Here is a 72,089-nt window from a genome sequence, read left to right on the forward strand (position 1 = left end):
TTATTATAAAACATTATCCTGGTGTGATGGTTAAATCTCCTTGGTGTTTAAATTGTTTTTACTTTTATTTAATTAAAATGTTAATGTCGTTTAAGCCAATTTTACCTGACTGAAATTTCAGATGCCTATGTCTTATGTCCCTTATTTCAGTAAATAGAATATGTACATTCATTTTATATACAGAATACAATAGAAAACTATTTCAATTTAACGTATTTTAATTTTCAAAGCCATAGCTAGAATAATTACAGAGATATGATTTTTTTTCGAAAATTTCAAACTTTAAATCGCTCTGGTGAACATTTTATGTCATGGCGCTTAAACCATTTTGCCTTTCCACCGTCGAAATGGACTTTAAGCTTAGTGCTCCGAACAACATAGTCTAAAATTAAACGCCCAGGTTGCAATGGATTTAGCACTACCACAATATTGTTTACTGCCCGATTCAGAGCTGCAAGAGACTGAAAACTTACGACTACATTATTATATTGAATTACATTCGAGCTTCGTTCTCGAGATTAGCATAGACATATGTAGTTTCGCCTAGGACTTCGCTATTCTGCACTATATTTTAGGTAAAATTCCTATACTGAAAAAATAAAACAAAATAAAAATATTTGTGGGTAGGAGTCAAACTTACTCCTACTCTCGGCTGCTGTCCATCGTCATTCGCGTTTTAGTGCTCCGCTGTTCCGCACGTTGCTGTCAAAAACTGTGAATTCCAAGCATAACAATATGCCAAAACGTAAAAGTGGTGATAGTGAGTGCAGTGATTATCGAGAATTGAGCAGGAAGTTGCGAAAACTGGAAAGAAAAATAAATAAACGGCGACATCGACGCAGACGCTCCGTGTCGTCCACACCCGAGCGCGATTATCGCGAGCCTTTTCCAATTAATCTTGAAGGTATGTACCTACGTCCTTTCTTGTTTATAGTGACAATAAAATAAGAGACTGCTTTGATAGGCATGTATCAGGGACACACTCATACCATACCAAATACTTGGTTACAAAATACTGACAATCGATCTGTCCACCATGGGACTGTGTCACGTCAAAAATATTGTATTTCAAAACTGAAATAACAAAACACAGCTAATCGGAAATACCATCCTGGGTTATTCCACTGCAGTGTTATATACCTACCTACCGATACCGCCGACTTACGGACGTGTATCTTTGGTTACAGAGGGCGAGTGCGTGGGATCATCCGGGGAACATTCAAACAGTTATTATTGTGAAGATGATGATGTTGAAGTTGTGGATTATACATTGCCATCAGCGGTGATCAGGGTACCTAACAACAACCCCGCAGCCCTCGCGGCCCCCACGTCCCCCGCTGCAACTGTGGCCCCAGCAGCCCCCGCGGCGCCCGCCACCCCCGAGGCCCCCGCTGCCCCCGATGCCCTCGCAGCCCCCGCAACCTCCACTGCCCCAGCAGCCCCCGCTGCCTCCGCGGCTCACGGAACTCCAACCGCTGCCACGACACGCACCGAAGTCCCATCTACTTCTGCCGCTCCCCCAGCCTCAGATCTACAGGTCGCGGAGGATATATCGATGGATCCATCTCTGCTAGACATCCTTGGAGATGATCCCTCTATAATCAACGAGTTCGGCCCTGCAATTCAGAAGGACCTCGCAATCCGACTGGGTCATATAGCCTGCAATGGCCTAACAAAGGACAAGCGTAAAGAATTACGCGAAAAATACCTAGTTCCAGCCAACTGCAAACTAATTAGTGCACCAGCTTTAAATCCAGAAGTGTCGTCTAATTTATTAGACAACCACCTAAAGCGTGATAAGGGCATAGAGTATAAACAAAAATTAACGTCTGCGGCAATATCATCCTTAAGTACAGCTATTTCTATGACTTTATCATCAGAAGATAAAAATCCAGAGCTTCTAAAGATCCTTATGGACACCGCCCGCATCTTATGCGACTGTCAACACTCCGACTCTATTACTAGGAGATCATTCATTCTTTCAACACTTAAAAAAGATATGAAGGACCAGTTGGAAAAAACGAAGATAGATGAGTTCATCTTTGGGCAAAACTTGTCTGAAACCATAAAAACCGTAAAGGCGATACAGAGATCAGGAGCAGATCTTAGAACACAACCGGCTATTAAAACACCACAACCATATAAGAAAAAAGCCAGTAATGTAGCCAGTCGACAACAGCCTCCTTTAAACTGGAGGGGTCCTCCCCCAGCAGGTCACAAACCAGCGCAGCCGCAGGGGACCCCGAGGATGACGCGGCCGCCTCCACACAGGACTCAGCAGCCCAGCTCATCGAGGATGTCGTCGCGTCAAGTGAATCATCACTACCGACGCTAGACAAGGTACAATATGCTGGTCGACTTTCCATGTTTTTCCACCAATGGTCTATGATCACAGATGATGAACAAGTTTTATCTTATATAGCGGGATATAAAATCCCATTTGTAGAGCCTGTATTCCAACTATTTCCACCTGTAGAGAAATCCTATTCGAATAGTGAAATGTCTGACTTCTCAGTAGTTATTAACAGCCTTCTCACTATGGGCGCAATATCAGAATGCTCTCCTTGTGAGGGTCAGTTCATATCCGATATATTTCTTTTGCCAAAGCCAAATGGTAAGAAAAGATTCATATTAAACCTAAAGAAACTCAATAAATTCATTCATACACATCACTTTAAATTAGAAGATTTGCGCACAGCCGTTAAGCTGCTCTCCAAAAACTGCTTTATGTGTACTATCGACTGCAAAGATGCATATTTTTTAATAAAAATACATAATAGTTCAAAAAAGTTTTTAAGGTTTCAATTTGACTCAAAATTATACGAATTTAATGTCTTACCATTTGGTCTTAATACTGCGCCTTTCATTTTCACTAAAATAATGAAACCTATTGTTAAACTCTTAAGATCTCTAGGTCATCTCTCTACAATTTATCTAGATGATATTTTGCTGATTTCTAATAATTATAAATCTTGCCTAGATAATATTCACGATACAAGAAGATTACTTACGGCTCTAGGTTTCCTGATAAATACAGACAAATCTGATTTTATTCCGAAAACACTATGCCGTTTCTTAGGTATAAACTTAAACTCTATCAAAATGGAAATTTCGTTGCCCCCAGAAAAGAGACAAAAAATTCATGAACAGATTATAAAATTTTTAAACTGTAAAAGATGTAAAATTAGAGAATTTGCTAGATTTTTAGGTTTATTAACATCCGCTTGTCAAGCTATTGAATACGGCTGGCTATACACAAAAAGTTTTGAACGGTGTAAGTATCTAAATTTAAAAGGTGACGAAAATTACGATAAATATATGGCCATTCCTGACGATTTATTACCGGACCTCCGTTGGTGGAGTAAGGCTATTAATACTTCAGTCAATAAAATAAGAGACGATCAATATCTCTTAGAGATCTACACAGATGCCTCAACTACGGGATGGGGCGCGGCGTGTGGATCAGAAAGGGCAAGCGGGATTTGGTCTATTGAGGAGAAAAAACGACATATAAATTATTTAGAAATCCTAGCAGCGTTTTTTGGATTAAAAGTGTTTGCTAAAAATTTAAATAACTGTCAGATTGTGTTGCGAATAGATAATACAACGGCTATATCCTATGTTAACAGAATGGGAGGAATTCAGTTTCCACATCTCACTGAAGTTGCAAAAAGCATGTGGCAATGGTGTGAAGTCCGTAAAATTTTTATTCATGCAGCATATATTAGTTCATCCGACAATCACATAGCGGATGCAGAATCAAGGAGAGTTCATCCAGATATCGAGTGGGAATTGTCAAATATTGCATTTAATAGCATTATAGAACACTTTGGGTCCCCAGATATCGATTTATTCGCATGTAGACTAAATGCAAAATGTGTAAATTATGTGTCATGGTTTAGAGATCCTAACGTTCTTGCCACAAATGCTTTTACCATTACGTGGACAAACTATTATTTTTATGCATTCCCACCAATAGCAATAATACTTAAATGCTTAAGAAAAATAATAAACGATAGGGCAACTGGCATAGTAGTCGTACCTAAATGGCCAACTCAACCTTGGTACCCACTATTTACCAGTCTTCTCACCAGTAAACCAATTATTTTTAGACCTAGTCATAATTTGATTATTTCTAATTCCAGCAACCGGAATGTACACCAACAGATTACACTGATTGCCGGCAGATTATCAGGACATCGTTTATACGAAGAGGCATCCCCTCCTCATCAATACCTATCATGCTAGCGTTACTCTCAGACAATACGTTTAAGCAATATGATACATGTTTAAAGAAGTGGTTCAGATTTTGTAATAATAATTCCAAAGATCCTTATGATGATTCTATTCCGAATATAATGGTATTTCTGACAACATTGTTTGATAACGGTGCTCAATACGCTACGTTGAATTGCTGTAGGTCAGCTCTTTCATTAGTATTAGGTCATCAGGTTGGCAGTGATGATCGGATACAAAGATTCCTCTAGGGTGTTTTTAAATTAAGACCACCTCGTCCCAGGTATGATGTAACCTGGGATACCACCCAGGTTTTAAATTTTTTATCCAGCCAATATCCTAATGAAACCCTGGATTTAGAATGTCTATCTAAAAAATTAATTACTCTCCTGGCACTTGTAACTGCTCACAGAGCACAAACATTCTCAAAAATTAAAATAAGTAACATAATTATTAAAAATACGGAAATTATCATAAGAATCCCTGATATTATAAAAACATCTCGAGCCGGATCATCACAACCAACCCTTTATCTTCCATTTTTTGCCGAAAAACCGTCAATATGTCCTGCAAATGTCTTAAGTACATATATTCATAAAACCGAAACATTGAGAACAGATCAACAAAGCCTATTCATTTCTTTTAAAAAACCGCATAAAGCGGTTACATCACAAACCCTTAGCCGTTGGATTAAGCTAACGCTAGCAAGTAGTGGCATAGACGTTTCAATCTTCTCAGGACACAGCACGCGACACGCGTCCACGTCCAAGGCTCTAACTGCAGGTGTCAGTCTGGACCTCATCCGAAAAACCGCTAGTTGGAGCCAAAACTCTTCAACATTTGCCAAATTCTATAATAGAATTATTTAAGATAAAGAAACATTTATTCGACACATAGACAGCAACAACAACAAAAAGAAAAATACAGACTTAAAGAAAAGAAATACATATACAAGATAACAAGGCCAAAAAAAATAATAATAAAAAAAACATGAGCCAAAAACAAAAATACAGGCAAAATATAAAACAATAACACAACGGGTTGCTGTCCGGAGTGTCGAAACGGCACCAGCTCAGCATGAGCTGTGGACAGTAAGGCCACAGCGCTGATTTTCAGCTGGCCCTTTTAAGTGACCTCAGTCACGTACACGAGTACCTACTTTACTATGTACAAACAAAAAAATAAAAAATAATAATATATAAGTATAGGTATATGGGACGTGTGTGTTGTGTGAATTACTGTTATGAGTGTGTATGGTTAGTAAATAAATAATGCAGCTTACATTAAAAATATATAGGTATGTGTGTGTAAATTCTGTAAAAAATAAATAGTACTTGTTAAAAAAATAGTAATAATATATATACTAATTCCATTAATAATACATAAATATTACAAAAGGTATGATATGAGTAACATAAATACTAAATACAGAGCAAAATAAATATAGTAATAGTGCGATGCGAAAAAGTAGTGGGTAGCCATATTGAAACGGTGAACGCACCCACAACCTGCAGCCTAAAATAAATTTCAGTAACCGGGCGCGATACGTTCAGTGTACCCGCGTCATCCCGCAAGCCATTCATAGATAACGGGACGAGGCGGCGCCCGCGCACCCACGCCCGGAGACGAAATGAAGCACCCCACGAACACCTAGTTCGTACAGTGCGTGCAGTGATCACAATAACAACCACTATCAGCAGCAAAAGTGATGCATAATGTTCGTATTGTTACAAAGTCAGCATTACGATAAAAAAAGGTAAGTGTTTTTCTTATTATTATATTTCTACTGCGATAAAAAACATACATAGATATTATAAAGTATATTAACTAGGTACGTGTGGACGACTATGGGTGGGACAATAGATATGTAATACCGTTATTACAGGTTATCAAATTTATAATAATTAAGTGAATAAACTATAACTATACATTATATTTTGTTTCAGGGACAAATTAAGCAGCATGGCTGCACGCACCAGAGTTTAAAATGTTGAGGTGATGGATTACAATGTACTACAGCGTGCAGCCCGCACCACGCAGCCAACCACGGAACACGGAGCCAATACTGCGCGTGAATACATTCGAAGTAGGTATAACTTCTTAAAGCCCTTTTCTTTGATCATCAAGTAGGATCATTTTGTAATGAAATTTAAAAGTCGATATTGATTTCAGGTCACGGAGGGGTGGTCTCAAGGTGTTCCATATGAAGCTGGCTGCATAACGGAACGAGTTGCGAAACAGTGCGGTTTTGTGCTTCGGAGTGACCATAAGATAAGTGGACGCCCTAGTATTTATTGTATGATGGTTACGAGACCATTCAAGTTTATTGTAAAGGTACTGGGGTGATTTGAACTTTATAACGCCAAACAGGAGCGCGGCAAGGTGCAGCCGCTGTCTGGCGGCTACCTTCAGTAGCCCGCAAGAGTTGAGATAAGGGGTAACATGGGAGCGGGGAGGGATATCCATACAGAATCTAATACAGGCGTTTTGTACCCTTTGCAGTAGCTTTTCCGTTTTCCGTAAAAGACATGGGCCATATACAGTGTCCGCATAATTTAGTTTAGACAGAACAAGCGACTCACATAACTGTATTCGCAGGTCAACATTAATGTACCGTCTAATTTTATAAAGAGTCTTGAGTCTGAAGAAGCAGTTTTTGACCATTTCAATTGCGTGTTTTTCAAACCGTAAATAATTGTCGAATGTTAGGCCTAGGTTACGAGCTTCGGTTACCTGTTCAATATCTACTCCTGCTAGTTTTATGGTAGGGTTATTTGTATTAGTAATTTGAACTTGTTTCCTTGTGCCAATAATAATAAACTTCGACTTATCGGGATTTAGCTTTAAAATATGCTTATTAGCCCAGGTCGCAATACGATCTAAGTCCTGGTTTATAAGATCACAAGTATTGTTAACGTCAGATGGGGATCCTGATAGATATAATTGTAAGTCATCAGCATAGACATGGTATTTGCAATTTACAATCTCATTGGTGATATCGCTAGCGTAAAGGATAAATAACAATGGTCCTAGGGTGGATCCTTGCGGAACTCCTCTAGATACTGGATACTCAGCAGAAGCAACTGTATTGCCATCACATTTTCTCAGCTTAACTATTTGTGAGCGTTGATCTAGATAGCTGTAAAACCATTTGACCGTACTAGCATCAAAACCATAAAATGTCAACTTTGCGATCAGTAGCGGAACATTAATAGTGTCAAATGCGCGGGAAAAATCCAACAAAGTGAGAATGGTAGACATACCCTTATCCGCTGAAGCCAGTATATTATCTACAACGTCAATCAGGGCAGTAGAGGTGCTGCGGCCTCGACGAAAGCCGGACTGTACATCAGGCAGAATACCATTAACCTCCAGGTAGTGCGACATTTGGTTATATACAGCTTTTTCCAGAATCTTTGACATACATGACAGCAAACTAATCGGACGTAGGTCCTTGTATTGACTCGGAGTAGGAATTTTAGGTATAGGACTAACCAGAGCAATTTTCCACGGGTCCGGAAATGTAGAAGTTTTAATAGAGTAATTAATTATAAAAGTGATAATATCTAAGGTTCGCGGTAGCGTCAGCATAATCATAGCCAATGATATGCCATCGCACCCGAGTGCATTCGATTTAAGTTTGTTGATAATTTTGCCAACCATTAGCTCGTCGATAGGTGAAATATTAAATGTGTATGTGCCATGTCTGTTTGATTCATAATAAATTATATCTGATAAATTTATCTTATTGTTACCGGGAATGTCAAGGAAGTGTTTGTTAATCATATCGGGGTCATTAAAGCTATCAGGTAGGTAGTCAGTTTTATGTTTACGGAGTACAGTGTTCTTAAGATTCTGCCATAATTTCGCCGAGTTTTTAATATTGTTATTAATGTTGGACTGAAAATATGCTCGCTTTTCATTGTGTAAAGCTGCATTTACTAAATGTTTCAGGTCCTTATAATAATTGTTGTCTGAAGCGGAGTTAGTGATACGAAACCGTTTATGGGCTGCGTCTCTCAAACTCATCATGTACTTCACGTTATCAGTGATCCACGGGTAGTCGGCGGCCTTCACACGGACAGTGCGCTCGGGAGCATGTAGATCAAATAATTTTATCATGTAATCAGTAAATGTGGCTACCATTTGATTAACATCATCAAAACTTTTAATATGTTCCCAATTAATTAAGTTAAGGTCAAGGTTAAATTGTTCCAAAATAATATTTTTTAATGGCCGGTATGTAATCCGTCGGGGCAACGGTTTAGGTTTTTTAACATTCAGTCCTACTGTTATGAATGCATGATGTCCTAGGGTAGGTATGTAGTCGACATTTATACATTTAAGATCCAAGTCTGAGCAAACGACATCTATTAAAGTTTCGCTACTGCTAGTGAAGTGCGTAGGTTCGGTTACGTACTGTTTTAAATCAACCGTTTGTACAAAATCATCAAAATGACGCCTTTTGTAGTCAGTACTATTAGGTAAAAGATTAATGTTGAAGTCACCAAGCACAATCATCTGGTCGTAATTAGTGAAAGATGTTATACTGTCCGTTAATGCATCAAAGAAAATACTACAGTCTTGCCACGGCGGTCTATAGGCTGTTCCGATAAGCAGTTTTATTGTGTTAACGGTACAGCTTAACCACATTTGTTCGACGCCGGCCGCGACGGGATGTGTGCGAAATCTTACCTTTAGACCCGTTTTCACATACATACCTACGCCTCCACCTCGCATGCGCTTACCTGGGGGTCTCGGCGTGTGGCGCAGTTTGTAGCCGGGTATGACGGGCGCGCGGTCTATCTCCCCCTCCCTGAGCCAGGTTTCGTTAATAGCCATTATGTCAACATCATAGCGTAGTACAGTGGCTAAGAGTTCATCATGCCCTGTGCCCAATGATCCCGCGTTAAAGAGTCCAACTAATAGTGACTTGTTTTTACCAGTCATTTTGTACTTATGAATGTGTAGGTAATTTGTATAAATATTATGATGTATATAGGGTATAAGATGTTATATAATTTGTATATAGGATATGTATGTATGTATGATGTATGCGTGGGGACAGTTTTGAAATGGCGTAAGTTTGCATTCGAGCTTGGGCATGGTAATGGGGGAAATAGAAAGTGATAGGTATAGATTATAAATATTGTAAATATTATACTGCTATGATTAAATGCCACTAAGTTATTAGTGAGCTGGGGCACAGTTTGATCTCCGGGTAGCAACACAGTTAAAGCAATAACTAGAGAATAATAACAAGTACAAGATAAATGATAGACATCAACAAAGCTATATATGCACGTAGTACATGTAACACAGAACAAAGACATAAATAGGCATAAAAATATCATCACCCAGTATAATAAGGTTGTATGGGTGTGGTTTTTTACACCATTAAGATCAACCGGCAGTTTAAGAAGCGACTCCGAATACCCGGCTAATGTCATCAGCTGACCGTATCCAGTGTCGAGGTGTGTCCTGTCCCTGGCGGGCGTATATGCGTCCCTTCTTGGTCCAGAGAAACCTCCAGGACAGACGTCGCCCGACCTCCCGCGTTTGGTAGTACAGTTGGCGGTTGTACTTGGTGAGCCTCTCGTTGACGTAGAAGGGGCGCGGCGCTGAGGACTGGCTGAGGTCGGCTGAGGTGGCCCCGCGGCGCACGCGGGCCGCGGCCGTGAGCTCGTCCTTGACGGCGCGCCGCGTGAAGCGCACCACCAGCGGCCGCGGCCGGCCCGCCGCCCCCGCGCCCGCGTCCCCCCCCTCGCCCGGCGCCCGGCGCCTTGCTCCCACACGCTCCGCGCTGACTATGTCGCTCTCTCGGAGCGTGACACCCAGCTTGGTCGCCACCGCCATGATCATATGGGTGGCATTCTCCCCGTTCTCCTCCGGGAGGTTGCTCACCTCCACGTCGTTGCCCAGAAGCTCCTGGTCCTTTTCGTTGAGCTCTAACCTTAGCTCAGCGATGACGGACTCTAGTCGGGAGCCCGTTCCTTCCATCACCCGCTTCTCCAGCACGTCCACCCTCGAGTCCAGGGTGCTGAGCCGTTCCTCTGTTGCGGAGAATGAGCTTTTTAGGTCCTTGACCTCGGCCCGGAACAGGCGGATCTCCTCCCGCACGGCGCTCAGCTCCTCGCGGAACAGGCGGATCTCCAGCCCGAGCTCCACTTTGAACTCTTCCGTCGTGTCATTCGCAGTGGAGTTGTGGCGGCCATCGGACACGACCGGTTCAGGCAGCTCAAGGGAGTCTATCCCTTCAGCAACGGGAACATCGATGTTGGGCGCGGGTGGCGGGTTCCCGGATACACATCCCGGGCAGACCCAGTTAGGGGTACCTTCCTCGCCTCCCTTAAGGCAGAACGGGTGGTACACGGTACCGCATTTAGCGCATTTCGCACACTTAGCTATATCAGCCCGAGCAATATATTTCTTGCAACCACCGCACTTGGTCATAATGGAAGGAAATTAGTTTACCACCGAGATAGCAAATTCACTATGATTCTAATAGATGTCACTAGCGTCGGTTACGAATCGGGATCCCTAGATGGCGCTGCTAGTGATTTTTTGAATTGTTTAAATTTCGATTATGAGGTAAACACACTGCAAGCAACTGAGGTACCCACAATTTGTGTACACAATGTATCCCCTAGGCACTTTTTGTAACACTAAATACAGGTGATATACAGCACAGAAACTCGAGATAACAGTTGATGCACATATATGTAACCACAGAAAACTTTTAATAAACTTTTTGTTACTTAATACTTGGTTCTTTTAATTTTTAACACGGAAGTAAACAGTAGCAAGCATCACTCGTATACGATCGTGACGTCACTCTTATATTTCGGATAATGTTGATCGAAACGCCTTTGCTAGAAGCATAATTAATAGTTGATTTTACATAATTATTATTTCAATAAGCTATGGAGTATATAAATTACTTTAGTTACTATAACTTACCATTTATTTAGTTTTGTTATTATTATGATCAAAGTTATAAAAATGTATAATGACCACCGAATCAAGCTATGAATGTCAAATATGTTAACCTTCAGAATAGGATAATTTCTAAAATAAAGTACATTATTAAATAGTACAAAAATATTTCACTTTTATTTACTCTCAAAATCTACATATGTCTATGCTAATCTCGAGAACGAAGCTCGAATGTAATTAATGATTAAACGAACTTACCTTAAGTGAAGTTCAATCATAATTACACGAAGAGCTTCGTTCGAAGAGATTAGCATCCCACCCCTCCCTAATAAGCAATATTGCGTTTAAACCCATTATCATAAACCGTGAAATATTTTACAGCTTTACTATCTCCAAACTAAATGACGATGGACAGCAGCCGAGAGTAGGAGTAAGTTTGACTCCTACCCACAAATATTTTTATTTTGTTTTATTTTTTCAGTATAGGAATTTTACCTAAAATATAGTGCAGAATAGCGAAGTCCTAGGCGAAACTACATATGTCTATGCTAATCTCTTCGAACGAAGCTCTTCGTGTAATTATGATTGAACTTCACTTAAGGTAAGTTCGTTTAATCATTAATTAGTTCGGTTAGGGCTGATTTTTCAATGGTCAGATAAGGGTTACCTAGGGAATAATTCCGATGCTGTCGCGTCTGTATGTTTGTATTATGCTGCGTACAGACCGGTCCAACGAACGCCCAACAAACGCCCAACGATGTATATTTATCATACATGATACAGGGCAGATTGCAGCAACGAAGGTCAACGAAACCCGTTCGTTGGCGTTCGCTTGGCCGGTCTGTACGCGGCTTTAGACAGTGACAGTAACAATTTTATTCGTCAGCAGATAGCGTTTACCTGACCATTGAAAAATCAGCCCTTAGAAGATTTGTGATTTGACAGTAACCAAAATGCAAAGTAAGCAAAATTTTAATTTTGTTTTTGTATTTTGTACTGTACCTATAGTAACGAGAAGATTTGTAGTTTGACTGTAGATTTGATTTTTTATGTATTACAATCTACAAAATTAAAATCTGTAAACGTGAAATAATTCCTGACTAGCTATATCGTGTTTTGTAACTGTAGATTGTAGTTTGATTTGTAGTTATTAGATTTGTTTTTGTATTTTGTACTATATCTATAGTAACGTACCTATATCATTAATCTCAGTGAAAGACTGCATTTAATTTCCATAAGTATTCTGAAATCGAACTGAATCACCAACTAAACTAACTACAGGGAGCCCATAGTGTAGGTATAGTAAACTCAACGTACAAATTGTATTTATACACAGAGTGTTACACAAAAGTTATCTACAAATATCATAAAAGATTATTACCAAATTAATAATTCTGATCAATAAAAAAGAGATTTTCCTGGTATTTGGTCACGTTAGGGAGTAGACGCAAAGACTGTTAAGTACAATAACTTTGCAATAACTTGAGGATTGTACAATTATACACACGAAGCGATATTTTTAAGAGTTCAAGAACATTTATTGATGTTTGGAGACCTTAGAAACCGTGGACACTGAGTGTAAAGACAACATTATTGTTTGATGTAAGAAGTCTATTACACATACTATCTGGTAATACAGAAGAATAATTCAAAGAGATAATTACATAAAATAAAAAACAAATGAATATTATCTAAAAAATTTACTACCGCCCTGTATTCAAGTCTTTCCCGCTCACCGCTTCAATTTCCGGTTCCAAATTCAAATTGCTCGGTTGTCGATATCCGGAATTTGAATTTGGATAGTCAAGCCGTTTATTGGCGACCAAAATCAACGTGTCGAGTATATTGTACATACCTATTACTATGAAGTTATAGCAGGTCGTAGTATTAGAGCCTTCTAGAGTTGTAGAGTCTGACAATGTTAACTGTGCAACAGAGAAAAAGTGCCAAAACCAAAGAAATATATTTTCAAAACTACCTACTTCGTAATTTTTGACGTTATATTGTAACGATTTGTTTTATCTTATATGTACGATTATATAGAAATATATTATTTTACCCAAGTATCTCTTGTTTGCTGCAAATTGGATTGTACTCAGGGTTTCTTTGATTTCTTTGAACTTCTACCCCTAATATCAGAGTGCTTACTTATGCATTATATAATGTATACCTAATAATAATAATATTAAATAATATTCTCTTTATTTCGAAAAAGACCTACTACTGGAATCAGTTGTTTGAAAGAGTGTTTTTGCCTGACCACTGCTAGCTTTTGCTTCAGCTTTAAAGTTTTAATTAGTAGATAAGAACCAACATAGAGCAGAGACGGGAGTCGGATAAAGTTATCGTTTTTTTAATCAACCAGAACTAATAGTTTGACAACACGCAACAAATGTAGAGGTAATATCATAATACACTCACGGGCAATGAAATGGTTCCACTGAAAAAGACACCAAATAACTTCGAAACTGTAAAGGCTAGACTAAAGACGCCTTCTGCAACATTGAAGTACATTTAACAGAGCATCAGGATATTAGCAACTAAAAAAGGTAATATTTTGTTCAAATTTTTAATTAGAAGTTTATAAGAATTGGGTCGTTTGGTGTCAGCATTTTGTGAGTGGAACTTTTTCATTGCCTGCCCGTGAGTGTAATGATTATGTGTAAGCTTTTATATTAGTTTTTGCAAAAGTGGAATAGTTAAGTATAACCCACGACAGATACACAGACACGTAATACCCGCTTTTTGTCGTTACGGTTTACAGGTGACGAGGATTCCGAATGTCGCGACGTACCTTCTGCAAATATCTCAGCAATCTATAACCCAGACTTACAATCTGAAATTTCACAAGAAAATTGGATTTTCCAAAAGCGGAGCGCAATTTTTGTTCAAAGAAAACAGTTTCGATTCCATTTCCCGTACGTTTGAGATACACACACACAAACACACACGCACACACTCACATACCACACACATATACGACACACTACCTTCGTTGACTTGTTCAAATATTTACGAAATGTCTGTTTGTCGATTCTCCGCTATAAAGCCACTCACTTTGTGAAAAAGAATGCGTTTGGAAGCGAAGATTTAAATATAAGTCTTTATTCAATACTGGAAACAAAGTTAAGCTCCGTTCATTGCTGATACTAATAATGCATGCTGTATTTGCCTATAATCGAAGATGCATGAATACTTAATGTAATATTTGTTTGTAAATCTAATAATCTTTGTAATGAAAAAAAAAACTCCCGGACGTACACGATTCACTATAACGAATGAAATTAATAAATTAGAAACTGTATTCATTTCAGTACAGCCATTCTTAACTACCAAGGTTGACTGGAAGAGAATGCTAAACTCAAACTCAAACTCAATTTTTTTTATTCATCGTAAAAATATAAAATTTTCTGATGAACGTCAATTTTTACAAACTACTCTCTGCTATTAGCATTAAGTTCACCTATGCACAATTTTAATTAATTATGCGGAATAAAGAACTTATTTATAATAAATATGGGTTGCACAGAGGATTCCGCGCCCAAAAAACATACGTACTTAGCCGACTTAATCTTAGGATGTATGGCTTATAAAATAAATGAGATTATATAAAAAAAAACATACGTACTTATAGGTAAGCTATTAGCTATATATTAGCATGATATAGATATAATAGTCATAATATTATGATGAACCGGCCATCAATGTTCACATCAGAGGCCACAGCCGCCAGGTGCTATCACCGCACTAACCACAATTAGATAATTGCATACGCTGAATTAATCAGTGTATAATTAATAATTAGGTACGTAATATACAGGTAGGATATAATCCTAACTTATATATATATATAATATTATAAATGCGAAAGTAACTAGGTCTGTCTGTCTGTCTGTTACTCTTTCACGCCAAAACTACAGAACGGATTTGGATGAAATTTAGTATACATATGGTCTAGGCCCTGAGAAAGAACATAGGCTACTTTTTATCCCGGAATTCCCACGGGAAAACTTTTTAAGGGGAAGCGAAGCTCGCGGGAACAGCTAGTATAACATATTCAAAAGAGATACGTATGATCGGTTCATCCGTTTTGCCAAAGAAAAGCTAAATGCAGAGTAAAATGTTTGAGAAGAAATGAATTTTTATCATTATTTGTCGATAGTCATAATACTGTATTACTCTACCATCATTTCACAAAGGCTCCGTCACTAAGAAGAAGAAATGGCGAAAGAAACTCATTGTTAACATTTCTTAATAATTTTATCGCCTGAGTTGTTTCCTCGAATGCCTTAATACTTTTATTTCAGCAATACAAACTTTAGCCTATCTCGCTACACCAGTCATATAACTAACAAACAAACTAAGAAACAAAGTCGATCTTCGTACCATACCACTTATTTATCACGTAAAACTCTCTTGTACGTTTCGACTTCATTCGCTAAAAGATACGTGTCATTTTACTCTGCACAGAACTTTCCTGAAACTCCTGAAAGTGGGATCAACAGGGCGAAGGCTGTATCTTAGATATTTATTGATGAAATTCTTTGAGAGTTATCACCGGGTATTATGATGTGTTGAGTTGAAAATAACTTTGGTTGCTATAGCTTTCGGTTAAGTTTCAAATACCTGGTTGACTGTACTGGTTTTGAGGAAGGTTCATTTGTAAGTAGACGGTATTTATTATCAGAAACATACCAGTTTATTATAATTTATGTTGATTTAATATTCAATTTGTCTTTATCTACTTTACCAAGGGATATAAAGGATAGGATCTTCTCGATTGTCAGGCAAGGGATATAAATATCATATGCCATATTTTATAATCAAAAACTATCTTTAAAGAAATATCGGGATTCGAACTAAGGACGTTTGGTGCAACAGAGATGCTTCCCGCCCTTCGTTTTGGCAGGTAATTAATTATCTGCCTAAAACTGTGACCAACCATCAATCTAATTTGGGATTCCGTCTGAAGGTTTCACCAGAATCAGTAAAAGCAGGGGTTAGTCAGTCTCGCTGGGTCGGCTATTCTGAGTAACTCTAGCGATATGCAGTTCTATTCTATTCTATTCTATTCTCTGTGTGGGTGTAAGTACCTGCACCTGGCTCTCTCGAGTGGAACCTTTGTGCATATGGCGATATGTAGTAATTATTGTAGTTTAACACTTTGGCAGCTGTGTACTTATCGAAAACTTGTTTTCAACAACCATTTGATTTAAAATGTATTGAATTTGACACTAATTACAAGTGTGAATGTTACTTAATTTTGACTTCGCGTTAGGGCCCCTAATCACGCACAAGATATCGTTTAATGCGCGTTCCTCCAATCATAGCGCCGTATTTATGGCGAATCGCAATGTAGTGACGTTAATCTCCTTCGATAACGAACCCGTGTAGCAACCGTTGATGTTGGTGACGATAATTTGTAGTATATGTTACCCGACTGCTGAAGGAGGAGGGTAATGTTTTATATGTATATACCTATACTTGCACCAAAACTACCTCACAATCACATAGACTCACTTTCTTCCATCCTAATGTTGCCTGGTAGAGATTGCTTTAAGCAATACGGCCGCCTCTTTGTACTGTTTTATTTTAAAGTTTTTTTTTGTTGTAATTTTTGTTCTTGGTGCAAATAAAGTGTATTGTATTGTATAATTGAATCGCTTCGTAATCGCAGACGTGGAATGGATAAGGCGGCTGAATTTGGAGAACGACCACATCATTTGTAGACGTCACGACTAAGGACCTGTGTCCTCGGTTACTTGACGGAAATGGATAATGCTTTTTATTCTGACCTGGCCCAATAAGCCTTTCGGAATATTGTAGTTAGGGTTTTTCTCTTTGTTAATGTAAATTAATTTTACTATAGTTATCATGATATGCCCAGTTTCTCACTACAGATTAACTAAAGTTAAAAACAAATGAATGAAGTCAGGAAGGCCGCGCTGTAATGGGTTGAATTTTTGCTCTGAAAGGATCTCTTACCCAAGAAAATATCCCCCATATTTGATAGTCCACAACAATAGTAGATTTTATTTACCAATGCAAGTAATACATAAATACACACACACACACACACACACACACACACACACACACACACACACTCACGCCTTGTACTAATGTACTCCCTTGCGGGGTAGGCAGAGATGCATTGCTGCACCCACTTTTCGCCAGAGTGTTATTAATGTTAGTCCCAATGTAATAGGGGGCGGGCCTATTGCCATTTTACGGGCACATCCAAGACCCGAGAACAAATATCTGTGTTTAAACAAATATCTGCCCCAGCCGGGAATCGAGCCCGGGACCTTCGGCTCAGTAAGGGCTTCAGTCAGGGTCACGAACCGCTACACTATTCGGTCGTCTAAATAGAAATAGAATGATGAACACATTATTTAAAATCTAATAAGTTAAAAACTATAAATAAAATAACCCTTCAAGATAATCAATAAATGTAGGTATTTTTACCATCAATTGATATATTTTTTATTGAAATGTTAACTTCTTTTTCCGGCTGAATCTATTTACCGAAACGATTCAGTATTTCGTCGGCACTCGGGCGAAATATGAACGATGTGTGATCGTTCTATCAGACAGCTTTTCACTTCACAATCCGTCAGGGTTGTCACTCAGCTCTTGTGTCACTCAATGTTCTTTATTGAGTTATCTATAATTAAGCCGAGGGGGATTTACGCCTAGGAGGGGATAAATGCTGCGGGATTATAAACTATGCTATTTTCGAAATGGGTCGTATGTGAATAGATACTAGGTACTATATTATAAAGCTCTTTTGAATACAAGTTGGGTTAAAGCGTAAACACTTTCTGTGTTACTATTCTAAGAATACTATAAAACCTTGTTTAACGGGTGTTTAACAAAGATTAAAATGTGTCTAGGCTTTAATTTTAAGATCCACTGACGGGTGCCCTGTATGTGAATGGTGCTCTTAATGTTTAATGCGAACAGCGCCAAAGAGTTTGTGACTTCAATTAGGTCAGATAATAATAAAACAAAACACAGAATCCGTGTGCCCGTCCGACAATTTGTTTTCACTGTAACAACCATAGACTTGTATATCAACCATCAGCCATCTATTTGTCCAATTATGTTTATTTCGCTAAGTGCCAATTTCTCCATTGTCGGTTATGTAACTGACAGGGATTGATGGATAAATTAAACGTCATATCCATATAAAATTCATGACAGATGTGTCAAAAGTTAACCACTACCTCTCTAACCGAGAATGGAGAATTGGAAACACTTCATTGACATTTATTTTATTAAATTAAGCAGGTTTGTGGCCCAGGCCTCGGCAACCCTAACCAACGAATTAATGGAATAATGGCTGCCATCCACGTCGGACACGCCGTGTGATATTCTATTGTGGAATAACTCCGAATGAGTAAGTATTACGGACAGAGACACCGGAAGGTTTCAGAATATACGACAGAGTAAATAAATACATAATGCTCACAACTGTACTGTTATCCCCGAAGGTGTAGTCAGAGGTGACTTATCATCATCAGCCTATAGCAGTCCACTGCTGGACGCAGGCCTCTCTCAAAGCACGCCACTGGATGCCATCCATAGCCTTCCGCATCCAATCATTACCAGCCACCTTTCGCAAGTCATTACCCCATCTAGCTGAGGGTTGTCCTCAGAGGTGACTCGCTAGCGACATTAGGTATTATGTGAACGTTATTAATGTGAAATTAGATATTTTCGTTTTACAAAAACGTCGTAACACGCACATTTTTATGCCTAGCGAGCGCGAAGGTTCATAAACCTTACATACGACTCGTTTGTCATTCGACAAAAACAGGAAATTTCAGCCTGATCCTTAATTTAATTGAACAATACAATGAATTTCATAAATAAACAAGCTCCTTTGTCCCTAACGCATTGTCTGTCCCCATGTTGGTTCGTATTGTAAATTATAATTATAATGGCGATGCCGCCGTCGGTATAATTAAATTCATCAATCAACGCGACCCGACTCTATATTATTTCAACAACATAAAAATTGCACGAACTTAGAAAAAGGCGGTATTATAAACTTAAACAATCTTTTCTCATAACCTATTATGTAGCATGTAGCAGTATCCAGTATCCAGTATCCACCGTGTGTTGTAAAATATGTGATAAATCCAAATGTAAAATCCGGTCCGACTTTAAAGAAGTAGCCGGTAGTGGCTGGTAGAGGAAGGCCGAGGACAGACAATTGTCGCGCTGCATGGAAGAGGCCTATGTCCTATTATACATAATGTACATATATAATATTATGTGGTAAGGGCAAATACCAGCCAAACCATTTTTGACCCCAGAACAAGACACAATGTTCCCGTATTCATGTGGACTCGGCCACATTTTCTGTTCCATCACTTTTGATGTGACATTCATACTCGTAATGATCGAAGCTCACAGCTTAATGCGACGGATGATCGACAGAACTGGAGAATTCAGGCTTCAGGTAAAGTAATAGGTATGCCCAAAACGAATAAGTTATTTATTTGTGATTTTTAGGGTTCTATCTCAAGTAAACTTGTACGGAACCGTCAGTGCGCGAGTCCAACATGCACTTGGCCGGTTTTTTCGTTAAATTTAATTAATTAATACCATAAACTCTTTGTTTAAAACTCTAATTTCAAGAATTTTTCATTCATTCATTTCATTCTGCCGCCTAATTTGAATTTAACACGGCAAACACAAAATCCTTTATTTAAAAATTGAGCTACACCGGAAACGGAATGCGTTACAAAAAGAACGTGACTATTTTTCGATGGAAGCGATTTGCGTAGCCCGCGCCATTCCGTGAAATGAAAAATTAGATTTCATAGCGCGTTCGAATATTTTCCGGGAAATTCATTCTATTTTTAATTTTTTTATAGAGTCGATCCACAAAAAAATTAACCCCGTGCATATTTTTATTTTATTTACCAACCGTGTATAATTTAAATTAAAACATAGTTTCAGTAAAAAATAAAATAAATAAACACTCACACCTTGTACTAATCCTTGCGGGGTAGGCAGAGGTGCATTGCTGCACCCACTTTTCGCCAGTATTTATGTTAGTCCCAATGTAATAGAACAAAATATCTGTGTTTAAACAAATATCTGCCCCAGCCGGGAATCGAACCCGAATAGTTTCAGTCTATGACTTATTGGAAAAAAATACAGCCAGGTATTTAAATAGTGTTATATTTTACTTCATGTTACAACGCAAAATATTCAGCTCCGCTTCCGCGTAAGTACATTTTGAAATCAAAAATATGCTTCCTCCCCGAGTTTAATCGTTTGTACCTCTAATAAAAGCAAAGTATATTTTCACACGTATTTCCAACTGAGTACCCCTTTTAAATGGCATTTGAGAACATGTTTTGAGCGCCATAAAAACAAATTTATGTGTCCCAAATACGTATGTACGCACTTACATGAAAGATAAATTTAATATTTTTCAAGTGAGACTGAAAGCGAATTGAAAACCGGGTGCTTATAAGAAAAAAATGCGTTGTCTATTAGAAAGAGATACTAAATTGATAAAGGCATTGAAATATACTCTTTTATAAATTTTTAAGATATTTTATTTATTTATGTTAGTCCAGAAAATTTTATATTTTCCACAATATTGAGTCACGTAACTTATTCACTTATGGTTGCTTTTCACCATATGTATAGGTATACTAACTATGGTTGAGTGTTTTATATGACATACCAAAATAAAATAAAAACTCAGCTGTAACTTTTTCATTGCTCGTGAGTATATTTGTCTAACTTTCGACCGACGTGAGTGCTTCTTGCAATTTTTTACTAGTATCGAACCCTAAGTTAATGGATGATTTATGACAAATTTATAATAATAATAATAATAGTATAATAATGTTCTTTATTTCAGGCAGCACCCATATAACATAATAATTACAATTAAAATGTTCATCATAATACAAATAGAATAAAATATTAATTACACTAAAATTAAGTAGGCAGGTGTACAATATACAAGCGATGATATATTTATTATACTTAAGTACACCACAAAAGGTAAACAGAAAAACACAATTTATCTCGGCTTAATATAAAGCATGATCTGGTTTACCGTAGCAAGTTCTCGCTAAGTCCAAATAAATTGCAAAACAAACGTAATTCGCCCATGCTCATCCTTCTAATCCCTGTATTTTTTTCCCTAATCCTTGGACGAGGTCTAGAGAAAAGCGGTGGTTTAGTTCAGAAAATGTTCAGTGTATCTCAACGGTTCCTGATTAGTGTTCCGTAGAACCCAGGGGTTCCGTAAAATGCGGTCAGGGGTTCCGCGAAAATTCATGAACACGAACTCCACCAACTTTTAGCGCAAACACCTACGCGTATAAAAGGGTTCCGTACAGAATAATATTCGGAAACCGTCCTTTAACTTAATTTTCGGTTAACCTGGTTGGTAGAAACGCTAGACTTGTGACTTTTTCGCCGATTTACCTTTAACATAAGAAAGCTTTTCTCGGGCTTGGATTTACTTCTCAGAGCTCGACGTACAACGGCTGACGTATTGACGCTTGTTCTACTGCCAATAGGGATGCGACAGTTATATTTATTTATTAATACTTTTGTCAGTGCTGCAAACCTCTGTACCAACTACGTCTTTCTCTACTCCGAGGTATTCTGGAAGAAATTACTCCTTGTAATAAGGCCGTACCGTCTATGTTGTGTATTTCTTTTTGGAATTTGTGTGTTTGTGTGCAATAAAGAATTATCTATCTATCTACTACTTTTTAATTTATTTTTTAAATAGCCTGATTTGTGTCTCACTGCTGGGCAACTACTACTTTATTACTATTTATTTCTTTAAGTTTAAGGTTGCCTGTAAGAGATCGCTCTTAGCGATAAGGCCGCCCATTGTTCATTGTTTCTAGTTTATAAGTAATGTCTGTATGTTTTAATATTTGTGGTGACCAATAAATTTATATTGTATTGTATTGTACTACTATTCGACGGCCATGTTAAATATGGTAGTGACAGCTCGCAAAACAATTTTAGTGCATTCGGATGAAATCTAGGGACGCTGTTAGCATAATATTCCGTCGTGCAAATAGGAACATTAGTGTAAAAAATTCATAGTAACAGTAGGCACCTAGGTATATATAAATCTAAATAGAGCAGATACCAAACAATATAAAGTGGTCTTTGCTTTTATTGATGCCCTATACAGTGACATACACTTGAACTTTTTCATTGCTCTCGAGTGTATCTGAATATTATTTTCCGATAAATCACCGAGCAGCGAATGGCGTAGTGGTTAGTGACCTGACTACTGAGCCGATGGTCCCGGGTTCGATTCCCGGCTGGGGCAGATATTTGTTTAAACACAGATATTTGTTCTCGGGTCTTGGATGTGCCCGTAAAATGGCAATAGGCCCGCCCCCTATTACATTGGGACTAACATAACACTCTGGCGAAAAGTGGGTGCAGCAATGCACCTCTGCCTACCCCGCAAGGGAGTACATTAGTACAAGGCGTGAGTGCGTGTGTGTGTGTGTTCACCGAGCAGTTCGAATATTTAGATCACAAACAGCGCACAACACTAGTAGCTAGGAGCGAGTTGTATTCACTGCGACGTACATTTTTGTATTTATAGTTGCCAGTTGGATTTGCCGAGCTGTTTGTGAAATTTCAGTTGCTGCCTCTTTGTAGCTTTTGTTTCTTTTGGTTTTTATATTTTAATTAGCTTTGTAGCAAGCATGCATATAATGGAACGCAACTACACACATGGACGCCCCACCACGCTTACACGGCCGCACGCACACTACTACACGCGACGAGCGTATATAAACCGGCTGCGCGGCCGCAGTAATTCAAACGGGAGAAGGCGCCTTACGACGCCTTCCCCAAACGTTAGGCAAAGTTGCAGAGGTCGCAGGACCGCAACAAATAGGTATCCCTTAGAAAAAAAAAAAAAAACGCAGTAATTCATTCGATAGCCAGCTGGCATTGAGTACGATAGCTCCGCAGTCTGCTCATTGTCAGGTCGCTTCATCTGTGCGATAGCTCCGCCGTCCTCAGATGTTAGCAAGCTAGGAGAGCATCAGGGTGCGATAGCTCCGCAGTCCGCCCTAGGTTCTATGCTAGGTTACCTATCTAATACTTATACCTACTCATGTTATTTAAGTTTAGTGTGTTATCATACAATAAATCTACAAGTCCTATGATATTGGAGTTTTCATTCATAACCACACTACAACTGGCGCCCAACGTAAATATCTAAGAGCCAGCAGAGGACAATATAAACTGGTTCCTGAAGAAAATACCTAGCCAGAAAACTACAATCTGGTACATAAGGAAATCATCACGCCGGATTACACTACAATCTGGTACCAAACGGAAATATCTAAGCCAGGTTACATCACAACCTGACTGTCAAGAAAATTCAAGCAAAATATAATCTGGCGGTAAAAGGAAATAAATCACCAGACAAAAAACGACCAACGATTTCTACATAGTTGAAAATCACAACTATACAGAATACAATCGTCAGCGTCAAGAACAATACAACATTGCAAGACTGTTGGCTGAAAAAAGAAGCAACAAACGCAATTAAAAAAAAAAAAAAAACAAACTACCCTCAATTCAAAATGTCGGTCGTGATGACAGAGGATCAGCTCAGTCGTTTGATACAATCACTGATGTCAACATCGATTACAGAAATGAGTCGAATAAGTTTTGCTAAGTGCACTTCTCGCTTTAACGGGGAAAGAAATTATGACCGTGTGGAGGAGTTCATCGCCGCCATCACAATTTTTAAGAAGATCGAAAATATCGGAGATGACGACGCACTGGAAGGTTTGGGCCTACTTTTGATAGATACTGCTTCAACTTGGTGGCAAGGAGTCAAGCAGGAAGCCAAAACTTGGTCAAGTGCTCTAAACCTGATTCGAGCTGCCTTCGCTCCGAAAAAGCAACCGCACGAAATTTACGTCGACCTGTTTTCGTCACATCAACGTGATCGCGAGCCAATAGACGACTTTCTGTGTGCTAAGAGAGCCTTGCTGGCACAACTACCAAGCAAAAGGCACAAAGAGGAAGAACAAATTGACCTCATCTATGGCCTCCTGAACACGGAAATGAAAAGACAAGTGCCACGATCTGATGTCAAAACATTCACGGATCTGCTTACAAAGTGCCGCCACTTCGAAAACCTACGTGAGCCACTTCCATACGACAAAGATCAAGAAACTGTCAATAAACCAAGGCAGAAACGGTGTACCTTTTGCACTAAAAGAGGCCACGCTATAGAGGAATGCAGGAAGCGCGCCGCTGCCGAATCAAAGGCGAGCGACGTAGCTGAGCCTATCAAGTGCTACGGGTGTGGCGCACAAGGGGTTTATCGCAGCAACTGTACCAATTGCAAGAATCAAGAAACTCCCCCGAAGCCTGTTCACTTCTACTCAATGGTCCCAACCCCAATACAAGGAGGCGTGAAAATCCCAACCATAGAAGTCTCGATAAACGATTGGGCAGGCTACGCCTATCTAGACTCGGCTGCACGAACCAGTATCGCAGGGGCGAAACTATATAAAATGATGGTTAAGGCCGGTGCCACATTCACCGAGAGCGCGGCAAACATCAACCTTGCTGACGGCAGTAGTAAAATGCTTACCCTCCTATCAACAACTACCATCATTACCATCGGTGATCGCAACTTGCCAATAACAATGGTTGCTATTCCAGAGGCAGAAGAGACCCGTACACTATTGGGAATAGACTTCCTAGAGTCCGCCGGAATCGTGCTCAATCTGCCACAACGTTGTTGGTCATTCATCGACAATCCAAAGAAACATTACCAGTTTCTCCAACTCAGAACCGAAGCTGTCATGACTGAGAAAAGCGTGAGCAAGCACCTGGCTATGAAAATGGATTTCATGGACTCCTGTACCAACGAAGAAGAAACCAAGGAAGTATCTCAATTCATGAAATGGGCACGAGAGCTGGCAATACTATCTCCTATGCCGGAAACACCACCAGACACAGCTCAGGCATCACCCCCCAAGATACGCAAGTGGAACCCGATAAAACTTGATTCACCGCCACCGATCGTCCGTCCTCGAGAACCATGGGCAGAAAATGAAGACATAGTGCGTCGTAAAGATCCTAGAGTCAATTATATACCAATAAATCCTACTCAATTGTATTCCCTTGATGTTTCATTCCATAATTGTCCTCTGCTGGCTCTTAGATATTTACGTTGGGCGCCAGTTGTAGTGTGATCTGGTTCTTAGATATTTTCGTTATTCTCCGGATTATAATCTTACAGCTTGATATTTACGTTGGGCGCCAGTTGGAGTGTGGTTATGAATGAAAACTCCAATATCATAGGACTTGTAGATTTATTGTATGATAACACACTAAACTTAAATAACATGAGTAGGTATAAGTATTAGATAGGTAACCTAGCATAGAACCTAGGGCGGACTGCGGAGCTATCGCACCCTGATGCTCTCCTAGCTTGCTAACATCTGAGGACGGCGGAGCTATCGCACAGATGAAGCGACCTGACAATGAGCAGACTGCGGAGCTATCGTACTCAATGCCAGCTGGCTATCGAATGAATTACTGCTTTTTTTTTTTTCTAAATGAAACCTATTTACTGAAGTCGGCCATAAGGGACTTATTCAGCTTTACCCTAACTGTGGGGGAGGCGCCGACAAATGAATTACTGCGGCCGCGCAGCCGGTTTATATACGCTCGTCGCGTGTAGTAGTGTGCGTGCGGCCGTGTAAGCGTGGTGGGGCGTCCATGTGTGTAGTTGCGTTCCATTATATGCATGCTTGCTACAGCTTTCCATTTTATTACTAAAAGATTTTCAGTGTAGTGTACACCTTCCTCTTCTACTCAATAAGTCTCTCCTTCCCAAAGGTTGCCTGGAAGAGATCGCTTTTAGCGATAAGGCCGCCTATTGTGCTTACTCCTTTTTTCTAATTTAATGTATGTTGTGTGTTTTGTTCAATAAAGTTATATTGTATTGTATTGTATTCAGGGGGAAGAGTTTTGCTATTATCTTTTGAATCTGTTTAACAGTACTTCAATAGTATTTGTTTATTGAAGTTTTTATGAATCTGAGGTAAAACTTGTTGTTGTTATCGTCTTAAGGTACCCCAGTGGTACAGAGGACCTTCACGAGAGTGCGCCACGCCGTCCTGTCCTCAGCAACCTCTCTGGCCTCCGTCCAGCTCAGGCCTTGCGCTCGCAGCTCGCTGTCCACTGTGCGCTGCCATGTGTGCACAGGGCGACCGCGTCTTCGATGGCCGAGATAAAACTTGCATTCGTATAATGTTTTACACAGTTAGGTAGGTATAAATATATGTATATACTCTTCTAATGGCGATTTGATAAATGAAAAGGCCCTCTTGGGGTTTGGCCCTTACAAAAACTTAGACAAAACCCAATAACCAATCAGAAGCGAATTCCACCAGTATCCTTAGAAGTCGGAAGGGTTAAATCCTACGGGTACAACGGGACCAACCCAATTTGCCGGTTGACCGTGCAATCCTTGTTAAACAAAGGGTACAATCCATCAGTCCCTTAGGGACTGGCTAAAGGATCACTTTCAATCAAGTTGAATACATTGTTACTGGCTCTGAGTCATGTTGGTGATATTTCCTACTTAGACGTTCAACGCTTGTAATTTACTAGCTGTTCCCGCGCACTTCGCTTCGCCTTAAAAAGTTTTCCCGTGGGAATTCCGGGATAAAAAGTAGCCTTTGTTCTTTCCCAGGGTCTAGACCGTATGTATACCAAATTTCATTCAAATCCGTTCGGTAGTTTTGGCGTGAAAGAGTAACAGACAGACAGACAGACGGACAGACAGACAGACAGACAGACAGACAGACACAGTTACTTTCGCATTTATAATATTATAATATATATATAATATATAATATATAATAATATATATATAATATATAATATATTAATATATATAATATATATAGTTAGGATTTAATGGTGAATAATAAAGTATATGTCGTAGAACTCGTAAAACAAAAGTTGTACAGAATGACCTCCTGAGTCACCCCCTTATAGCTTAGTATAACACCTTTGAAACACCCTGTATAAGGTGAAATTTTATCAGTGACGATCCCTTTGTAAGTTACCCGACCCTGAGCAAGTTTCACTAAGCGGATAAATCTGAAATCATGCAAAATGAAAACAAGCAAACGCACTTTAAAATTTATAACAATATGCATATTTTAACCCTGTTAACTTTGACTAGGATAGCTCAGCTCATCTGAATTCTAAGCTATGAATTATTCATCAGGCAAATATTGTAGCTTACACATAACTTAGTCTTGCCAAGTTGAGATACGTCCTCAAGTTAAGACCCGTGTCTTAAAACTTGTTCGCGAGGTTTACTTGAATAGGAGGTTGCTACTTAAAACACCAATTTTAACTTTGTAACTCAGAGATTTATACCTCGTCCTGTTACGATGAAGGAAAATATCGAGATATTGAAAGGAAATCTGCACAAAATATAATAGATTCTAGGGTAGGTACTCTAAGCGCAGTGTATTCGATCTATCACGTTGGTTAGTGGCCGAAAAGTTGACTTCTTGGCATTCTGACTGCATCAATCTGCTTATCCATGTCAACTACATTAAAACGCAATATTTTATTATCGATAATAATGTTGGCACACTTATTTATTTATTTATTTCATACTTTATTGCACAAATATAACATAAGTCAACACTGGCTACATAACCTCGCCGAATGGTTCAATATGTCCACCATAGAGGTATTCCGAGCTGCGACTTTCCGGGCTCAAGTCGCCATAATGATAGCCGACCTACGATAGTAGAATATGGCACCTGAAGAAGAAGAAGTTGTCAACAGTGCAGTGATTATTGCTACTTAGGGCCAGTTTTTTGATCCCTAGTTAACTCAACCATTGGTCAAAAATGGCTACCATTAGTTAAAAACCAACAAAAATCGTATGCAGCTGTCATGTTTGACAAGTGACTTGACTAATGGTTAAAGTTGACCACGGATCAAAAAACTCGGCCTTAGCTGCGAAATAAACGTACATACCTACTAGTTTTTTTTTATTTCCTTTACACAAAAACAATCCCTTTCAACATACAAACTAATGGACTTGATGGAATTTGTATAATCATTTTGTTTGTTACAAAAGGTCGTGTTTGCATATAAATAACCGCAGCCTTTGATTTTGGATTTCGCCACCGCAAATATGGAAATCCGTGCTCAAATGTCAGTCTGTATTATTTACAGTTTGTTTTCACCAATACGTAGACGTAAAAGCAAAAAAAAATACAAGTGATAATAAAATTATCACTCGTGTTCTGAAAGTAAGTATGAATTCCCTGAAAACCGGCATGAAAGTAGATCTTTTCATCCCTAAGGATTTCGTCTCGGAATTAAATAAGTATATTTCACCCATTCCCTTACTATTTAGGTTTTTTATAGTAGTAGGCATAGATAGAGAGGTCATAGGAATTTTCATCGCACTGATTAATCACGTAAAATTTTAGGTAAACGGTAAAGACGTGTGTTAAAAATAAGTCAATCACCGTAGATTTAATGAATTTGTTACTTATTATGAGGGGCGAAAATTATGAAAAGTAAAAGTTTAACTTTAAATTATGGCTTGTATTTAAACCTCCACCAGAAATTATATGATACTGCCGCCAATAAATTCGAAATCTCCGCCAAAACGGATAAATCATCACCAAATCATGCTTCCCAAAATATTTTTGAAATGAACCAAATTATTTTTTACTGCATACTGTAAAACTATATTGACACCATTAAAATTTATTTCAAACCAAATAAAGTATATCATCGCTATATAGATGTAACCAATATATTCTTTTATCAGTATCATTTTAATAATCCTTTCAAACCAAAAAAAGTAAAAGTAAATATTAAGGCTCTCACTGACGGTTTTGCAGCCATCATAAGAAAGAGGTGCGCGTCACTGCTGTTTCGGCTACGCGGCAGCGCCAACAGTATCCTCAGTGTGTTTACGGATCGTTGGGAGTTGCCACTGATGCAGAGGTGGATGAAACTCCATACAGAGGTTGGCCCTATCTGATAAAGGTATTATTATTAAAGTAGTACAAATTTAATTATTTCAATATTATTATTATATTCGCCATGTATACTAACACTAGCTCTTAAGAATAAATTGTACATACTAACAACTATGGATCTTGTTAATCTGAAATAAATAAATTGAATTGAATTGAATTAAAAATTAAGTTTATACCAAATAATAAATAGCTTATCCCAAAACAAAGTCACTTTTTCAATTGCTTTATGAATTAATTAAATCATTAGTATCATCACGACCCATTACGTCCCCACTGCTGGGGCACGGGTCTCCTTCCAGTGAAGGAAGGGTTTAGGCCTAGTCCACCACGCTGGCCAAGTGCGGGTTGGTGGACCCCAACACAAGCAAGCTTGTGCTGAGAGAGTTGTCGGGTAAGTGGGCAACCCGACTGTCAGATGTTTTTAAGCCGCCCGAAGGCCTCTGACTAGGCTTAACGACTGCTGCCGAAGCAGCAACCGGGACCCACGGCTTAACGTGCCGTCCGAAGCACGGAAGCGTCCAGAAAAGCACCACTTGAAATTGGTCACCCATCCAATGGCTGACCGTGTCAGTTGTTGCTTAACCTCAGCGATCAGTTACGATCACTGAGGCCCGCTCGACTACGGACGCTTCATCATCATTAGTATGTGCCTAGTAAAATCTATCCGTTACGCCATCTCGACACCCATTCGTGTGGCCGAGGGTTTGAATTTTGCCATGTACCAATAAATTCTATAGAAATAAGGAATTGAAATACAATTTATTATAGTTAAGTGCTTGGTGCTTGGGGTTTCTCTGATGGATCGTATCAGAAATGAGGTTATCTGTCAGAGGACTAAGGTTATTGACATAGCTGTCAAAATATGCAAGCTGAAATGGCAGTGGGCTGGTCATATCTGCCGAAGAACCGATAACTGTTGGGATAGACGAGTTCTCGAGTAGATACCTCGAACAGGCAAACGCAGCGTGGGACGCCCTCCTGCCCGCTGGACTGACGACCTTAGGCGGGTTGTGGTTGGATGAGGAAGGCCGAGGACCGAGTGTTGTGGCGCTCCTTGGGAGAGGCCTATGTCCAGCAGTGGATGATTATTGGCTGATGATCATGATGATGATAGGTAAATGTATGTGGGTGGATTTCAACAAGTCCTAAAAAATCTTCATTTCCGTGGACTTTTTTATCTTAAGGTTTTTTATATTAGAAAAACGCTTTTATTAAAGTTTTTGTTAATGTTAGTGTTCTTACTAAATGGGTAGCAGATAAGTTAAAAACTGAATGAGATAGGGATGATTAAAAATTTCGTGCCACGGCGATGAAACATGCGTTCACGGCAATGAAACAAGCGTCCACGGCAATGAAACAAAGGCCCACGGCAATGAAACAAACTTCCACGGCAATGAAAGATTTGTATACAATGGAAATGAAAGAATCAAACCACTGCAATTTTTTAAAAAAACTGTGTGGGAAACGCAAACTTAGACAGGTATGTATGGCAGAAATATTTGGATACATATTGGAACGAAAAAAAGAACGACAGTATGTATAAAAAAAATAAAAATATAGTATGGAATTCTCTAAGTAGCATTGTGGGGTCCGTATTGCGACGTATAAAACAAAATGCTTCATTTCACACTAATAACGTTCACAACATATGATAAACCTTACCTATAACATCTATATTTTCATAAGGTATAATATCCAATTCGTATACTGTTCATTTTATGTAAAATTCATAAAATATACTATGACATAATCTGTGCTGAATTACACAACACCGGCAAAACACCTAGCACCAAAATATAAAGATAGGTGTGGTTAGGTGCACATGTTGGTCAGCTAAGCGTCTCCCTACATAGCGCCAATAATAATAACGCAGTCAAAACTCCTTGCACCAAAACCTAAACATAGAGCGTCTCCCCATGTAGCCCCGCTTCGCTTTTGATGAATATGTGCACTTAACCGCTCCTCCTCGCTTTTCTCGTCATCACACCTATCTTTAGGTTGTGGTGCTAGAGGTTTTGATGGTGTTGTGTAATTTAACAGATTATGTGATATGATGGATATTTTATGAACTTTATGCTAAATCATAGTATATTTTAATTGGTATAATAATATGAAATGTACATGTTATCATCATCAGCCTATAATCATCCCATGCTGGACATAGGCCTCTCCCAAGGAGCGCCACAACACTCGGTCCTCGGTCTTCCGAATTCAGCCACTACCGGCTACCTGCCTAAGCTTGCATATTTTGACAGCTATGTTGGTAACCTTAGTCCTCTGACGTATAACCTCTTTTCTGATACCATCCATTAGAGAAACCCCAAGCATAGCTCTCTCCATAGCACGCTGAGTGACTTTAAATCGGTGGACCAGTCCCACCATCAGTGTCAACGTATATGCACCATATGTCGTAACTGGCAGGGCGCAATGGTTGAAGACTGTTGGATGCGCCTTTCAGCCTTCTTGTCGAAGTTGCTTCTGCCTAGCCGAATAGTCTGCCTCAGGTAGTCATATTATTGCACAACTTCGATAGTTGTCTCACAAACGATCACCGGCTCCGGTTTTATGTGAACATTCTACATGACTTTTGTCTTGCCCAAGTTCATACGGAGGCCTACACGGTGCAAGCAGCATTAAGGCCACTTAGCATCCAGCTGAGTTCCTGCAGAGATGTTTGTTCTATTATATTCTATTCTACTATCTGTGGGAGGTGTAAGTACCTGCACCTGTCTCTCTCGAATGGGACCTTTGCGCAATGTGCATATCCCCAAGGTCTAAGCTGCCTTTCTAAGCTTGGACTATTTCCCACCACGCTGGTCCACAGCGGGTTGGTGGGTTCACATATTATCTAGATGTGCTAAATCTATAGGTAGATATGCAGGATTCTTCACGATGTTTTCCTTCACCGTAAGAGTGATGGTATACATTGTATTTAAATTCAAAAGGAACACATTGGTACATGTCAGTGCCGGAATTCGCACCCGCATCATTGGCGTGGGAAGCGGGCGCTTACCCCACTGAGCTACCACCGATCTTATTTATACATAACGTTCATTATAATTATGTTGATGATTGTTATTATTAATGTAATATTATATATTTCGTTTTTATACATCGCGATACGCACCCGTTTTAACGCACTGCAAAAAGAGGTAATTTGACTAGTCCTGTAGGTAATGTCAGTGATCGGTATTACCTGTATTACAGGTAAAAGATGGTAAAGATATGTAACTTTGCCTAATCATACATACCACGGCGATGAAAACATAAGTCACGGAAATGAATAACCTGGCCACGGAAATGAATAACCTAACCACGGCAATGAATAAAAATTATTTAACAAGACATGGCAATGAAATTTTTTTCATTGCCGTGGCTTTTTTTTCATTGCCATAGCAAATATTGGCCACAGACGCCACGGAAATGAAAGCATGGCGATGAAAACCAAGGCATTAAATAAAAATAACTAAAAAAGTATTAACTATTCGAAGAAATAAACACTTTATAAGGTAAATATTTTCAAAAACCTTTCTTTTGAATGCTTATTCAAGAAGACAAACTTAATTTTATAGAAGTTAAATCTATCCACGGCAATGAAAGAAAAATTGTCCAGCGCACTCAGATGGTCACCCAAGTTCATAGGTAAAACAATATCCTTGATCATATTTAGGACACGGCGATGAACAGAAGTTCTGGGACACATGAATTTTCACTTACCGTTCGTTATATTCTTTATATATTTCAATAAATGTATTCCGTGACAATACTTTAACTATTAATGTATCAAATGAAACTAAGTTTAACTATCAATACTCAATATTTTTTCATCAATGAAGAATAATACAAAACGTGGGTACGTGGGGACAGACACGGCAATGAAAGATTTGGAGGTTTATTATTTTATTTAAAAATATCCATTAATCTTATTAATACAATATTTAGTGCTACACATAGATAACTATTTCACTTAACCGGAAAAAAATATTAGAAAATTATAACTTGGTTTTTTAGTACCGATTTCATTGATGCCACGCAATTTTTGGCCGCGGGAAATTCACCCCTGTATATGAGTATGCGGGCGCGGGGGGATGGCGCCGCTCAAATTTGACCTTGTCCAGAAGGGGTGAATTTGCCGCGATGTATTGAGGTCGATGTACTAGACATCAATACATTGCGTCCACAAGCATCGCGCAAATTCAAAATTCATGCCGCACCACTCTTAAAGCCGTAAATGCCTACATATTAGTCTCATCCCAAACTTAAAAATTCTCCATTGTCATTCTGCAAATCCAGTCGTTTTTCGTTATATAACTTATATTTTCTTATTGTACCTATTTACCATTTAACTTTATTTTGTTATACGTGTAAGACGCCTAGATTTATATAAACCTGCTAAGAGGAAACTGGCGTCCATAACACAGGTTCACACCTACCATGGAAGCCATGTAACCAATTAAACATTATTATTACTTTTAAGGTGTCAGATTGTTAAGTTGGTTAAATAAATACTTTTTTTCATTTTTTTTTTTTTTCATTTCATTTTTCATTTTCATTAGTAGATTATAGTATATAGGTAAATCGATTACCTTTATACTATATTTTATATTGTTTTTGGGTAGGATAATTTATTTATTTATTTAACTCTTTATTGTACAGATATTACAACCCGGAGTCCTGTGGTTGTGCCCTGCGGCAGCACCTTAAAGGACTGCTGCATTGTATCTTCTACGGGACTGTCGCACTCTTCCCATGCGACCGGGCGGGTTGGCAGGTTGCGGATAGCCAGTTGTTCGCTGTGTCACTGTTGGTCACAACTCTGGCACAGCGCACCCCGGACAAGGGAAGATGTCACTTATATCTGACCGGTATAAGTGGCATTAACCTTCCGCCCCCTCCTAATCCTACTCTATCATATTCCTTCATCCCTTGCTATCCTGGAGGAGTAAACCTTGACTCCAAAAATCCCCAATCCAAGGTGTGATCCTACCGTGCCGAAGGATGCGTGGCTAAGGGGGAGCTTAGTCGCAAACGGAGGGCACCGGGCACCAGGCGGAACCCGGGTGCAGTCGTCTCCCGCCTTACCTGTGCATGCGGGGCTCTGTATGGGTGGACCTTTATTTCCCTAGCTACTCGTGGGATCTTCATGTCTATGGAAGATTTAATTTTAGACGTAGCTAAGTTAGCTACTGCAGGGGACGACCCAAACGTCCCTTCTTTGGTCACTGGGGTACCGGAAAATCCCGCTGACCAAATCGCCCCTGAAGGGGCTGGTGACAACCAGAGAGAGCAGGTGTCTACCCGAAGACCGGCTCGCTCAGGTGCCGCCAGGAGAAGGCTCCGCATGTGGCTGGCAAAGGGCAAAAGCATCGAAGAGGCTAAAGCCCTCTGCCTAAGGCCGCTTGCGGAGACTGAGAGTGAGTTGGAGGCTGAAGCTACTCCCACCCAGGCCAGTAAAAGGACTAGGTCGGAGGAGCAAACGCCGCCAAATCCACCGCGGAAGCAACCTAGGTGTGATGGGACCCCGGAGGACCAACCCACCTATAGTGCCGCCACCAGCTCTCTCAAGGTGGGAGTACGCGATGAGCGAAGGGCCCTCAATATTGAGGACGTAGCGCTCTTTAACGCTGCCATCGAGAGAGAGCTCTATGTGACCGATTTTGCGCCAGGGACAGCACCCGTCTTCGGGGGAGTGTCCTACGCAGACGGTCTCATTATCGTCACGTGCCTTAACCAGGCCAGTCGGGATTGGCTCTGCGGTTGTAGCAGCAGACTTCGGCCCTGGGTGGGGGCAGCCCTGAAAACAGTTGAAGGGCAAGCCCTACCCAGGCCCGTGATAGCGACGGCCTTCTTCAAGTCCTTTGCGGAACCGAAGGTCCTCCTCGATCTGCTGCGAAAGCAGAACGCCGGTCTCGACTGCAGCACATGGCGAGTGCTTGGTAGGAGGCTCGAGAAAAATGGTCAACATTTGACCTTCTCTCTCTCGAAAGACTCCTACGAATTACTTAAGGCCGTGAATTTCCGTCCCAACTGTGGAATGGCTGGGGCTGTTTTCAGGGCCAGAGTCCCGAAGGGAGCAGCCGCCGTGGAGCAACCCACCGCGCAAACCACTCTCCCGGCGGCTCACTGCCAAGCTAGGCCTGATGGGCCGGTGGAAGCAGAGAGCCGAGGGGGGTCGAGCGCGGCGGTAGAGCCAGTTGCGGGGCCGAGTGGTTTATGTACTCACCGGCCGGGGCCGTCACGCGCGCCGCTGGCCGGGGGTGCTGCACCACGGGGCGGCAAGCCCGCGCGCCCGGGGGCCCGCAAGGCACCGGCGCCACGTGGGAGAGCTGCTGGAGCTGCAGCTGGAGTGAGGCGGCCCGCGCAGCTGCCCTCTCTGGCAAAGGAGCACTCCAGCAAGAAGGCCTCCCGTAATCCCCTGAACAACCCACCTTAACCCACCAAGTCCCTAAACCTAATTCCTTCAACTTACCCTCCTTAATCACCAAATCCTAAATCCTATCCCCTCCCTTCCTACCACCATGTTGAAAATCTTACAAGCCAACCTCCAACACGCGAAGGCATCTAGTGCCGTCGCGTGCAAGGTCCTCCAAGAGGATGGACTGGACATGGCTTTGTTACAAGAACCGTGGATCCATGGAAACACGGTACTGGGACTGACCGCTGCAGGTAACGTTTTATACAATACTTGTGGCAATAGACCCAGAGCTTGCATAGTCTTTAAAAAGAATATGAAATTTTTGCCGATTCCAGGATTCTGCACTGATGACCTAGTAGCGGCACACGTAATGCTACCCGGCTGTGAGGGCATGAAGCTCATTGTTAGCTCGGCCTACCTGCCCGGGGAGCACACAGATCCGTCGACGGCCCTCGCTCCACTGGTGGAGTATTGTGAGGACCAGAATGCCCAGCTTGTGATAGGGGCCGATTGCAATTCCCATCACACAGCCTGGGGCAGTACGGATACCAACAAGAGAGGTGAGATCTTGTTCGACTTCCTCCTGACTAACAACTTAGTAACACTAAATGATGGAAACACACCAACATTCGTTACACGTGCGCGTCAGGAGGTTCTAGATATAACAATCTGCACAGATCTACTTGAAAGACGTGCTTGCAACTGGCATGTCTCGAAAGAGGCATCCATGTCTGATCACAGACACATACGATTCGACATTGCTCTCATAGGGAAGAGCCAAGTGGAGACCTTCAGAAATCCTAAGGCTACAAACTGGGACGTTTATCGACACCAAGTTTCGGAAAACCTAGGGATTATAAAAGGCTCCGTCAAATCCATACAGCAACTCGAATCTACAGTAGAGGAGCTCGTAAGGTGCATGTTAGATGCCTACGAGAACAGTTGCCCTCTAAAAACTAGATGCTCTAACACTAAGGTCCCCTGGTGGAACTCTAACCTGGAGCATCTAAGAAAAACAGCTCGGAAAGAATTCAACAGGGCTAAAATCACAAAGGAATGGGATTTGTATAGGAAAGCCCTCACTGAATTTAATCGCGAGCTCCGGAAGGCGAAAAGGCAATCTTGGAGGCGCTTCTGTGAGGAGGTAAAAAGCGCCCCTCATGTTGCGAAAATCAAAAAGATTTTGTCTAAATCGCCTTCCGCAAATCTGGGACTGCTTAAAAGACCAGATGGGACCTTTACTGAATCCCCAGAGGAGACTCTTAGGCTGCTTGCACAGACCCACTTTCCTGGATCGCTGGATGGGCACATTGATGCACATACAGGGCAGCAGCCTACCAAAATCAGGCCAAGTAATGAGGACTGGAGAAAAGCCTCACAGGTCTTCACTCCTAACCGCGTTAGATGGGCAATCAAAAGCTTCATGCCCTTCAAAACCGGGGGAGAGGATAATATATTTCCAGCACTACTACAAGAAGCATGTGATATTATCCTTCCAGTTGTGGTAAAAATCTTCAGAGCTTCTTATGCCTGGGGGTATATGCCACACCTTTGGACTAGGGTGAGGGTGACCTTTATCCCCAAAACGGGAAATAGAGACAAGTCCCTACCTAAGTCCTATAGACCCATAAGTCTCACCTCCTTCATGCTCAAAGCTATGGAAAAGGTGATCAATCTTCATATTAGAATGGGCTACCTCACACAAAACCCACTACATGTGAAGCAGCACGCCTATCAGAAGGGCAAATCTACGGAAACTGCCCTAATTGAACTTACTGATAGGATTGAGAAAGCACTAGAGGACAAAGAAATTGCCCTCTGTGCTTTTCTAGATGTAGAGGGTGCTTTTGATAACACCTCGACGAATGTCATTCTCAAATGTATGAGGGACAAAAACATCGACAACACCACACTTACGTGGATAGAATCGATGCTAACCAACAGGACTGTTAAAACAACACTCCTGGACAAGAGCATTGAGGTTAAAATAACAAGAGGATGTCCCCAAGGCGGCGTACTATCGCCCCTGGAGTGGTCCATTGTTGTCGACACCCTGCTCTGTGAGCTCAATGAAGCTCGCTTCGACACTCAGGGCTACGCTGATGATCTCGTCATAACCATCGTAGGCAAAAGCGCCAGCACGATTTCAGATCTGATGCAAACAGCCCTTAAGATGGTAGAGCGCTGGTGCAGGGAGTATCAACTCTCTGTAAATGCCAGCAAAACCATAATTGTACCGTTCACCCGAAGAAGGATCCTAGATGGTCTGAGACCACCGGTTCTCTTTGGGGAAACGGTAAACTTCTCCAAAGAAGCCAAATATCTTGGTGTAATCCTAGATCAGAAGCTGACTTGGAATCAACATCTGCAGTACATAGCCCAGAAAGCTAAGTGCGCTATGGGATCGTGCTGTAGACTAGTTGGGAAAAAATGGGGCCTTAAGCCGAAGTTAACCCTTTGGCTATACGAAGCCGTAGTGAGACCTATGGTTACATACGGCTGCGTAGTATGGCACAGGAAAACCCAACAAAAAACCTGTCAAGATCAATTAAGTAGTCTTCAAAGGTTAGCGTGTCTGATGGCCACTGGAGCTATAAGGTCCACTCCGACAGCAGCGATGGAAGCCATGCTGAATCTTAGCCCTTTACACATACATGTGCAGAAAGAGGCTCGATCAGCTATGCTACGGGCTGCTGAAGGAGGCAGGAACCGATGGCACTCGGCTGTGTTCAGCTCGCTCCACCGAGAGCTTCTCAGTACCCATGCCATGGCGATGCCTTCCGACGCTATGGAAACGGAGTACTGTTTCTCAAGGCTCTTCTCAGTTGAGATACCAGAAAGGGAGAAGTGGAATGATGATAAGGCCCTTCAAACTTTCCGGTCGGGAGACATTGTGTGGTACACCGATGGATCCAAAAAGGAAGGCCTGGCAGGTTCAGGCATTTACGGAGAAAGGCCAAGAGCGCGCAAATATGCGAGCCTGGGAAGGTTTGCCTCCGTATTCCAAGCCGAGATATATGCCATCATTGGATGTGCATACGAAAACCTGGATAGAGCCTTCACTCGGAGGAATATATTTATTCTGTCAGACAGCCAAGCTGCTCTTAAAGCATTGACTTCTGCAGAAGTTAACTCCAAACTTATAATAGAGTGCATCCTCATCCTGAACAAAATTGGAGCTAACAATAGAGTGACCCTGCGATGGGTGCCCGGACATTGTGGCATCAATGGCAATGAGGAAGCAGATGAACTCGCACGTCTGGGAGCAGAAAGCCTACCGTTGGGCCCCGAGCCCATCATCGGGCTACCAAAATGCACCAGTCGTCGCGAGATCAAGGACTGGGCACAGAACCAAAGCTTAGAGGCTTGGAATAATGTACCAGGGCAACATCATGCAAGAGCCCTAATCGTGGGCTATTCGCAGAAATTTACGCGTCGAGCGTTAGAGCTCACACGCAACCAGTTAAGGGTCTTGACAAGAACCTTATCAGGTCACTGTAGGTTGAACAGTCACTTACATAAAATGGGTCTGTCCGATACTCCAACTTGTAGATTTTGCAATGAAGAGGACGAAACGCCCATGCATATTCTCTGTGAATGTGAGGCCATCATTCACAAGAGAAACAGAATCTTGGGCGGCTACAAATTAGCCCCCATAGATGTCAGGTCTCTCCCTCCAGGTAAGATCATCAGGTTTATAAAAGACCTGGGCCTGGATAGTGAGATTTGACTCGGCAAGGGGAGTCACAATAGATCTTTTAGGTCGCAGTGGCGAATGGGCACTGGTTGCCCTCCCCTTTTCTATAACTATAACTATAACAGATATTACAAATAAAAGTACAAAGGGTGGACTTAACGCTAAAAGCATATAATTTGGTGATAAAAAAAAAAATTGAACACTTAGTTTTGGTGTCAATGTTTATATTTTAGTATAGCATAATTTGGTGATGATTTATCCGTTTTGGCGACGAAAAAGATTTTCTATTGTAAACTTGCAATTATTTAGAGGCGTGTTTATTTATTTTGGAACCTAAACGTTTTTTTTGGGGTTTCGATTTTGGAGTTGATTTAATTAATTTGGTTTTAATTATTTTTTTTGGTGCAATGTATTAGCGTACAATTATTTTTTTTGGTGATGATTTAAATTGTACCCTTAAATTATCACCTTTATTGTAAGGTATAAACAATCAAACTGCTTTGTCACATTGGACTTTTATTAACATACGTTTATAGGTGTTACCATCATAACTCATAACTGGCTAAAACAGCTTATGACTGCAAAACCCAAAAAAATATTGTGGTTTTGACTAACGTCATCAGATTCAGTCATCATCACTTTTTCGTGGTTAAAGTATTATGTTAAATTTATATGAACATACAAAATTCAGGATAAAAAACAGCTCAGGTTCAATAAAAGCTGGCAATATTATTTTAGTATCCGAGGTATAATTCGACTTTTATTTATTTATTAAGGTTTATTTACAGATAGTTTATTAGGTAAATTCACACATAAGTACTTTTAAATAATAGGGCTAAATACACTACCTATTTAAGAATAAACACAGCATGCCTAATAATAAAGGTGCTTAGTGACTACTACTTAAATTATTAACAAATGGAGTAAGTAGGTATACATATAAAAAGTTATAAAAATTTGGTATGCATATAAAAACTTTTACTAAAGATACTGTTTCGTATACAAGGTGTTGCAAAAAGGGTATACTAAGCCGAAACCTACATGTGCAGCATGGTATATCTAAGCCCGAAACTGAAATCATAATTTATTTATTTATTATGTAGGTTTCGGCTTAGTATACCCTTTTTGCAACACCCTGTATATTAGTTATTGTGGTTGCGAAAATACTTTAGGCAGGACACCGCTGCTTTCGCAGCCAAAAGTGCCTTTGACAGTTTACGCGTTATGACTGTGACATACCTACGTATTTGATCGATAGACAATACACACGCTTGCTACCACTTTGTATTAATATTTAATGTACTTGTACGATTGGACAACGTGTCTCACTCCGATTGATAAATTGATAACAGAAGTAAATGCCTGGTGTTATAAGTTCATTCCGACGATGAGTATAAGTACCTACATAATAATACAACACATGGTTAAACATTTTATTTCCCGCTCTGTTACTATTTATTTATTGAAAAAAAGGTCTACAAATAACGCTATTAGTACGACAAATTATGTATGTACCTACAGGATGGAATTTTATCATTAATCTATTTGAAGGCAGGTCAGTGCTGAAGTCAACTAATCGACTGAACTTTCTGCAAAAAGTGGACGAACTTTCTACATAAGTTGACGTTACTGAAAATAGCATACCACAACCAAATAATACATACAGGACAAACTGAGAACCTCCTCTTCAGGAGCCGGTAAAAAATACAGCGTCGCTCGAGCCTATTCGCAGAAAAAACCGTCCAAATAAATTTTTCTAAGTAACCAATGTTACAGAGTAATCACTCGGTCCTTTCACAAAATACTTGGGGACAAAAAAATGCGTAAATTGCCCCCACAGGAGCTGTGTCACGTACAGTTAACGGGACGAACGTGGAATTTAATTTAAACCAGTCGCGCTGCCTGAATGAGGCCTATTTCCTTTGCACGCAGGGCGGGCACTCGCGTTGAGGCCGGTTCGGTGGGGTTACCACCACCGAACACTATGAGGCAAGCTCGGTGGGGTTAACCACCGAACATTAGCAATTAGCAATCTGACTTAAGTGGTATGGATGTGACAGATATTTGATAGACGAGGGACGCTGGTTATGGATTGTTAATTACTGATGTGTCGGTGGCGGTACGGTAGCTGTTCACCCACTGACTACCTGCTGGGGACAAAACATTGCAACCATAAATTTACTAACTTTAGTTTATTTACTTATGTGATTGTAAATGTCGCAGTCATCTGGTTAAATCTCCTTTTTGATTTTGTCACTAGCTCGTTGCTTTGAATGACGCTATTCAATTGTAATCATATAAATAAATAAATTTAATTTTAGTTCAAACAGAGGTCAAACTCATGATAGCGATCGCGTGGGACCCCCTCTTCCTTTGATTTCAGCGCAAAGATCCTAATAATGAAGACAGCGACAGTACGTGCCCTCGCGAACCCCCGGGGACTCACCGTTACTAAAGCTCAATTTCCTTTGAACACGTCTAGCAACCCACGTATGAATGTCACACGGAATGGCAGCGGTGGTGACATGGGAATATGGTCCTTTGTTGTTGATTGTGTTGGCGTCTCGTTAGGTACTTCTGGAGTTAGGTTTTAATGCTAATTAAGTAAGTACTAATGCTAATTAAGTAAGTACTTACTTATATATTTATGCTAGTTAATTATGATAACTTTATATGACTCGGAGACGTCATTTAATTTAATGTTCATAAAAAATCAACTGATCGTCTGATTGGTATTAAGAGATATTTCTTATTGTACCTATAAAGTTTAAATAATGACACTTAGGTATGAAAATTAAGTAACTTTTCTTAAATGTAAAGTTTTTATTACACAAGTTTTTTTTTGTTTTAATCCATTGTCTTTTTATGGTAACATTGAAACATAATTAAATTTTGTGAATAAAGTTGGATATCCACCGATTGAATCCCGCGATATCGGACACAATAGAAAATCTATTATGCTGCACTGCGCGATATCGTGATGTAGGGACGCAAAAGGTTAAACGGAAAAGCAAAGTTTTAGCCCAAACTGTAGGTTCCTACCTAGGATTAGATGAAGAAAACTTAATTTACCCAAAAAGCCATTTCTTGACGTAACTTACGCAGTCCTTTTTATGTTACCAGTTACCGTAAGTTTCCTAACATAAGTGAAGGAAAAATAAACATGAGTTTATCTAAAAACTTCAGTGACTGAGGTGGAATTTCACCAAACGCTAAATAGAATAGAATAGAATAGAAGACTCTTTATTTTGCACCTTTGAAGAAAGCATTACAACTTCACAACTTATATATAAAATAGTACAAAAAAGGCGGCCTTATTGCTTAAAGCAATCTCTTCCAGACCACCTAATTATATTTAGTAGCCTGTCAAACGTCTGTCAGTGAGTACAAAATGTTTTTTTAAAATTTGATTTAAATAAAATTTTAATTACGTTTAGCGTTTGGTAAAAGTGACCCTGAGTAAGTAAGTAACTGAAGTAATAAAATTTATCTTAGCAAGCTCTATCGCCGTAAGACAGATTAAAGTTGAGCTTAACTTTGAGATAAACTTAATTAGATCACATTTCGCAAACCTAATGCAGAGAGAAGCTGATAATCTAAGATTTATACTGCTCACTTACGAATAGATAGCTCAATAATTATAAGCAATATAATATAATAATTATGTTAAGTAGCTTCATATACTTAAGTAAGTAGGTAAATTTAGTGAATAATTAAGAATTTGTTATTTATAAAATATGTCGGTAAAACAACCTAGAGATAAGTGTAAAACTGAAAAAGAGTTTTGTAAAATGATTTTAAAACGAAAATAAGTGTGATATGATTTGATGACGATAGAGTGATACAGGCTTTTGCTAAAAATACTTCCAAAATTGTCATTTTTGCTATTTATTACATGTTGTTGAAAAGTAATTGTATAATTCTACGTCAAAATAAAAGATATTTCATTTCATTTCAAAAGTTAAAATATTATTAAGGTGCTATATGTAGCAAGATTTTTCTGCAGCATCCATACCTGAGTCCGCGTTGTTCTATGGGAGGATCACTTTACAACTTGAATTACTTATCGATCTCCCATCAATTCGTAAATCGATCTTCATTACTTGACAAGGAATCTTATCTGAGTAGCGGCAGATTTAACAAACCATCAGACATTATGGATTGATTGCAGGGGGACCCTTGAGGGCCGCTTATTTTGTATTGCCGTGAGTGTAGGAAGAAAGGGATAATATTCCCATTTGTTCTTGTTTGCCATTTTATCGGTACATAATGTGTTTATACGTATTAAGAAAATAAAATTGCGTGTATTTTATTCAACTACATGACTCTACTAATGTTACCTGACCATCAGCCGTTTATGTTTTAACAAAACTGTCGAGCACAAGGTATCTTATTTTGAACAAAAATATTTTTAGTTGCAATCGTCGCCACTACTGGACGACTCATGAAAAACATGTAACGTCAGCAAAAGAGACGAGTTATAGAAGGCACGAAGTATAGCTAATCAATAGAGTTTATTCGTATATGCATCCTATTAAATATTTTTCACATCATCTACCGAGCAACTTCCATCTGAGACGTTAAGGATCTATAGGTTTGCACTTGTATGGTATACTATTCTCTATTGTTGACTGTACTTAAAAAAAAAAAAAAAAAAAAAAACACGCACTCACGCCTTGTACTAATGTACTCCCTTGCGGGGTAGGCAGAGGTACATTTCTGCACCCACTTTTCGCCAGAGTGTATGTTAGTCCCAATGTAATAGGGGGCGGGCCTATTGCCATTTTACGGGCACATCCAAGACCCGAGAACAAATATCTGTGTTTAAACAAATATCTGCCCCAGCCGGGAATCGAACCCGGGACCATCGGCTCAGTAGTCATGTATGAAATTTGACGACCGAATGGCGTAGTGGTTAGTGACTGTACTTATGCTTTCCTTTCCACATTTTTTCTACGGTGACGTCGCTTCCATCCCTCGGGAACCTAATATCTGTATCAATCATCTTAGTTGACATATCGCAATACGGACTCACAGGAAATATTATTTATTTAGGTACCTACATTATTTATAGTGTAATTTGTTCTTGGCGGCTCGTCTTTGGGTCAGGTAAGACTTGAATTATTAAGGTGTAGGGCTTATCAAGACTTGTATAATAGTATACACACAATATGTAGGTAGAATTTAGGTTACTAGACAAACCTAACACCTAAGCCCTGATTCTTATTTGACTGGCTATGCCTCTCATAGTGACATACCCTAGAGCTCTACTGTGCTACCACAAAAAACTTTAAACACTGTTTAACAAGTGTTTAAAACGAATTTTGGCAGATTTTGTAGGCGTTTGACAGCGCTAAACATCTGTTAAATACTGTCTAAGTTTTTGTGGTAAGGCCCCTAGTGTTTTTCACCGACACGCTAATAACTAAATTATGTGGAGGTGAGTCTATTACCATTGTATTGGCTACACGTAGCAAAACCCGAAAACAAAATATAAACTTTGGGCTGCAGCATAGCCAGCGTTACGTACTAGCTCTATTATGTACAATATATAAGAAAATACCTTCTCATCAATAAATTTAATTTAGCAAAGTAGGTAGGCTGAATGTAAGTTCTTATTCCCACGCAATATGGCTCTCCTAGGGGAATACAATGAGTCATCGTTATTATACGCAACGTTATTCATGTATGAGAATATACAAATTATACTAAGAACGCAATAGGTATGGATATCCTACTGCATTGTACCGACTATCTACATACTTATTCCGTAATTCATAGAGATTTTTGTCACTTTAAAATAGGTTTACGACTTTTAGTTTAGTTGTGATATACAATATATATACGAATTTTTACTTCGCTTTTACCAAGTATACCTAAATTGTTAATCCGTTTTAGACCTACAGTTCCCCATCAGGCGCGGATCCACCCATATGGGCAAGATGGGCATGCCCATCACCTAATTTGACTGGCCAAATCACACCACGGAATTTAAATATAATAATTTTGTTATTTTATGACTTTCGTAAGGCTGTTTTTTTATCATTATGTTGATGCTGATGATTTCAGGTTATGCTAAATATTTTTTCTATCTCGAAAACCTTTCTGAGTTCCGGTTGTTTGTTAAAAAATTCCATAAGAATTCAAAAACAATAAAATTTTCGGTCATGCCCAGTGTCTGCGTTTCGGCTTATAGCAAAAGTCACTATTTACGTATTCAATGAGTTTGATCTCAATAAGCCAAATAGTTTTTATGATACAGTTATTATGAAAACGTGAAGATTTTGATAAAATTATTTTTTTTAAATTTGTAATTTGGTAAGTATCAACATTTTGTAGGTGTAACTTTTTCGTCGCTCGCGAGTTATCTAATAAAATTATACGAGTCCTATGTTACATGGTGTTTTAAAAAGGGTATTCTAAGCCGAACTCTTGATAGTTGTCATCATCATCATCATCATCAGCCAATAATCATCCACTGCTGGATATAGGCCTCTCCCAAAGAGCGCCACAACACTCGGTCCTCGGCCTTCCTCATCCAACCACTACTGGCTACCCGCCTAAGGTCGTCAGTCCAGCGGGCAGGAGGGCGTCCCACGCTGCGTTTGCCTGTTCGTGGTTTCCACTCGAGAACTCGTCTACCCCAACGGTTATCGGTTATTCGGCAGATATGACTAGCTCACTGCCACGTCTGCTTGCATATTTTGACAGCGATGTCGGTAACCTTAGTCTTCTGACGGATAACCTCATATTATCTGATACAATCCATCAGAGAAACCCCAAGCATAGCTCTCTCCATAGCACGCTGAGCGACTTTAAATCGGTGGACCAGTCCTACCGTCAGTGTCCACGTCTCTGCACCATACGTCATCACTGGCAGGACGCACTGGTTGAAGACTTGTCTTCAGGCTCAGAGGAATGGCCGAGGAGAATATGTGACGAAGCTTCACCAAACCTCCCTTGATAGTTGTAGGGGTAATTAAGTATTGATAGGTATAGAATCCTTCACATAATATTAGAATTCCAATTTTGCAGCACTTTTTTAAATGATCGCGCGATAAGTTATGGCTGAAAAACCGGCATTTTAAAACTTTTTGTTTTATCTAAAAATGCCAGAGCAGGAAGGCTCAGATAAAAAAGCTATCCTACCTTATATGGCTATTAAAAAATATATAAATAAGCACCTATAAAAAATACGCATCAGCCATAACTCATCGCGCGGTTATTTAAAAGTGACGCGAAATTTGAATTTTACCTTCTATGTGAAGAATCCCAAACAACATAGGTACCGACCGAATGGCGTAGTGGTTAGTGACCCTGACTACTGAGCCGAAGGTCCCGGGTTCGATTCCCGGCTGGGGCAAATATTTGTTTAAACACGGGTATTTGTACTCGGGTCTTGGGTGTTGATATTTATATTTAGTATCTATCTATCTATGTATTTGTGTAGATATATCAGCTGTCCGACACCCATAACACAGGTTCTGCCTAGCTTGGGGTCGGATGGCCGTGTGTGAGATGTCCCCACATATTTATTTATTTATTTATTATTTACCTAATTATAAAAAATGCAGCGATACCGCAATGATTTGATTGTAATTTAGATATAATGCAAGTGTCTTAAGTTAGCACTTGTCTAAACTATTCTCGCTTGCTACGCTTCTCCTTAATTATTTTTTAATAATTAATTTTATTATTTCCCATGAACACACTTTTTAAATTTTTGCCTTCATAATACATATTTGGGTCCTTAGGCCCAAGTGGTCCAAGGCCCAGTGTAGTTGTATACGTTGAATAGTAACTTTTGCCGTAATACAGACTTTTTTAGTAAAAAAATTCATAACTTTGTACTTTTATTTGTAATATTTGTACAATAAAGAGTTAAATAAATAACCTAATTTTTTCAGTATTGAATTATTAAAAAATTGAGATAATTTGATCCAGAGGGCTTTTGAGGAGGAAAATTTGCATTGAGCATAATATGATAACTAGTTAAGTACCAACATAAAATAACTGCTATGAGTAAGTACCTCAAGGCAAGGCAAAACCACCTTTTTTGACTTGCCCATCACCTATTTTGAGGTCTGGATCCGCGCCTATTCCCCATACATACTGTAAGATAAATTGCGATAGGCCAAAATGGAATAGAACCACGAAACTCAATTATAATCATGAAACTACCATGACACACTCTGAAAAGTTTAAAATGGATTTTAACGTGCCAAGGCTAAATTGGCCGTTGCAATTTGTTACCTACCGAGTTTTAGTGAATACTTTAGGTAACCGTATTTACCTAATACTATGATTTGTATACCTATAGGCTTGTTATCTCTGAATTTCATTGGAAAATAATGTTATTAGAGCTCGCCTACTTTTTTATCTTGGTGCGTGGTCAATAAATAATCCTAATGAAACTTTTTTGAAGCTGATCCATAAATGGCAGAGATTTCAGTGAACACACATAGGTACATACGAGTGGAGAACCTCCACCAATTTTCGTAGTCGGATAAAGAGAGGATAGTAAGGTGCAAAAGCTTTAGCTAAAGAATAAATAGGTAGGTAGGTACGAAGTGCAAAATTGCTTTAACCTTAGAAATTGCCGATGTATATTATTAAAATCGATTTTTGCCAATCGATAATCCTTCACCATGAACATGAACAATAAAATATAAAGAGTACATCGATAATGTATTAAAAAACTTCTACCTTCCCTTATTGTACCTCTAAAATCAAAATAAACAATTCCAGACATACACAAAACACACACAGTATGCAGAAACATAACTTTAATTTAAATTATGTACAAGAAACTTCCTTACAGCCGATTTCAAAAAACAAACTAACAGCCTGAGTATGAAAACAGTTCGTAAACAAATCTTTTAATTGAATTGTAAACTTTGAATACGGGTACAGAAAGAAAACAAGCTACAGACAAAACAATGAAGAAGACAACGAAACCAGAACAAACAAAGCAAATATAGACATCACCATAGATTCACACGACATTGACCAAGTTGAAGAAGTCGTCCGATCGATTGAAAGTGAATGTGTGCAACTCTCAAAGTATTTAAGCAAGCAATCAATACAGGCTAATCCACTCACACATGAAAAAGGTAATGAATAATTAAATAGAAGGAATTGCCATCTGTTCACACGGGCCACACGTGGTGGATTCACACGGTGAAGGAATACCCCCTATTGGTCAACGTGACTTTGAAATTGAAACACGTCACTACCAATAGTTGTAATGAGAGAGTAACAAAAATCGATCACTCCCACGGACAGACGTGTAAATGCTACACGTCTCGGACTGAATATTATTAATAATATAAAAAAAGATTTAGATGACGATGAAGATGATGTGATGTAAATGTTGATCTTAGCTGTGGTAAAAAACAAATAACTAATTATTTCTCACGAAGTTTTGTAAAAAAACTCTGCAAAGGTATGCAAATTTGTTATTCCGACACAATGGATGAAGAGTTAAGATGGAACCTTTATATTAATGGACATATTGTTGCAGATGATGAACAAAGTGAAAGCCCAGGGCCTCGTGTCCGACTTGATGCCCAACATCAAGTTGATGCAGATGGCCGGGCATTTTCTATTCAACTATCACGAAGGTGCGTACTTCAGTTTCATCCACAGATTCCGTACAGCTCCATCCTATGACAAAGTCAAAGTCAATTACAACAACTGGAATAAGATGCATCCTTTATATAATTTACTTCGCTAGCTCAACGACCCGAAGTCAGATTTTGGCCTCCGATAGTAAATTACGCTAATCTACTCTGTTTTGTGCCAAATTTGACCAGTCGGACACTTCCAGCTCTTTCAAGTCTTTAGCAACTTCGTCCTTTTCAAGAACAGCATGAAACATTTCTAAATTTAACTGATAAAAAACCTTTTTATTTGAGTAACCAAAACGTTTGAATTTTTCATTATTTTCTACAATTTTCCTCTAAGTCTATCGCACTACCCTTCACTTTCTCCACAACGCCTGCTATTAGCATTAATTTCTCCTATGCAACAATTTTTATAACGAGCAATAAATAATTTAACAATAATCTCCACAGAAAATGGCGGCATGTCAATGCTCCTCCGCAAGATCTACGCCAGCGTGCACGCGTTCCTCATCGTGATCCACTACCTGTGCATGCTGCTCAACATGGCGCAGTACTCCGACGACGTCAACGAGCTCACCGCCAACACCATCACGGTGCTGTTCTTTGCCCACACCGTGATCAAGCTCTTGTACTTCGCCATCAATTCTAAGAGCTTTTACAGGTATTTTTTGGCTTCTACTCTATTCTACATATTTTGAGGGGGGTGAAGCTCCTGTACGTGTTTTTATCGAGTGGAAATTTTGTGCATATCCCCCTAATTTCAGCTCAGTCAGCCTGACTCCGTTGTAAATTGGAGCAGCAAGCCTAGGGGTTACAAAAGCTGAAATAGGCGCTGTATGACACTTTTAAAGGACGACCGAAAGGTACAATCTTGAGTAAACCATACGTAAAGGATGAACTGAGTTGGTTATTGTATACAGGGTGGCCCAAAGGAAAATGTTTGATTTCTTAGGTCAAGGGGTAGTCAAATCACCCCCATGTATGTTCAGCAATTTTTAGTAGTTTAGGAGTTATGATTTTTTTTCCTAATTTTCTACGAAAATCGACCTCAGTGGATTAATTATGTTTTATTATTTTTTTGGATAACTTTCTTAAAGTATTTTTTATTTTTACGTCATTCTCTTAAGTTGTTCTTTTAACCATAAAAGTTTCAGCTTCCTAGCTGTAATTTAAGTATAAGCAGTTATCGAGGAGAGACCTAAACAGGGATCAGTAAATTGTGGTAGTTATCTAGCCTGCTGGACTATCACGACTAGTAGTGTATTGGCAGCTCTTGGAAAAAAGAGTCTGCAAATTGACTAAACATATTTACCTACACTCTACTTAAATTATGTTCAAATAAATAACTAAGACCAGCTAAACTAAACTAAACACAACGTTGCGGAAAATTACTATTCGGTATCTATTTATTCCTAGAAAACGTAAACACCACATTTTCTATTACAAAACCGTGACGGTATAAGGGAAAATACATTTCCAACAAATTGTAATACAAGCGGCAAACAAAGGCGGTTTGATGGGAAAATAATTTCGCATTTGCCACTACTGGCAGCTTACTGATGAAATTTCTATAACGTTTTCGATCGGCAAAGAGATGGAAGAAGTAGTACATATTTATCTAATGATAGCCATGCATTTTGACCGCAAACGGCTGAAACGGATTGCCATTCGATTTTTTAATTACTTACAAGTAATGTAGCTAGTGTTCTTAGCTATATTTAATAAAAAACTGCTTAGCCGTTCAAATAATGTTATGCGATTTTTTGTGTTAAATGTCAAAGGTTATAGGTAATTAAAATACATAGCTATATAACCGAATATTAACATATTTTTATAATGTAAGCGCGTCTTTTAATATCGGAGTTATACAAATATAATCTCTATTTTTAAGTGCTGAGGACCTTTCCAGTGTGAATAATGCTGTATAGAATGGTGCAGCAGGTTAATTCTTTATTCATGAAATTTTATATGGAGATTAAGGCACTTGAGTCAACGACTTAACATAATAGTAATACAATCTCAAGAGAATAAAAAACGTACTGTTTAGGTAATGTTAGGTATACAATGTTTGGGTTTAGGTTTATAATATTACACTATTAATGAATAATATTATTATATGCTTAATATTATGATTTAACTTATGTATTAACCTTTAACCGACTGTGTATGAGTCAGCTAGTTTTTGGTCACAACCTTAAAATTGACAGGGCAAAGGAAAGAATCAAGTAGGTACTCAATCGACCTCAATAATTTGTTTAAAACTATTTGCTTACTAGCTGACGAAGCTGACTGAAGGAGTAAACTGATACAACTTTTATTAGTTTTTTAAATTAGTAAAAAATATATTACGACTCAACATACCTAAATAGTATTTTGTTGCTTTTAATAAATTTCATAAAAATAGTATTTTTTCACGAATTTCCTGATATTGTAGAATAAAAGCTGTTCCGCTTACACCTTTTCAGTTTGTTATGCCTCCCACTAATGCGACACCCGTTTATTATTTAAAGACAAAGGGCCCTTTTTAGGGTTCCGTAGCCAAAATGGCAAAAACGGAACCCTTATAGTTTCGTCATGTCCGTCTGTCCGTCTGTCCGTCTGTCCGTCTGTCACAGCCGATTTACTCGGAAACTATAAGTACTACAGTGATGAAATTTGATGGGAATATGTGTTGTATGAACCGCTACAAAAATATGACACTAAATAGTAAAAAAAAGAATTGGGGGTGGGGCCCCCCATACATGTAACTGAGGGATGAATTTTTTTTTTTCGATGTACATACCCGTGTGGGGTATCAATGGAAAGGTCTTTTAAAATGATATAAAGTTTTCTAAAAAACATTTTTCTTAAAGTGAACGGTTTTTGAGATATCAGCTCTCAAAGTCGTAAAAAGTATGTCCCCCCCCCTCTATTTTTATAACTACGGGGTATAAAATTCTAAAAAAAATAGAGGTGATGCATGCTAATTAACTCTTTCAACGATTTTTGGTTTGATCAAAGTATCTCTTATAGTTTTTGAGATAGGTTGATTTAACTGTAATTTTGCTGCTACGGAACCCTTTGTGCGCGAGCCCGACTCGCACTTGGCCGGTTTTTTTTGTAGTTTGCGAGTAGTTTTAAAAAATAACGTTTATAAACTTTAAAATTTGTACGCATATTTGACTTTGGACTTTTTTCTCTTTTTCTATTTCTTTATCTCTCCCCCAGAACCCTGGCAGTGTGGAACCAGTCGAACAGCCACCCGCTGTTCACGGAGTCGGACGCGCGCTACCACCAGCTCGCGCTCACCAAGATGAGGAGGCTCATGTACTTCATCTGCGCCGTCACCGTGCTGTCTGTTATCAGTAAGAATCATAGATTAACAACACATACAAAACAAAGCAAACTGTCAAACCGTTTTAAGTTCAACCTAATAACAACCATTGTCAATCAAGGAATAAAATCGCAAATAATCTAACATTCTAACCAAACAATGCAAAATTAAATCATAGAAGAGGGGCGTGGTTTTTAGTGTACTTATACCTTTTCTTTTCCCTTTATTTGTTGACGATTTTCCAAAATCCCTATTAAAATTAAACAAATTAAATCATCAGACAGAATAATAATATTATCTGGCATTATGCCCTCAGCTTCATCATATTCGCGTTTTTATTCCTGTCACAACAAATCTAGAAAAACTACCCAACCAGCAGCTTGAAGCTAACCGCGCGAAATTCAATTATTGAAAAGCCATAGAGAAAAGAAGCGAGATAAAAAGAAAATGTTAAAACCTCTTTCTCTGAAAACAGCCAGTCATGATTCGTATACAAATGTTGTGAATACCGTCCGTGCAAGTGCCAGCTGTTTTTTACAAACTTTTGTGAAATAAGAATTTTACGGTGCGCGACGTAAATGCACTGGTTTTTATAGTTTCGTGGAACTTTTTGATCCTGGAAATAAGTTGAAAGAGTTCACAGGTGCGTCTTTTTTGTAGCTGTGTTGAAATAAACGCAAGCGTGGGATGCTTTTATCCTGAGGTTGAAAGCTACGATGAATACTGAATACAAATTTCACGAAAAACTTTTAATGAAGTTGGACAATAGAGTTTGTGGAAATATGAAAATAAAACCTATGATCGGTTGCAACTGGGTTTTAACACAATAATATCATAAATATTTCACTTTTTGCATGTCCATGAAGAGGATATATATATTTGCTTTAAGTATATCCTAAAATCCTAAGGGATTACTATTTCATCCGTCAGCCAGTACATCTGTCTGTCAAGTCATGACTCATGACCCGTACTCAAGTACGTACGCCCATAAGAAGAAATAAAACTAATTTAGTTATAGTGCGCGTATACACTATAGTAACTTTATGGGTAGGTACGCCTACAAAGTTTCTCGTTATAATTAGAACTTTAACAAGTCAACTCAAAGACTCCCTGCACTCCACAGGCTGGGTGACCTTGACCTTCTTCGGCGAGTCGGTCCGCTTCATCCCGGACAAGGAGACCAACGAGACGCTCACGGAGCCCGCCCCCCGCCTGCCGCTGAAGGCCTGGTACCCCTTCGACGCCATGAGCGGCGGGATGTACATTGTCGCTTTCGCTTATCAGGTATTTTTGGCTGGTTTTCAAAGCTTCTTTCTGCCGTTGGGGTGATATGCATAAGAGCTAGAATACTGGAGCTGCCTTTTCAGTGATATACATACTAGACATACATACTGAAGCCATTACAAAATTATGTTAAATATCACATCAGGTCTCTATTCTATTTTTAAATTATATTCTCTGTGGAGATGTAAGTACCTGGCTCTCTCGAATAGAACTTTTGTGCACTACCATGGTCTCAACTGCTTTCATAAGCTTGGTGCATTTCCCACCACGCTGGTCCACTGCGGTTTACATATGCTTAATAAAGATATGTAGGTTACCTCACCATGTTTGCCTTCACCGTAAGCTATACCATCTATACTTTAATTGTAATTTAATTTCAAAGAACTCATTGGTACATGTCGTGATTCAAACCCGTATCTCTGGCGTGAGAAGCAAGCGCTTACCCGAATGAGGTGCTCTGGTCCCCAACATCCATAATTTTCCAAAACATCTCACCCAATCCTTCCCACAGGTATACTGGCTCCTCTTCGCCATGGCCATAGCGAACCTCATGGACGTGATGTTCTGCTCGTGGCTGTTGTTCGCGTGCGAGCAGCTGCAGCACCTGAAGGCCATCATGAAGCCGCTGATGGAGCTGAGCGCCTCGCTCGACACCTACCGCCCGAACACTGCCGAGTTGTTCCGCGCTAATTCTGCAGGTGAGGGTTTTGGTGCCAGGTGTTGTTTAGGTACAACTTAAAATATAATAATCTGTAGTTGTTTTAGTCTTATGGCACCCCAGAGAGTGTGTAACGCTCTCCACGTCCGCCTATCTTCTTTGTACTTATATGTATATTTTCGGCCTCGCTCCAGCTAAGTTCAGCGGCTCGAAGGTCGCTCTCAACGCTTCGGCGCCACGTTTGGACTGGGCGTTCACAATCTGAGTCATTCGTAGCTCCTCTTCGGATAGTAAAATTTATTACAATATGCCATCATTATTATTATTATGTGTGTATGTGTCTAAAAGCGTGTGGGGGCCAATTGTGAAAAACAAAATTATTACAAAAAATACTAACAAAACCACCCATCTCTCTCCACCATACCACAGACAAAGAAAAAGTCCCAGACCCGGTAGACATGGACATCCGAGGCATCTACTCCACGCAGCATGACTTCGGCATGACGCTGCGGGGCGCGGGGGGGAGGCTCCAGAACTTCGGGGGGCAGCAGGTCAACAACCCCAACGGCCTCACGCAGAAGCAGGAGATGCTGGCGCGGTCCGCCATCAAGTACTGGGTGGAGAGGCATAAGCACGTGGTCCGGTGAGTGAGAGGACTTACATTTAAGTTACGGTTTACATAATAGTATGTGTAGACATCTCATACACGGCCATCCAACCCCAAACTAGATCCAGCCTGGGACCTTCGGCATAGCAGTCAGGGTCACTAACCACTAGACCATTCGGTCGTATAGGGGGTACATGAGGTTTATAGGTCTTAGGGGTCTCCTCTAGTAACCTTGTTGCTGTCTTACTGATAATACGTTAACATTATGTTTTCAGATTAGTTGCATCTATCGGAGACACATACGGCACAGCCTTGCTATTCCACATGTTGGTGTCGACTATCACTTTAACTTTACTGGCGTATCAGGCAACCAAGGTATTTTATTTATTTCCGAGTCATGTATCCATATCAGTTAAAGTGCACATACATATTCTCACTGTTTATCTTGGCCCTGAAGGTGTCCCATGCTAAGAATGATTTATTTACATTCGCTGGGATATTGATATTATGGTACCTACTAAAAAAAATAGGTGACACTTTACCACTTCCATTTTTTATAGTAGACCACTTACCATCTGTGTCTGTTTCACACTTGAGAGCGTCAAAGTAAGCAGAGATTGACTATAGAATGCAGCTCATTGATTGGCTGAATTGTCATTGAGTTAGAATTACTGAAATTCATGGTTAGGTACGTAGATACTCAAATAAGAAATTGGTCATTTCCACAATTTTTTAATTAAATTTTCCAGATCGACGGATTGAATGTCTACGCTTTCAGCACCATCGGCTACCTGAGCTACACGCTCGGACAAGTGTTTCATTTCTGCATTTTCGGAAACCGACTTATTGAAGAGGTAAGCAAATGAAACCTTTTCCGTAAAAATCATAATAGCTTTCCCGTCAGCCTAGTACCTACTCTATGATACTAATACTTACTTAATTATTTTTAACATAATAATGAAGCACGTAAAACACAGTATAAGTAAAGCTCAGACGGCTCACACCTAATTTTTTGCTCTACCTTACAGAGTTTTATAAAGCAAGCGTTTTAGAAACTATAAACTTATTGCGAAATAGTTTTTCACATAAAAGTCGAACTATCGAGTCGGCTACAAAAAACCGCAGTCTATTTTTATGTAACTTTAAACATTTTACGAGTCCAACAGTTCCCACATAAAAGTGGGAAAGCATTTTTCCATCGATATTGCAATATTTGCTGGGGCGAAGCTCGTAAACTACAGAGCTATAGTGGAGTGCTCTAGCAGACATCGCTGTTTCGTTTACTGTTTATAATAAACCGTAAATGGTTGGCAATAAAATATTGCATTTTTATTCCAAGAATTTGCTTTCATAAGAATCATTAGGGCTGATGTCAACTCTTAACGACAAGCACTTTTTTAGTGTTTTATGTTTCCAATTTTTGATAAAAAATCAAAACGAAAATTAGTGTAGCCGTTTGGGAGCTACGCCTCCACATAAAGATACACAGACACGTTAAACTAATAAGACCCCTCTTTTTCGTCGACTTAAAAAAGAGCTCATGACCGGTACCCATGGTGCAGTATCGTTTACCTTATTCTAGTGGTGTATTATTTAACAACTTTGTCTTTACTTCGACGTTAACAAGCTAAGGGCGACTTGCACCTAAATCTTAAATCTAGATTTACCCCCTTATACTTTGTCGGAGAGGGACAAAACAGTTTTTTAGTTAAAACGTTCTGTAACTTCTCTATGAATAAGGGGGTAAGTGTCTAATCTCGATTTAAGAAACGTCAGTTCATATAAATTTATGGCATAAATCGAGATTTAAAGCTAGATCTACGTTTAAACCTTATGTGCAAGTCGCCCTAAAAGACATCACCTCACAGAAGCCTTATTCCAGAGCTCATCGGTGATGGAGGCGGCCTACTCCTGCCAGTGGTACGACGGCTCCGAGGAGGCCAAGACCTTCGTGCAGATCGTGTGCCAGCAGTGCCAGAAGGCCATGAGCATCTCGGGAGCCAAGTTCTTCACCGTGTCTCTGGATTTGTTCGCTTCGGTAAGCGCGTTTGTTGCTTAAGAGTAGGCAGCGCAATGAGACCAGGCCCTGTAGCAAGGGGCTCTATTAAGACGTGACAAAAGTTAACCGTAGCGCTCAGTCTTGAGGCTGCGCGATGTGAGTAAGCGCGATGCAAAACTCTTGTCACATCTTAACCCTTTAACTGATGATGGCAATATACGTGCCACCATCTTATAGGCCTGAGAATTCTAAAAGTTTATTCGATCTTGCTACTGGAAACGTCACTAATACATAGCTGAATGCACATCAGTTTTTTTTTTCTTCAATCAAATCAATTAGTAGTGCCAACATTAAAAAAAAAATGTCACTTGAAAAAAAATTGCCTCATTTTAAAAGTACAAAGTTTATTTAAAAATATCTCATCAATCCTGCAGATAAAAATGTGAGTAACCTTCTTTTTTTATATAAACATGTAGTATAGAAGACGATATGATCACTATTTATAAAAAAAATCGACATTTTTTATTCGAATTTCCATTTTTTTGTGGTGGCCATATATATGCCACTATCAACTTGTAGGTACCTACATGGTGGCAATATAATGTACACCGCCAGTCCAAACCCCGGCAAAGCTCCGCTCCCTCCCTGCTTCCTCCAGACAACGATCCACAATGAAGCGGAACAAAGTCCCACCAGATGATGCCACCGCCCATGAGCCGGAAGACATGCCCGGCACTCCAGATGGCACGACTTCCGAAGATGACCCGGAAGAACCGGACCCAGAACGATTCGGTGAGGGCACCCACAGGCGACGACGCTCCACCCAGCCAATTTATACCAAGCCATGATTTCTTCTTTAGTGGTTGGTGTATAATTTCTCGATGCTACTTGTACAGCGTATAAATTAGTTTGGTCCACAACAATGTCCAGCACGTCATCACCAAAGAACAAAGAAAAGCAGGTCAGAGGCCCCGCTCCGCCCGGAAGCCGCTCCGAAGACCGAACCCTCGGAGCACCAAAGCAGCCGAGATCCGGCCCCCGGGTCCACTCCTGCTCCCCCCAACCAGTCCCATCCTCACCCGAATCCGAGAAATCCGAAAGCTCACCCCCATCCAACCCATCCGGCATGCTAGAGGATGCAACCGGCTCCGCGCCACCCGGCACTCCCGAGCGGCCCCGACGCCGGGGAGACACCAGTGCAGACACCGAAGCACCCCGAGGTCCTGCAGCCGAAAGACCTCGACACAGAGCCTCCGGTGCCGATCCCGAAGCGCCCGGAAGTCCAGCAAGTGAAGGAGACCGCAAGCCGATGAGGACGGAAACGACAGCGCCGCCGAACCAAGCAGAACGCCACCACCTGCAAGCACCCTCACCAAACCAACCCGGGCAGAAACCCGTTCCGAATACGACTCCCCCAAACCATCCCCAGAAACCGCACCATCCGGAACACCAAACGCGTCCCCCAACTCATGGGCAACAGCATCATCCGACAAGACCCCACTCCGCCTCACTCCACTCATTGCAGATCACTATCCAAAAGAAACAAAGAAAAAACAAAACTCCACCAAAGTTCAAACCGGCAGTGTACATTATATTGCCACCATTTTTTTCATATAAAATATATATATTTTTTAATTTTTTTTTCGAATTTTAATAAAGCTTTACATATATAACCCATACCCAAAGTTTCATTTTTCTGCTACACTTGGATCCTTCTGCTGGTTAAAGGGTTAAATGGGCCCCGTACTAGCCCTTCTGGAGGAAGGCGTAAGAGAGCAAGAACGACGTGGCTTGATTGATTAGAAACAAAATATGAGAGAGTGCGGAGTGGATGAGGATGACAGAGAATAGGTTAAAATGGCGTTACACGACGCACAAAGCCGACCCTAAGGAAAAGGGTAGGAAGAAGAAGAACAAGGTAGGTAGCGCATTGCTGGACGTAGTGTTGGGGGCGCCTCTGCAATGCGTCGTTGGTTTTCAGCCACTTTCTAGTATATATTTTTGTTGCACATGGCCGTCAATATGAGCGTCATATTTATGAGCCTATCCCTAACTGCCGGTTTGTAAACGTGAATTAGGTACTTATTGAAACACCCAGATTTCTTTAATAGATTATTCATACACAAAATTGACTGTAAATGTGACTAAAGTTATATGAGATTGTTCAGCTCCGTCTGTTTTTGTTCTTCTTGAACGTCTAGTGGTAGAAAGCTTATATTATATAATCTATATCTAGGCTAATTATGTATTTTTTATAATGCAGTAATTACAACGTATACTTAAAATCACAGCATTTATTAATTAATCAAAGAACCTATCAATCTCTTTTACTGCGTTTTGGCAATTCGACTACATCGTCATCAGATGATATTAAATTCATTACTTCGTCAGAGTCACATCCTTCCTCATTTGTCCCACCATCCTCTGATGAACTATCTAAATTAATTGAATTGTTGTCCTCGGTACCATTACTATTAGTATCACTATCACTGAGATTCTTACTGCTACTACTACTACTATTACTTGTCGTTTCAAATCTTCCATCAGTTTTCGTCCATTCGGTTACAGTGTTGCTAGATGGAAGAGAATTGTTAAAGGCGCGTCTGACATATTTGTACCCTTCGGGGGAGATTTTAAATAGTTTCATACTAAATTCTTGGATAGCAGGGTTGGTTTTGAATGAGTCGTTCTCAGTGTTTCTCAGAGCCCAAAAAAGTTCAGCAGCTAATTTACAATTTGTTAACTTGTGAATATATTCCTTAGGGTTGTCTGTTACAATTTTCAGTCTTCTATTAGTCTCTTGAAGGTTTTTATATTTTTTGCGCATCGACCTCATTTGACTCTTGATTTTGCTGACGGTTTCTTTCATCTCGTCGTATTCCATCATCAATTCGTCTGTTGCCTTTTTATTTAAAGAAGTCACCTTGTCACGAGCTTCTTTTGTTGGTGATGAATCCTGAAAAAAAAACAATTCAAGTATAACTAAGTAGGTACTTAGTGAAGTCATAATAATATCACTTAAGGCTATTACTGTCGCCAGAATGTCTCATTGATAAAATTCCACCTTATCAGATCTATTTACCTCCTCAGTTTGGTTTGTTGCCGCTTTTACTACCGTAATGCCGGGTGTAATAATCTGAAAAAGAAATATTCAAGTAACTTTTTAGCAAACCTATAAAACGCCATCATTGATCTATAGTTATTTCTTACATAAATTATTTTTTAAACTTTACTTTATTTACAGTACATTACATTTGCATTAAGTACCTATGATAAGTAGACGCTTATTTTGTAATCTTCTAGTGAGCAAAATTAGGTGCAAAATAGGTATATTTTTTTTACTAAAAAATAAAATGCGAAATAAATTTATAGAGAACTAAATTTTCGTACATTTAATCTTCCTTTTTAAATTGAATAATTCTGGGGTTTAGTTTTCTTTAATTTCCTTAATTATTTAATTAATTTAGCACCACTTTTTTCTATGCTTATCAAATTTTTGTGTGTTGTTATATTTTTCATACTTACCGGTGGACTTCCATAAAGAAACTGAAACAAAAAAAAAAACATTAAAATCATTAAACACTCCACAAAAAAATATTTTTTTTACCTTTTTAAACAACATCAAAAAAAAAAAATTCTCTGTGTGTATTATTTTTGAGTAGAATATAGTTCAGCTATAAGAACTCACTTTGACACATTCTAATACCTACTTACCTGTATTTAATATCATCATCATCAGCCAATAATTATCCACTGCTGGACATAGGCCGCTCCTAAGAAGCGCCACAACACTCGCTCCTCGGACTTCCTCATCATGATGAAGGCTGTATTTAACAAATAATTAATTATATTTTCTATGATTACCTTTGAAGGAATGGCGTACTTCTTTATATGCGGAGCGCCTTCCTCATTGACCAAGAAATCGCTTTCGTCGAAATGTAAAGAACAGATTGCGTGTTGCGCTAAAGGGAACCAGTAGCGCTCTTTGCGGCCGTCCCGTATCAGCCTTATCCATTCAGCTCGGGCAGGGGGCGGTGGAAACCTGAGAAAAAAATATGAAAAAATAACATGGTTAAAAAAAATATGAAAAAATAACATGGTTAAAAAAATTACAAAAAAATAATCATTTTTTTATATTTCTTTATGATAAGGAATTTATGAGGTTAAAGCGACCAAAAATCTCTTCTTCCATATCCTTAAGCCATTTAAATCGATACATCGCCCATCAACCTGTATAAGTATCCGGTTGTAGATACTTATGAATTGTATATTATCTGAAGTATAACATCACATTTAAAAAATAAATAAATAAAACTGAATGAATAACTCATCAATCATTAAAATAATAATAATATAAGTAGGCAAAACTTTTGTGTATACCACTGGCAACACCTCCTCAATCTGCGTATGACGTTTGCTGTCTCTCATTATAACCTAAAACGTCTATTGACGATAACTAAAATTAGCGTACGAGAGTATCAAAAAGAACTTACCTGTAAAATGTAATGCCGACATCTTTACATGTTGAATTATTACTGCACGACATAACCGCGCACTCACAATACGGTTTAGACATTATTTTAGAATAACAAAAAATGTTTGTTTACAATCGCATTTTCGAGGCACACTGCCGTTGCCTGTCGACTGTGCCGGCTCGCTATTGGCCGGCTTACATGTGTGGGTGACACAGTCTATACAGAGATATCGCTGTGTGAGTTTATTGAGAGTGTTTTTGTACAGAGGTAGTGGATATGTGTGCGTGTGGATGTGCATGTGTATAGACGAGGAGGTAAGTGTGTGCGTTAGTCTGTTTCTGTAGTGAGCTGGTGTGTGTTGTCTGGTTGGTGTGTGTGTAGTGAAACGACAAGCGTGTGTTATCATTATCACTGTGTTTTAGTGTTACTAGAGAAAATACTTAACATAAACATAGTTGAAATTACTGCGATTTTGTTTAGTTTGATAATGTTGCTAATAGGTATCTAGGTACATGTCGTGTTTAATACGGCGATCCACGGCGTTTCGCAATATATCACTGCGTATTATTTTTATACTTACTTAAGCACATATTTTTACTATATTTTTCAGGTACTGGGTGCCGTTGTCACATACTTCATGGTGTTGGTGCAACTGAAATAATTTATTACTTCATCGTTTCTTAAGTTTCCTGAGGTTTTTATTGTGGATAATTTGTATTGTTAACTAACGAATTTGTTTATTGATAAAAGGTGTTTTTTATAGGTAGGTAAGTACCTACCTACTTACGAGTATATTTAAGAAAAAAAACTTTTATGTTAGACTTTGTTGTTGTTTATTTTTTTCATTTAAGTACTTATATTTTTTTCAGTGCTTATTAAAGTTTAATTCGTTCTTTCAAAATCCTAACTGTATTAAATAATTAGCTACCACTACTTATTTATTTATTTAACTCTTTATTGTACAAATATTATTTATTTTCTTCTTGATACAACGATTAAATAATCGGGCTAGTGAATTTAATTTTAATGTGTTTAGCTAGATTTAGATAGGTAAGTAGGTACACTGCCGGGCAATGAAAAAGTTCCACTCACAAAATGCCGACAACAAACGACCCCAATTTTTTCAAAGATTTAATTTAAAATTGGAACAAAATATTACAATATCCTGATACTCTATTAAATGTACTCCAATGTTGCAAAAGGCGTAGGTAATAAAGCTAGCCTTTTCCATTAAGAAGTATTTTCGTGTTTCTCTCAGCGGAACCTTTTCATTGCCCGTGAGTGTAGGCAGGTATTATGTTGTGTTTTGTAAACAAAACGGGAATAGTAAAATATCAAAGCGTAGCTTTTACGCAAAGTTGCAGAAAGGAACTTTAAGCTAATGTCGTCCTTAAATGTATGTATAATTGTATAGCTGCCTTGCTTTGACAGTATAGGAACAAAAAGAGACCGTCATAGTTTTAACGCCGACATTTAGCTCAAAATTCCTTTCTGAAACCGGCATTTGGCGAGTCGATGCTGAGTAAATGTTTAATATTAATACTTATTATTAAGTACATAAGTATAATCTTTTGGAAAGTCATTGATTGTAAGTTTATGTTAACTGTACTTACGATAATTTTCAATTATAAACCACAACAAAGACTATAGTGCACTTTGGCGATTTCTGTGTTTCTTTTATTTTAGTACTTACCTATTAAATTTATTTTTACATTAGTAATGAAATTACTAGGTTAAGTATGAGTGTTATAAATATTGTAATAAATACATTTTATCTTTTATTATTAATTTTATTTTATGATATAAAGTTAATCATAAACATCATCATAATTATGCATCAAGATATCCTTCTGCATTCGGCTTAAAAAAGCGGTTTCTAAATTCGAAAAAGTACAAACTAACCCCCGTATTTATACAAAAGTTACAGAATGTTTTAGCTAATGAACTGTTTTGTCCCTCTTTGTCAAGGAACAATTTGTTCTTTGACAGACAGGGAGAAACCAGTTCAACTGCTAAAACGTTCTCTAACTTTTCTATGAATAAGGGGGTAAGTGTCTCTAATTAGCTACTTATGAAGATAAGTGTACTTAAAAACAAAACTAATTACGATATTATTATCTCAATAAAAACTGATGTAGGTACCTATACCTACCTACTTCGACAGTAAAACCAAAGCACGTTAACTAATTTCAAGTTAGTTTGAGAAAAGTTCCCTACTTTGAATGTTCATGTGGCCTTAACATTTTACGATCTTCGACGGTTACTTTTGATTACTTTTTGACAGATCATAAATTTGAATTCATATCGGAGGCCACGTCCCCATTTTGTTCACTGTACGGTCAGGTAGGGCCTACCGCGAAATTAGTTTCAAAAAACCAAAATAAAAATTATTTATTTGATAATTATAGTTATATATGGTGTTAGTAACACCGTGTTACAATAAGTTCACATTGCTTAATTATAGGTATTCTACCTCAGGGGGGCTTGCACAACAAAGTAAAAAAAAATGACTTTGTTATGCAAGTCACTCTTAAAGGGTGTCTAAATTTTTTACATGTCAATATGGTTTAAAAGTAAAATTATATATTGACAACGATTTTCGGAATCTTTAAAAAAAACTATAATTCTATTTACCTACACGCACCACCCACAATTTGACTTTAATAACAGTTATAGGAAGCGAAAGGTACTCAAATGAACATGAGTACAAACATGCAAGTTAAGTAAATAATGCACAACTTGAATCAACAGGAAGTGTCGACACAGGTATTAAATTTAATGAAACCTGCCAACTTGACGCGAGTTCCGCAGCCGAAACTAGTCGTTTCCGACACCGCCGAATTTATCAACGTGCCCGTCACATGTTGCAGCGCAGGTGCAAGTTTAATTGGCTAGGTGTAGTTGTTCTCAAACTCTCAGCACAGTGGGGTTACCACCACCAAACATTAGTAAAATATATATAGGGTAACGTAACGTACCTTGGGACGCTTGTACCTCGGGACATTGATTGTATTTTAAAAACCGGCTAAATAAACACATTAAAATTCTACCCTAGGCATAGTATTTTACTCGCTTGGCAAAACTAGTGAGTCTCGTGATCATACCAGCATCGAGTGTGTGGTGAAGACAATATGAAGTTTATTGGAGTCAAAAGTAGCTTTTGTATAGTTTTTTGTGTTGCTTTTTGTCTCATTGAGGCATGCTCTAAATAAAGACATGGATGTCACGTATAACTTTTCAGTTATTTAATTTTATGACATGGCAATTATCTGAAAGATTCCTAAATTAAAAATAAAGATATTTAAATTTTGGTTAAATATTGCTTTTTGTACCTTGGGACACGATTAAATTTGTACCTTGGGACACTGTTTCCTATAGCTTTGTACTATGGAAAATGCAAACATCTAAATAACGCCTTATATCTCTGTTCTTATTTGTGCCAGAGTGAAACTAGACAGAAGAGAGATGCAGTAAATCAATAAGAACAGAGATATAACGCGTTATTTAGAAGTTTGCATTTTCCATAGTACAAAGCTATAGGAAACCATGTCCCAGGGTACAAACGTGTAACGTACCTTGGGTCAAAACAAACATTTTTACTTTTATCTTAATTTAATAAAATCCGGCCACACTAAAGCTTTAGCACAAATACTAGTGATAATAGATTATATATCCTACCGAATAAAGAAAATTTCACATTCATATCTTAGTTGTACGCTGCGATAGCTTCATTCAAAGTTGGGGTAGTCGAAAATGTCCCTAGGTACGTTACGTTACCCTATATATATATATATATATATTTTTAATATGTTGGGGACATCTTCACACACGGCCATCCGACCCCAAGCTAGGCAGAGCCTGTGTTATGGGTATCGGACAGCTGATATATCTACACAAATACATAGATACATATTAAATATAAATATCAACACCCAAGACCCGAGTACAAATATTTGTCTTTAAACAAATATCTGCCCCAGCCGGGAATCGAACCCGGGACCTTCGGCTCAGTAGTCAGGGTCACTAACCACTGCGCCATTCGGTCGTCAAATATATAATACTTAAGCACTAGGCTAGAGCGTGGTGGACTATGCCTAAAAGCCTTCCGTCATTGGAAGGAGACCCGTGCCCCAGCAGAGGAGACGTTGATGGGTCGTGATGATGATGATGATGAATCGCTCGCTTATCAAATCTGACGTAACTTGAATGGATCTTACAGATGTTTGATGGTTATATAATAGCTAGTGTGTCGGATGATACAGGGAAGCACGAAAAGACAGAAATACAGTCAAGTGCAAGTCGGATCCGGGCACTAAAGATTTCGTCACTGTTAATTAAAATTTGGGGGTATGTTATAAATGACAGTGATCCTATAACGGTTTTTTAACTTTACTAGTATAGGACCCTAAAAAGCTATATTCCCGGATACAGAACAAGTTTGGACTTAAATAACACGGCATTATTATCCCATTCAACAAAACAGCTTTATAAAGCCACACAATATACATATTATACACAGTCATTTATACTGAAGAACCTCATTGTTCTCTTCGCTTCAGCTTTTTTCAGGAGAATTAAACTCGCCCCAGGTGTAATCTGCGTCACATAAAGTATCAAAAATATACGGAATTATGTCTCTTACAGTCGTCGAAATATAATAGCATAGAACAACGCGGACTCAATATAATAGGCCCGTTTGGACAGCTCCAAATGTATGGGATGACCGCTGCTGGTGTCAAACCTAAATCATGAAAAATCTAAACAATAACTAACTTTTGGAGCTTTAAAAGTTATTTTTTCTTTCGGCCGTTAAATAATAAGCCAGATTATGTGTCTTTTTTATGTATTTCATCAAGTTAATCAACAGTAGGTAAATAGCAAATTTGTGTAGCTGTCCAAATGGGCCTATTATATTTCGAACTTGGTTTCGTCATATACAGGGTGTCGCAAAAAGAGTATACTAAGCCTACGTTTGCAGCATGAGATCAGAATGTCAAAGTTCGCAAAAAAATAACTTTGTATACCCTTTTTGCCTGTAGAATCATCATCAGCCTATAGCAGTCCACAGCTGGGCGTATGCCTCTCCCAAAGCACGCCACTGGATGCGATCTATAGCTTTCCGCATCCAATCATAACCAGCCACCTTTCGCAAGTCGTCACCCCATCTAGCCGGAGGGCGTCCCACACTACGTTTGCCTAGTCGCGGCCTGTAGAATGATCCCCTAAATACATTGTTTTTTTTGCCAGGCGCTCACTGAACGAGTGTTTAATACGATGAAGTGTAAACAGGCGGAAAATGAAGCCGGCGGAACATGGCCACCCATTTCCTAACGAGAATTTTTTTCACAAGGGCTTTGAATAATTAATTAAGTATCTCGTAAGTTTTTTTAATAATAAACTGATGTAAAAAAAAACTTTAATATTATTATGAAACGAGACGTTGGCTCAGAGCCAAAGGTAAGTGGACTAAATTATGCAATTATGCATAAATTTACTTTTTGGACATCAGGAGTAGGTACATTACTTATGTATAAAGGGCGTGACTCTGAGGGTCATAGGACAAAAGTTGTTCAGAAGACCAGACCATCTGGTCACCTTTCGGCTTACTACTTATATACCACTTTTGCGTCACCTTGAATACGTAAATCCTAACTAATACTAACTAATATTATAAATGCGAAAGTAACTGTGTCTGTCTGTCTGTTACTCTTTCACGCCAAAACTATTGAACGGATTTGAATGAAATTTGGTATACGTATATGACCCTGAAAAAGAACAGAGGCTAATTTTTATCCCGGAATTCCCACGGGAAAACTTTTTAAGGCAAAGCGAAGCTCGCGGGAACAGCTAGTAAGATAGAAGTATACATCTCTAAATCCAGTAACGGTGGTTCCCTTATTTTCGGCTTCTCTGAGTGACCTACAGTCAAATTTCACGGAAAACAAGGGTATTTTTTATATTTATTGTGATATAATATCCTGAAATCATAAATTCTGCCTATAAATGTACACATACACACCCTTCCCTTGGCCCTCCGCCAAAGGGAAAGACTGATACATAGTACCGCGCACTGTGGATGTCTACTCTTGATTCTGTAGCACATTTAAAATATAGTATGTGTTTTTACTGTCGTACACTTCGGTCCAAACAACTTAAATGTTTGTGAAGTAAGCTGCGATTACACTTTTGTGCTTTCTCAATCTAACCAACTGTCAATCTTTACAAGATCTATGCAAAAAATAATAGTCGGTTTGTTGGTTTGACAAGGTACTAAGGTTTATGTTTTTTTGTTTTTGGTGCAAATAAAGTGTATTTTATCACAACACAATCATCTTTCACAAGTACGGCACAGGCGCCTTACCAACAAAGATACGTACTTACGTAAGGGTGAATTTCCCGCGGCCAAATATTGCGTGGCATCAATGAAATCGGTACTAAAAAACCAATTTATAATTTTCTAATATTTTTTTCCGGTTAAGTGAAATAGTTATCTATGTGTAGCACTAATTATTTTATTAATAGGATTAATGGATATTTAAAAAAAAAATATTAAACCCCCAAATCTTTCATTGCCGTGTCTGTCCCCATGTTACCACGTTTTGTATTATTCTTCATTGATGAAAAAATATTGAGTATTGATAGTTAAACTTAGTTTCATTTGATACATTAATAGTTAAAGTATTGTCACGGAATACATTTATTGAAATATATAAAGAATATAACGAACGGTAAGTGAAAATTCATGTGTCCCAGAACTTCTGTTCATTGCCGTGTCCTAAACATGATCAAGGCTATTGTTTTACCTATGAACTTGGGTGCCCCCCTCAGTGCGCTAATCGTTTCTTACAAGTGTCGCCTAACTGCTCGACGTGGAAGGAGGTACATCGGTGCCCGCGTTTTTGCGCTTTAGTGAAAATCAGTAAAAATTTTGGGGACTGGACATTTTTTCTTTCATTGCCGTGGATAGATATAACTTCTATAAAATTAAGTTTGTCTTCTAGAGTAAGCATTCAAAAGAAAGCTTTTTGAAAATATTTACCTTATAAAGTGATTATTTCTTCGAATAGTTAATACTTTTTTAGTTATTTATATTTAATGCCTTGTTTTTCATCGCCATGCTTTCATTTCCGTGGCTTCCGTGGCCAATATTTGCTATGGCAATGAAAAAAAAGCCACGGCAATGAAAAAAATTTCATTGCCATGTCTTGTAAAATAATTTGTATTCATTGCCGTGGTTATGTTATTCATTTCCGTGGCCAGGTTATTCATTTCCGTGACTTATGTTTTCATCGCCGTGGTATGTATGATTAGGCAAAGTAACATATCTTTTACCTGTAATACAGGTAATACCGATCACTGACATTACCTACAGAACTAGTCAAATTACCTTTTTTTGCAGTGCGTTAAAACGGGTGCGTATCGCGATGTATAAAAACGAAATATATAATATTACATTAATAATAACAATCACAACATAATTATAATGAACGTTATGTATAAATAAGACCGGTGGTAGCTCAGTCGGGTAAGCGCCCGCTTCCCACTCCAATAATGCGGGTGCAAATTCCGGCGCTGACATGTAGCAATGTGTTCCTTTGAATTTAAATACAATGTATACCATCGCTCTTACGGTGAAGGAAAACATCGTGAAGAACCCTGCATATCTACCTATAGATTTAGCACATCTAGATAATATGTGAACCCACCAACTCGCTGTGGACCAGCGTGGTGGGAAATGGTCCAAGCTTAGAAAGGCAGCAGCTTAGACCTTGGGGATATGCACAAAGGTACATTCGAGAGAGCCAGGTGCAGGTACTTACACCTCCCACAGATAGTAGAATAGAATATAATAGAACATACATCTCTGCAGGAACTCATCTGGATGCTAAGTGGCCTTAATGCTGCTTGCAACGTGTAGGCCTCCGTATGAACTTGGGCAAGACAAAAGTCATGTAGAATGTTCACATAAAACCGGAGCCGGTGATCGTTCGTGAGACAACTATCGAAGTTGTGCAATAATATGACTACCTGAGGCAGACTATTCGGCTAGGCAGAAGCAACTTCGACAAGGAGGCTGAAAGGCGCGTCCAACAGTCTTCAACCATTGCGCCCTGCCAGTTATGACATATGGTGCAGAGGGTTCTACCTTTTTTGGCCTAAGATTTATTTGCCTAATCTCGTATTGCATAGTAACGTTTGGTCAAAGTCTCGTTTCGCCGAAAATTGTATGGCATAAATCTCGTTTAGTAAAAAGTTATTTCGCATAATCTTATTTAGCCTAATAACGGTATGGTCAAATCTCAAATAGCCTAACAATACTATGGCATAGCTTATAAAAACTACTAATATTCATTTGGCTTTAACTTTGACGAAGCGTCTCCCTATATAGCGCAAACTGGTGCCTTGCATTAGGTATTTAATTTTCCGCTATGTGGGTAACGCTTCGCTGCGCTCCGCTTTGCTTTCGGCGAACATGTGCACCTAACATGCTCCTCCTCGCTTTGCTCGTCGTCGCACCTACCTTTAGGTTTCAATCCCATGGGGTTTAATGGCGATTGTAATAATTATAATGGTCATTCACTTTTGATATTTTGATCATTCAATATCGTGATTTTCGGGGTGTAGGAGAAAAATATCACAATTTGTACATTTAAAACATACTGAATATAGTATTTATTAAGATAATATTAGGAGAAACAAGATTATACCAATACGAACAATTTGAGCAAACGAGACTTAGATGTTTCAAGTTTGTGCCAAAAGAGTTTTAGACGAAACGAGTCTTATGCCACATAAGTCTTGGCAAAGTGATGATTCTACCAAAAAGGTTTAGACCTTACGAGTTATGCGAAATGAGTTTAGGATAATAAAGATTAGGCGAGATGAGGGGAACCCGGTGCAGAGACCTGGACACTGATGGTGGGACTGGTCCACCGATTTAAAGTCACACAGCGTGCTATGGAGAGAGCTATGCTAGGGGTTTCTCTAATGGATGGTATCAGAAAAGAAGTTATACGTCAGAGGACTAAGGTTACCAACATAGCTGTCAAAATATGCAAGTATAGGCAGGTAGCCGGTAGTGGCTGGATTCGGAAGACCGAGGACCGAGTGTTGTGGCGCTCCTTGGGAGAGGCCTATGCCCAGCATTGGATGATTATAGGCTGATGATGACAACATGTACATTTCATATTATTATACCAATTAAAATATACGATGATTTAGCATAAAGTTCATAAAATATTCTATCATATCACATAATGTGTGTTAAATTACACAACACCATCAAAACCTCTTGCACCACAACCTAAAGATAGGTGCGATGACGAGAAAAGCGAGGAGGAGCGGTTAAGTGCACATGTTCAGCAAAAGCGATGCAGGGCTGCATGGGGAGACGCTCTATGTTTAGGTTTTGGTGCAAGGAGTTTTGACTGCGTTATTATTATTGGCGCTATGTAGGGAGACGCTTAGCTGACCAACATGTGCACCTAACCGCACACGCCTATGTTTATATGTTGGTGCTAGGTGCTTTGCCGGTGTTGTGTAATTCAGCATAGAGAATATATGTCATATTATAGTATATTTTATGAATTTTGGGTATTATACCTTATAAAAAATATAGATGTTATAGGTAAGGTTTATTATATGTTGTGAACGTTATTAGTGTGAAATGAAACATTTTGTTTTATACTTCGCAATACGGACCCCACAATGCTACTTAGAGAATTCCATACTATATTCTTATTTTTTATACATACTGTCGTTCTTTCTTTCGTTCCAATATCTATCCAAATATTTCTGCCATACATGCCTGTCTAAGTTTGCGTTTCCCTCACAGTCTTTTTTAAAAATTGCAGTGAATTGATTCTTTCATTTCCATTGTACACAGTTCTTTCATTGCCGTGGAAGTTTGTTTCATTGCCGTGGGCCTTTGTTTCATTGCCGTGGACGCTTGTTTCATTGCCGTGAACGCATGTTTCATCGCCGTGGCACGAAATTTTTAATCATCTGTATCTCGTTAAGTTTTTAACTTATCTGCTACCCATTTAGTAAGAACACTAACATTAACAAAAACTTTAATAAAAGCGTTTTTCTAATATAAAAAACCTTAAGATAAAAAAGTCCACGGAAATGAAGATTTTTTAGGACTTGTTGAAATCCACCCGTAAATTTCTCTTCTCATCCTGAATGCGATATGAGGAAGCCAAATGGCTGCGTGAATATGAAAAACTTTTTTTTTATTTTTTTATTTAGTTTTTATTGAAAATCCAACAGCGTTACATTGTAAAAATTAATGCTAAATACAAACAAAACAGTAAGGCTAATAATAGGATTCACAGTAAGATTACTATAGTAAATTCTATATCGAGATCGGGACAGATCACAAAAAAGGCTTAAAAAACTTAGGTATATATAAGTAACATAACTATAATCTTATCAATTAGATAACTTAAATGTAACTAAATAGGTCCAACTAACTGCATAATGATGTGAGTATAGTACTTACGTAATTAAAGTTAAAATTAAAATCTTGTTTGTAAGGCAATAAAACCATCATTCATCAAGTAAAATTGATTAGCTTCTCAGAGTAGTGTTTGGGAAGAAGGATAGGGTAAGAAATAGGAATTAAGACTAATTATACTAATAAATATAAGTTGTATATATAAATTACTGTTATAAAAATATTAAATAGATAATACATAATTACAATACATACATAAGTACTTACGATAAGTAAAAATTTACTATCAAAT

General features: G+C 39.0%; 3 protein-coding genes and 1 long non-coding RNA gene across 5 annotated transcripts; all 4 read left to right on the top strand.

Moving 5' to 3' along the window:
• The first annotated feature begins 5,766 nt into the window (after nucleotides 1-5,766).
• Nucleotides 5,767-6,998, top strand: LOC125489739. 2 transcript variants are annotated; one of them, XR_007267202.1, is made up of 3 exons: nucleotides 5,767-5,992; nucleotides 6,183-6,322; nucleotides 6,409-6,998. It is a non-coding gene; the product is annotated as an uncharacterized LOC125489739 (long non-coding RNA). The 2 variants fall into 2 exon arrangements; XR_007267201.1 differs by lacking the exon at nucleotides 5,767-5,992 and having other exon boundaries at nucleotides 6,019-6,322.
• Nucleotides 6,999-23,109: 16,111 nt separating this feature from the next.
• On the top strand, nucleotides 23,110-25,421 carry LOC125489713. Its single transcript, XM_048626521.1, has one exon. The coding sequence runs from the start codon at nucleotides 23,790-23,792 to the stop codon at nucleotides 25,419-25,421; it is 1,632 nt and encodes a 543-aa protein (XP_048482478.1). The 5' UTR covers nucleotides 23,110-23,789.
• Nucleotides 25,422-35,269: 9,848 nt separating this feature from the next.
• Nucleotides 35,270-39,409, top strand: LOC125489714. Its single transcript, XM_048626522.1, has 3 exons — nucleotides 35,270-35,930; nucleotides 36,015-36,815; nucleotides 37,335-39,409. Exons 1-3 carry the CDS (start codon nucleotides 35,783-35,785, stop codon nucleotides 39,407-39,409), a joined length of 3,024 nt encoding a protein of 1,007 aa, XP_048482479.1. The 5' UTR covers nucleotides 35,270-35,782.
• Nucleotides 39,410-48,574: 9,165 nt separating this feature from the next.
• On the top strand, nucleotides 48,575-62,080 carry LOC105395162 (odorant receptor coreceptor). The gene is made up of 11 exons (XM_038118559.2): nucleotides 48,575-48,821; nucleotides 48,900-48,999; nucleotides 49,453-49,663; nucleotides 52,210-52,346; nucleotides 53,439-53,599; nucleotides 54,111-54,297; nucleotides 54,687-54,900; nucleotides 55,140-55,239; nucleotides 55,614-55,718; nucleotides 56,747-56,902; nucleotides 61,949-62,080. The coding sequence occupies exons 2-11, from the start codon at nucleotides 48,900-48,902 to the stop codon at nucleotides 61,997-61,999; spliced, it is 1,422 nt and encodes a 473-aa protein (XP_037974487.1). The 5' UTR covers nucleotides 48,575-48,821; the 3' UTR covers nucleotides 62,000-62,080.
• The last annotated feature ends 10,009 nt before the right edge of the window (nucleotides 62,081-72,089 follow it).

This window comes from Plutella xylostella, chromosome 16 (assembly GCF_932276165.1).
Source record: "Plutella xylostella chromosome 16, ilPluXylo3.1, whole genome shotgun sequence".
Lineage (NCBI taxonomy): Eukaryota > Metazoa > Arthropoda > Insecta > Lepidoptera > Plutellidae > Plutella > Plutella xylostella.

What these genes read in the sequence shown, in the direction of transcription:
- LOC125489713 (XM_048626521.1), top strand. Translation starts at nt 23,790, where the DNA reads ATGTCGGTCGTGATGACAGAGGATCAGCTCAGTCGTTTGATACAATCA.
- LOC125489714 (XM_048626522.1), top strand. Translation starts at nt 35,783, where the DNA reads ATGTTGAAAATCTTACAAGCCAACCTCCAACACGCGAAGGCATCTAGT. An exon ending in ACTGGGACTGACCGCTGCAG is followed by an intron (nt 35,931 to 36,014) that starts GTAACGTTTTAT and finishes TGCCGATTCCAG; the next exon opens with GATTCTGCACTGATGACCTA. An exon ending in GCAATCTTGGAGGCGCTTCT is followed by an intron (nt 36,816 to 37,334) that starts GTGAGGAGGTAA and finishes TCATGCTCAAAG; the next exon opens with CTATGGAAAAGGTGATCAAT.
- LOC105395162 (XM_038118559.2), top strand. Translation starts at nt 48,900, where the DNA reads ATGATGAACAAAGTGAAAGCCCAGGGCCTCGTGTCCGACTTGATGCCC. An exon ending in TCTATTCAACTATCACGAAG is followed by an intron (nt 49,000 to 49,452) that starts GTGCGTACTTCA and finishes TAATCTCCACAG; the next exon opens with AAAATGGCGGCATGTCAATG. An exon ending in GTTCCGCGCTAATTCTGCAG is followed by an intron (nt 54,298 to 54,686) that starts GTGAGGGTTTTG and finishes ACCATACCACAG; the next exon opens with ACAAAGAAAAAGTCCCAGAC.